The 72,089-nt window shown below is 38.2% G+C and overlaps 1 pseudogene; it reads left to right on the top strand.

The window, feature by feature from the left end:
* Window positions 1–16,582: 16,582 nt before the first annotated feature.
* Window positions 16,583–53,836, top strand: LOC144373421 (VPS10 domain-containing receptor SorCS1-like; annotated as a pseudogene).
* Window positions 53,837–72,089: the final 18,253 nt, after the last annotated feature.

Raw genomic sequence — 72,089 nt, 5'->3', positions numbered from 1 at the left:
TGTAAGAATTACCAGTTCTACCAACTGCACCCACACTAAATTATTTTATAAGGTTAGTTTGACTTAAACCACTAATTTGTGTTTTAGTAACTGAAAAAGAAAAAAAGGGGGGGGCAGTGACTATATAAAATAATCCTTGTGCTTATGTGCTGAGGTATAAGTAAGTTAATTTACTCACAACAAGAACAGTTCTCCAAAAGAAAATGACAAAGGATACAATCCCAAAGAAAACAGTGAAAACTACAGGCTTCCATGGTAGTCCATAAAAATCAGGCCCAGGTTGAGTATCATCAGGCAATGTAGTAAACAGCTGAAACAGACAAATTAGAAGAAATGGGAAACCTTAAATTTATAACAAAACAGTCACAAAGAATCATGGCAATTCTAAACCAACCTCCTCATCAGAAATCCACCTCCTCAATATTTTCCAATAGCTTCTTCAAGAGAGAGGATACTGGCAGTCTCATATTTTTTGTTGGCTTGCAGTGTTTTCAAGTATAATGAATCTAAATACTTTTTTAAAAAATATTTATTTATGTATCTTTAGTTTTAGGGTGGACTGTGGTGAGCCGTTCCTGCGGACTGTGGTCGCCATTACATGATGGCGCTGGCTCCGCTGTGGTCTGTGAAGGACAACTCCATATCAGAGAGAGTTGGCGTATTGTCAACTCCTTATCAGAGAGAGTTGGCGTGTCGTTCTCTAGCACCCTGTGAGAAGGGTCCACGTGGCAGCTTTGCATTGGGGTTCGAGGTGCTTTATTAAGGCTGGGAGGGGCATCCAATTATTATTCCGGGGATTAGAAGAATTATTAGAAGAATGTCAAGGGCCTGAATAAACTGCTGAAAGAAGATTCCTGGGTCGCGTCTTCCTTGCGGGCAAGGGGGTCGTGACAGTAGACACATTGTTTTGTATTTATATGGTGCAGAGGATCCAACCCAGTGCCTCATGTATGCTAGGCAAGCGCTCTACCACTGAACCACAACCCCAGCCCGAATCTAAATACTTTAAATTGAGCATACATTTCCAGTTTGTAACAGGCCCCATATCATCACATTGTCTAACACCTGGCTAGAATCCCTCTGGATCATTCTTTTCTCTTAGATAACCTGGTTTTTATAATTTAAAAAATTCATTTAAGACAAAAACTTAAATATATGAAAGAACTAATTAATTTTATGGCAACAAATAAAAACAATGATGATATAAGATTTTAAATCTTACTTCCATTCCACTCTTATATAAACAGATAAGTGACATGTAATTTCAGACAACTCTTGAAAACTGGCTTAAACTTCTCTGAATTTAACATCCTTCTATAAAATTCAAAGCCTAATTTTAAATGGTTGCTCAAAGGCAGTGCAGTAAACACCTGCCTACTCTTCCCTGTTTTCACTGCCCTCTACACGTAATAGGAGATAACTGTCATTTGGGCCCAATTCCCCAGCAGTCTCCGTAGGGAAAACACCTGTAGTAACCTTAGCTGTTTGGATTGTTGGCTGCATTTCGGAACATACCATGAGGTTGTCACCTCTATTCCGTCAAAAAAAAAAAAAGTGCAAGTGGGGAAAGCTCAAGTACACTCTCACCGGCCTCGCTTAACCATACAGTCACGTCCTGCCTGCCTTGGGCCTGACACACTCCATTTCTCCGTCGCCACGACAGTCAGTGCACCCACTCCGCCAGAACTCAGCCACCCGCCTGCCAGAGCTGGGGTCCCTCCCTGGGAATGGGACCGTCACCTCCAGTAGCTTGGCAATGAGGGCTGCGTAGAGCACCGACAGGGGTCCCAGGAGCTCCGGGTCCCCCGGGAAAGCAGAGACAGAAGGCACAGTGGCAGGTACTGAGTCCATGGTGTAGGGACAGCTGAGCGGAAGCAACGCTTCCATGCAGAACAGCACAGGACCCTCTTTCACCGTTTCCTACTTCGGTAGAACCCAGCGCAGGGGGCGGGTACTGGGAGTGAACTTTGCCTTCCTCCACCACAGGCGCTTTCCGCCCAACGCAAGTAAAACGCATCATCAGAGGAAGCCCCTGGGCCGACAGCAGTGAGAGGACAGAGGATGCAGAGGGGCGGGCAGGGAGCGGAAAGAACCAACTGCGGAGCCCAGCGGGGGACAGCGCGAGGAGAGCCCAGCAGAAGAGTCCAAATGAAAGGACTCCAGAAAGAAAGAGGCTCACCTGTCCCCGGAACTGGGAGAGGACCAGCGATTTAGAAGGCCCTGGAGGAAGCCAGGGAACTAGCAAAAGGGGATTATAGGCAGAGACTAGGAAAAAGGAGAAAGTCAGGCCTCCCAGCTCCCCCCAGAGCAAAACCCTTTTGTCAACGCGTTGAGACACCAGGTACCTGCCCCAAAAGTGCAGACAGAAGAGGAGAAGCTTCTCCTGCTCCCTTCTAAAGGACTACTGCTTGGACTGGGCTTTCCTTCCCTGCTCAATCCAGTCCTGTTACTTTCTCCAATTGTGGATGACACTCTTTTTAAAAAGCCTTACCCTAAGGAATCATGTCATTATCACCCCACTCCGGTGGCTTCATTTCTGGATGCCACATTTTAAGGTTGCATGACTTGTGGAAAAGAACAGAATCATGAATAGCCCCCGAAAAGCACGTGCTAAAAATTGAAGAAACTGGGGACGTTTAACTTGGGGAGGGAATGAACATATGTGGATCTTTAAAAATCTGTCGTCAAGTTGATTATAGTCAATTCAAAAGAACAAGAATAAGCAGGAAAGCACTGAAAAAGAAGAGCAATGAAGGGTACAGGGAGGACTATATAATTAATTCATGTACCCTCGTCCAAGCCCAGGAATACATAGAGATTGTGGGACAGAATAGAGAATCCAGAAACAGAACCAACTGGACACTTGGGGTACAATAAAAGTTAGTTTGGGGAAAATAGACTTTCTAATAAGTAGCGTTACCACATGGAAAATTATAAAATTGGATTTTTCTCTACTTATTCAAAAGATAAATTACAAATGGATAAGAAACATGAATGTAAAAATAGAAAATAAACAAGTACTAGAAAATATTGGGTGAAATTTTCTATGTATTATGAGTGGGCAAAACCTGCCTCATTGAAAAAATCTTTCCTGGCTGTATCTAAACCTGCTACACACACACACACACACACACACACACACACACACACACACACACAGTTTGACAATGACAACCTGAGAAAAAATATTTGCAACCTATTATTGTCCAAAGAATCATGTTCCTGAAATATAAAGAACATTATAAATAAAATGGCCAGCAAACCTATACAAAAATGGGCTGAAGAAATAAACAGATCTCAGGAAAAGAAATGCAAATAGCTATAACATATGGAAACATGCTCTGCTTAGCTCATAATGAACAAAATACAAATTAAACCACACCAAGATACCATTTCTCACTTGCATTGGCAAGATCCAAACGTTTGACAACATACTCAGTAGGTGAGAGAATGTGGGGGAATACAAATTCTCAGATAAGTATACAAAATGATACAACCCTTATGAATGAGATTTGGCAACATCTCCCAAAACTGCTTATATATTTACCTATTAACTCAACAATCGCACTTTTTTTTTTTAACTTTTTCAGTGCTGGGGAAGGGTATCTAGGGCAAGTGCTCTACTGCTGAGCTATAGTCCCCCAGCCCTAACTTCTAAAGATACTGGGAATACAACAACAAATGTTTAAAACTTGTATTTACAAAACTATGTTATTCAAGCATTAATTATAATAATACAAGATGGTCACAAAAGGCTGAAACAACCGTCATCAATGAAAGTTGTTGAATAAACCAAAGAAGAAAGAAAATAATTTTAAATACTGCTAAGAGCTGGTTTCCAGAATATATATTTTTAAAAGGAAGTAGAGAAAAATATTTGTAGAATACTATTTGTTATCTTAGAAAGTGAAAAAAGATGAGTATATTATTTCTTATAGCTTTAAGGTAAAATTGACATGCAATAAATTACATGTATTTAAAGTGTGCAATTTGATAAATTTTAACATGAAATTATGAAATCACCATTATAATCAAGATAATATACACATCCTTTACTTCCAAAAATATTCTCATTCTCTAGGTAATTTTGCCCTTTGTCACCCCTCTTTCTTGCCCCCCACTTTCCCATTCCTCCAGCAAAATGTCTTATCTTAATAGATTGCTTTGTATTCCTCAAGTTTTATGTGTATGGGATAATGTATTTTCTATGGCTTCTCTTATTCAGCATAATTTGAGATTCATCTACATCAGTTTATCTATCATCTATTTTTATTGCTGAGTAGCATTTCATTATATGTACATACCACAATTTGTCTATCATCTATTGATAGACATTTGGATTTTTTTCCAGTTTGGGGCTTTTACAAATATAAAATTCCTCCTATTGCTATATAACTTATCTTTTCTTTGGAAAAGAATGGTTGGATATGACTGTTATATGTTTACCTTTTTAAGAAGGTGATTCTACCACTTTATATCCCCACCAGCTGTGTACCCATCCAGTTCCTCCATCTCCAACCACTCAGCACAATTGTCTTTAATATTAGATATTTAATAAGTGTGTAGTGGTAACTCTTATGCTTCAAAATTGCATTTCCCTGATAATTATGTCAAGCATTTTTAATGTCTTTATTTACTATCTGTTTATCTTCTTTGATGAAGTGTTATTTTACAGGACTATATTTTTTCTAATGAGTTCTAAGAGTTCTTCATATATTCTTGATGCAAGTCTTGATAAATGCTTTACAGTAATTTCCTCCCAGCTTGTGTTTTGTCTATTTCATTCACTTCAAAGTGTATTTTGAATTACAGAGGTTTTAGTTTGATGAATCCCACATTGTCAAATCCTTTTTAATGCTTTTGTTGTCAAATTTAAGAAATCTTTGCCAAACCTAAGTTCAACAAAAATTTTTCTCTTATTTTTTTCCTAGAGGTTTTGTAGTTTTGAGTTTAATATTTAAGTCTGTGAGTTAATTCAGGTGTCTAATGCAAGGCATGGATCAATATTTTGCATATAAATATGCAGTAATTTCAGTACCATTTGCTGAAAAAACTTTCCATTCTCTACTTGTCTTTCCATCTTTGTCAATGACTGTTGCCATATATATTGTGTATCTATCTCTGAATTCTTGGCTCTGTTCCAATGTTTTGTCTGCAATCCTGATTACTGTAGCTTTAGAATATTTTTTTTTCTTTTTTTCCTTTTCGTATGGTACTAGGGATTGAACACAGGACCTTGCATATGCTAGGCAAGTCCTCTACCACTGAGCTACATCCCCAGCCCTAGATTAAGTCTTGAAGCCACGTATTCTAGGTCTGTTGCAATCAGCTTGTCATTTTCTACAAAACTCTGCAGGAATTTTGATTGGAATAATGTTGACTCTGGTGATTAAACTGGGATGAATGGACACCTTAGTCTTCTGACTCATAAATTAGGTATATCTCTCCATTTAGGTTCTCTTTAATTTCTATCAGCAATATTTTATAGTTTTTAATATATACATTTTAGTTTTTGCCACGTTTATGTTTAAATACTTCATATTTCTATTCTATTGTACATGGAAATCTTTAAAATTTCAATTTCTAATTATTCATTGTTAATATATAGAAAATATAATTGCTTTCAGATGTAAATTTTATCTGTCAACCTTACAATAGCTTTTTTCTAGATCATACCAGATTGTATCTATATATATTCATGTTATCTGAAAATAAAGAGAATTTTATTTCTTCCTTTCCAATCTGAGTGCATTTTATTTCTTTTTCTTGCCTTAGTATACTAGCTATTTCCTTACTGCACCCCAGTACAATGCTAAATAGATGTAATGAGAGTGGACATCTCTGTTTGGTTTCTGATCTTGGGGAAAAGTATTCAATTATCAACCATTAAGTATGAGGTTAGCTGCATTTTTTCAGAGGATATTTTAAGCTCCCTTCTATTCCTAGTTTGTTGTTTGTTTTTCTACATCAATAATCAATGCTGAGGGGCTGGGGTTGATACTCAGTGGTAGAGCACTTGCCTAGCATGTGTGAGGCAATGGGTTCGATTCTCAGCACCGCATATAAATAAGTGAATAAAATAAAAGTCAATCAACATCTAAAAAATTTTTTTAAATAATAATCAGGGCTGATTTTTTTTTTACATGTCGATGGGATTTATTGTCACCTACTTGTACATGCACACAAAATAACAATATAATTTGGCCAATATTACTCCCCAACATTTCCCCCCTCTGCTATATTTTTTAAATGCTTGTTTTGTATCTCTTGAGCTAAACACAAAGATTGTGCTTTTAGGTACATCAATGTGGTAAATTTCATTGATTTTCAAATGTTAAATAAATTTTGGATTCTTGACATAAATCCCCATCATCAGTCTAGTTTTTGTCTATGATGTATTTTCCTTCTACATATTGTTGTATTTGACTTAAATTTTTGTTTAGAATTTCTGTACAGATTCATTGGAGATCTCTTGAGAGGTATGTGATTTTCTTGTTATATCTTTGTCTTGGTTTGGTGTAGTGATAACACTGGCTTAATAGGAGAAATATTTCCTTGCTTTAATATTCTACAAGGGTTTAGTATTACTAATACTATTAGGAATTAGTATCATTTCTTCCTTACAGGAATTGGATCACCAATAAGCTATCTGGGTCTTATATTTTTTTCTTTGTAGAAAGGTTTTTACCTATACCTTCAATTTCTTTAATAGTCAACAAGGTTTATGAAGTTGTCTGTTTTTCTTGAGTGAACTTTTGCAATTTGTGGCTTAAATAGAATTTCTTCATTTCATCTAAATTGTCAAGTTAATTAACAAACTGTTCATAATATCCCCATTATCAGTCTAGTATCTGTGAAATCTGTAGTTATATCCCTTCTCTGATTGCGGATATTGGTAATCTGTGTCTCCTCTTTTATTTCCCTCACTAGATGTTGATCAGTTTTATTCATCTTAAAGAACTAGCTTTGGGTTTCATTGATTTTCTCTTATTTTCCTTTTTTAAAATTTTACTGACTTATAGTCTTTATTATATCTTTTTTTTCTTGCTTACTTGGAGATTAACTTATTTTTCCTTTTCTAGTTTCTCATAGTAGGAACTAAAGTCAATGACTGGAGACTTCTTTTTTAATAAAGCTATCTTGGGCCTGGTAGTGCTATAAATTTTCCAATAACGCTTTAGTGACATTGCACAAATGGATATGTTGTTTTCAGTTTTATTGAACTCAAAATATGAATTTCTTCTCTGATTTATTTGACTCAAAAATTATTTAGCAGTGGGGGCTAAGGTTGTAGCTCAGTGGTAAAGTGCTTGCCTCACATGTGTGAGGCACTGGGTTCGATCCCCAGCACCACATAAAAATAAATGTACTGTGTTGTTCATTTATACATATATATATTTAGCAGTCTGGCACTAAAGTTTTCAAATATTTGAGAAATTTCCAGATTTTTCCATTATTGATTTCTCATTTTATTGTGTTCAGAGAACAAGCTTTGCCTGACTTTGAATACTTTTATATTTACTGATAATTTTTTTAAGATCCAGAATACAGTTTATCTTGGTAAATGTTCCATGTGCACTAAGCTCCTTGGGAGTTTTCTATAAACGTCAATTAATTTCAAATGGATGGATTGATTATGTCATTCACACTTTCTACAATCTTACTTTTATTTTTCATTTTCTGCCAATTGCTGAGGAGAGGATATTGAAATCTCTAAATGTAATCTATAGGATTCATCATTTTCCTCATAATTCTATCAATTTTTATACTTCATGTATTTTGAAGGTCTAATATTAAAAGTACAAGCATTTAAGTTTATTATATAATCTTGACTGATTCCTTTATCATTAGGAAATAACTTTCTTGAGTCCCGATGATATATTTTGCCCCACAACCTCTTTTGGTTTAATGTAGCTACTCCAGATTTTCTTTCACTAGTGTTTAACATGAGATACCTTTTTCAATCATTCTAATTTTGACTTCTTTGTGTCTATTTACAGTGTTACTCCCTTAGACATCTATTTGGGTCTTGCTTCTTTAGGCAATATGACAATCTCTGTTTTTAACTGATGTATTTAGATACTTTCCACTTAATAGGATTACTGCTGTGCATAGGTGTAAGCTTAATATAATCTTCTATTTGTTCCTTCTGTTCTTTGTTCTTTTTCTTTTCTTTCTGTCTTCTTTTGCAGAAATACCACTATCGGTATTTTTAGTGATTCCTCTATTGGCTTATTAAGCTATAACTCTGTTTTCTAATCTTAGTGCTTCAGGGTTTAGAATGTACATCTTTAATTTGTCACAATCTACCTTCAGATGATACTGTATTACTTCACATATTCAATAAGAACGTTACAATAATTACTACCCTTCTGAGATTTATACTGTTGTCATGTATTTTACTTTACATGTTTTCTAAATCCCATACTACACTGATATTTGTCTTTAAACAGTCAATGACTTTTTAAAATGTTCAAATAAGAAAAATTATTTTAAATATTTATGCACACAGTCACCATTTTCAGTGTTCTTTACTCCTTTATTCCATTATTTCCATCTGCTGTCTTGGTGCAAGTGTAGGGTGAATTCTTTCAGCTTGTATGTCAGTACAAGTCTTCATTTTAGAAAGATATTTCACTGGGCATGATATTATCGGCCAACATTATTACTCTTCAAATATATTAAAGGTATCACTCCACTATATTCTCTTATGCCTAATTTCTGACAAGAAATCTGATGTCATCCTTAGTTCTTCTCTACATAAATGTTTTCTCTAACTGCTAAGATTGCTCTTTATCACTGGTTTTGAGCAATTTATTTATGATATAATATACCTTGATATAGCTTTATTCATGCTTTTTGTACTCTAGTTCCTTTTAATATCTTGGATCTGCAGATGTACAGTTTTCACAAATTTTTGAAAATTTTTGGCCATCATTTCTTAAAATATTTTTCTGAATACCTCTCAACGCTCAACTTGAAACTGTCCCACAGCTCACTGATGCTCTGGTTCACTTTTCTTTAACAGAAGAAATTTTTCCTGTGTTTCATTTGGGGTACTTCTCCTGTTATGTCCTCAAGTTCACTAACAATTTCATCACAATGCTTATTCTGACATTAATCCCATCCACTGTGTTTGGGGGATTTTTGTTTGTTTCTTTCTTTTTGAATTGAACCTAGGGTCTCATGCATGCTAAAGTGCACCCTTCTTCTAATGAACATTTACTGCCCTATAAGCAGAGTCCTGACCAGGACCTCAACTGGTAGTTTCAGGCAGAATATGATCATATTCATCTTTCATGAGGGTGTCCCATAAATATTCTTACTTTCTTGTAAAAAATCCCATTACAGTTCTAATGAGGAATACATTTAGCTGCAAAACTGATGAATTGAATACAGAATTGTGTGACAGATTCCCGTGGTAAGGTTTGCTTGCATTTTGAGATAAGTTTATGCCTCAAAAAAAGGGTTAAATATTACCAATTTAAACCCATTTATTTTCTTTATATTATGTTCCACTCATTTGTCTTAGTCTATAAAGCTTGGGCTGAGAGAGTCGATGGCCTGTGGAGAAATATGACCCATTGTGTTTTTCTAAACAATATTTCACTGTTGAAAAAACACAATCATGATTTTTCTTGTCTGTGTTGTCTATGGCTGCTTTCACTCTACAAAGGTAGAATCAAGTCGTCCTGACAGAATATGGCCAACAAAGCCTAAGATATTTACTTTATAGCCCACCGAAAAACAATTTCTGACCCCTGCTTGAGCTATGCTTTTCTTTTAATTATCTTACCTTTGGGCACAGTGTAAATTTTTTATATATTTAATGATATTATGGTATCCAAGAGAAGGATCAAAGATGGTTCTTGCCTTCAAGGAGTGTTCAGTCAATATTTCTCTATTTGAGTGAGGTTAAGTTAATAAATGAAAGATCGTAGGGTCACATCTTATCACTCTTAGTAGCTCTGAGGCCTGCTCCATACTTGATGCACCAAGAGATACTCAGTGAATGTAGGAGGAAGAAAGAGATGAATTGCAGATTAAAGTCTCATGAAATTAATATGATTTGTTTCTGTAAAATAGTTCAGAAGTTATGTTTAAGTGAAGGAAAAGGAAAGGCAGTATATAAACCTCTAGGTTTATATAAGAAGACCACTTAGTTTTAGCAGGAAGGGCTTGGTGCATGGTGCGTGTATATTCAGCCTGTCATCTTCCTGCCCGTTTATCCTTGTTCACACTCTGCACAAACCTGACTTTGATGTTATCCTCCCTTGGCTTGCTTCTTCCATCCTACAAAGCCTGGATGGTCACTTAGCAGGTTCATCCTGAACAGCAGTAGGTGGGTCACCCTCCTACTCAAGAAGACGCCAGCAGCTAGAGCTTGACCTTATTAGTTGCAGAGGATATCACAGTTGTCACTGTGCATCAGGGAAGCAGTCTAAAATTCAGCCTCCCATTCAGCTTCCATCCTTATTACTGGCAACTGGGAGAAAAAGAGCCATTTGTTATAGTGAATGCACAAAGCTGTTGACAGACTAAGTAAATATAATAGCAATTTATTGAATGCCTATACTATGCAAGGCACAGTCACGTGGCATGAAAACAAACAAACAAACAACAGCAACAAAACCCCCAAACAAGTCCATCTTCCTAGCTAAGCTATTCTAAGTTGGAATATTGTGATATTTAGTCGAAGATGCATTGAATGTTCCAGTATCTTAATACGGTCTTCCATTCCCACCAGGTACTTTGCAGAGAATGAGATGAGCCTATGAGAGAGAATAAACCATGTGACATGGTTTATAGGCTCTTCAGCCTCATAAATGAGTCATTAAAAATGGCTCTTAGAAGGCTGGGGCTGTAGCTCAGTGGTAAAGTGCTTGCCTAGCATGTGTGAGGTACTGGGTTTGATCCACAGCACTATATAAAATAAATAAAGATACTGTGTGTTCATCTACAACTAAAAACATATTAAAAAATAGAATGTATCTTAGGTTTTTAGCTCAGTGGTAGAACACTTTCCTGGTATGTACAAAGCACCTCTGGGTTTTATTTTCAGCACTAAAAAAAGAAATTAATTAATACTAGTAATAATAAAATAACAAAAGTGATTCAAAACCTAACAGCAAAGTGTTCCCTGCTTCACCCCAACCCAGAATCATGAAGTCATATTGCTGTGCCTCCAAAATAAACTTACACTATTAGTTCCTACCCCTGCTGGGACCATCCTAATCCAAGCCACAAGCATGTGTCACCAGACCCACAGTGACCCACAGTAACTTTCTATCCCCATTTCTATCTGGCAATCCATTCTCCACACAATAGACAAAGCAAACTTTTTGTTTTAAAATCAACTTTATTGAAGTAAAACAGAGAGATAAAAACAACTACTTTAACGGAATACTTTGATGAAGTTTGACAAATGTATATACCTACTATCACAATCAAGGTGGGATATTTCCATCACCCTAAAAATCTATCTGGGCTCTTTTGCAATTAGAATCACACTCCCACCCCTAGAAAACCAACTCTTCTTCCTTATATTAAAATAGATTTACCTTTTCTCAAATTTCATAAAATGTTATCAACTTAAATTTTTGAAAATCCACATCATATCTCTCATTAACTTCAGCATTCAAATGGTTTTCTAGTTCAAATTCCTTATCATGCCTGACAGGTCCCATATGATCTGGCCTCTGTCTATTTCTCCCTGATCTCTAACCTCTAGCTCAACCTTCCTTACACAGAAGCTCTGGTTCAGAGGCGTGAGTTCTTTTCACACCATGAATAAATATAATGTATTCATTTATGTCTTGGGGTATTTGAATTTCTTATTATTTTTTTAAAAATGTCCTTCCATTAATTATGTTTTTTCTTGGCATTCAGGTTCTTACTTCTCAAACAGCTTTCTTGAGAATCCAGTAAAGTTATATTCATCTTAATTCTTTTTTTCCCATGACCTCTACTCTATCTGAAATCAGCACATATATTCATTGACTTTCTCATCCACATCCCCCTGTTAACTGTGAGTTTCATGAATATGGGACTGTGCCTGTCTTTCTGGCCATTAAAAGATCAGCTCCAAGAATCATATCTGCCACAGGGCAGGTGCTCAACATCCATACCGTGTTTGGGAGTTATGCTTGGAGTATACTTGAGAGTGTTGTTTGAGTTTCACATTTGGACTCCAGTGGAAGCCATGTGTTCCCTTGGATGATGACAAAAAAGGATTTGTTGTAACATCCGTCTCCTGAAGCTCTTGGGCTCAAGTTGGCTTCAAAGTCAACAAAATCACAATCTTCATTAAGATTGAGGAGAGATAAATTACTGTGATGGAGATGTGTGGTATGCAGGAGTCCTTTATCCTTCCTCCTTCATTAACCCTGTTGCTTCCTGCATTTTCAACATGGACGCTTAAAAAACAGGTAGCTTGACTGAGGAAGGTAAAATGTCAAAGGGGTGGGAAGGAGAGACCAAAATCATTTTTTAAAAATCTGCCAAAGGCCACAAAATAGGAAGGAAAATCTTTGAGCTACAGGAGACCCAGACTGTTAAAAACCTTCTTTAGGCTCAGGAGCTGGTTGGCAGAGAGGAGTTAAAAAGTGATTTTAGATTGTGAGAACTTGGAAAGTGACAGTGTCACCGAAAGCACAGCCTAGTGATTAGAACGGAGATTTTTTCCAGCAGGGCTGTTACAAATGTGGAACAAGTTCAGAATTACAGCCCCAAATGGAATGTTCCTGGGAAAATGCATTCTATAGAAATAAGACATCCAGGGTAATTTGGGGCTGTATTTTTAGGACTTTCAGATGGGTTGCTTGAAGGACTCAGCTGGGATTTCTTTCCTCTGAAGACTGCATTGTACAATTAGGTAGGGTATTACAGGTCATGGTCCACTGGCCTCGAAGCCCCGGGCTCCCAAGAGGCAAGATGTGAGCTGAACTGAGCCTGTGACAAATCCTTGGTCCCCTGGGGAAGGTGCAGTGTTTCATGCAGAGGGGCCCTGACTTCTTTATGGATTCCTTTGGCAGCATTTTACTGGAACTGAGCAGGCAGTTGCCCCAAGAGATTCATGACTCTGCTTTCCACCTCACTGCGCTGTGTGTGACACCACTTGTGGTGCTGGTTTGGAATAGAACCGAACACCCCACACCCAGCCCATTGTCTGAGGGCCTCCCTCATCTTTGCTATTAAACCTTTACTGAAGAGCTAATGAGTCCTAGCTCCAATTCAGAGTCAGAAACTACACATAAATGGGTGTATTGGGGTGAGGTGGTTATAGGTATTTGGAGATTTGCTTGGTGCCTTGTTATTTATGAAATTCTGATCAATCCTTTCAGTACAATATTCAGATCAGTAGTTTTGGGGAAAAGGCACTGTGAAGATAGTATCTAAAGGCTGTTATAGAGGTTGGAAGGAAAAAGAATTTTAAGCTGGTTGACTCTCAAATACTCTCTAACCATTTGTTAAGTTCGTTTATTTCATAGTGTAGAAATGTCTTCTGTCATTTGGTAATTCCCCATTGGCCATGAGAGTGCCTAAAACAGGGTAGATAATTAATGATTCACCTGGAAAACATTATGCTAAGTGAAATAATCCAGGTACAAAAAGACAATTACCACATGTTCTCATTTATATGTAGAAGCTGAAACACTCAGACTCTGAGGAGCAGAGGACAGATGGTGGATGAATGGGGAGCTGTCCATCAAAGGGCACAATGCTTCCATTAGACAGGAGAAGTAAATGATCAGTATTTGAGGTGAAAAACTAGTTGTGGTTCAATTAAATCTAGCAGACATTTATGGAATACTTGCCATGGCCAAAATATCTCGTCAGTTAAAATAAAACATAAAAGAAGAAAGGTCGTTAGAACCTAGAAGTCCACCAATGAGCTTTCAGGGTTTGTGAGCTCCCTGGAATTGAATGGAAGCTGTGTGCTTGTCCTTGTGCTTTTATGTGATCCTTAATTTGTATTAGATTTTCAAACATTATACCTGACCCTGAAAAGATTAAAGACTAAGGATCCAATTGTTCCTAGAATTGACCAATTGATGATGTGCCATGGCTCATGCATATGTGCAAGTCAGGCTTGTGACTGGTCCCTCCACCCTCTGTAAATCAGCTGCCAGGTCATTGGTGGTTTCAGTATGCATTCCTGTATTTTTTTTCAAAGTTTTTGCATTTTTTCTTTTTTTCACACTTTTTATTGGTGCATTACAGTTGTACATAGTGGTGGGATTTGTTGTTACTCTTTGTACGTGCACAAGATATAACAACATAATTTGGACAATATTATTTCCCACTACTTCTGGAATTTCCTCCTCTATACCCCCTCTCTCATCCCTTTTCTCTGCTCTATTGATTTCTCTTTCATTTTATTTTTTTAAATATGGAAATAGAAGAGATGCAGAGAACTGCTCTTGGAGCAAGCTATGCTTTGACTTTGTTGCATTTGAGACAACCCTGGAAGTATAGCAACATCTGTGACCATTAACATAGGGTAGGTAGGTGTACAGGGCCTGCTTGCTAACTTGATAAAAGAAGGCAGGAAAGAGCAGGACATGGTGGCCTGCACATGTAATCCCATCTACCCTGCAGTCTGTGGCAGGATGATTGCAAGTTCAAGACCATCCTGGGCAATGTAGTGAGACTATTGTCTCAAAATGAAATGTAAAAATATCTGGGGATGTAGCTCAGTGGCAGAGACCTTGTCTATCTTCTGTGAAAGCCTAGGTTTAATCTTTAGGACTGGGGGAGGGGGTGGTGGGTTGCTGTTGGGAAAAGTGTCTCTGAATTGTAAACTGTTCATGCGAATCCCAGAGCCTGGTCTTGTGTCCTGCAGGAACTTGGAGTCACTTGATCGTCATTATAATAAAATCTCTCAATTAGTTTTAACTTTGGTGACTTTTAACTTTTTGACAGATGTCCAAAGCAAGTACAGAAGTTTAAATTAAAAAGTGACAATGAATCACTTAACATTGTTTTTCTTCACATATTTGGGTAGACTATGTAAATGCTTTGAAAAATAATATGAAAGAAAGGGGGGAAAAGAAAACCACAGAATATTCTCCATGTACCAGCTGGGGGCAATCCAGTACTACAAATGTGAGAGTGGAGAAAATATGCACCAAAAAGATCATTTCTAATGTTGCTGCTACTGTGCAAACTGGTGTCTTTTCCTCTCCAATCAATATGTCTTGGTCCGCTGAACACCATAGCAACAGAGCAGCCAATTGAAAACGTCCTGTTTCCCTTGTAATGGCAAGTTTCCCACACCAGATAATCCTTGGCTCAAGTGGCAACTGAGTTTCACAGTCTTCCAGCTGTGGCAGCAGCTGGCTCAAGATTGCAAGCTTGGTATTCCCCAATGCAGGAATTTTCTACACTCTTAGAAAGTGCAGGCGGCTTTGCATTAAGCCTAGATGTCTATTTATGATGCCCAACTCCAGTATGCTTCTTGGGATGCCATGGAAACGGTCACATTACTCAGATTGTATGATTTGTGATCAATTCCATGTACCTCTGGCATTGTTCTGAGTAGAATAGTTAATCAATGTCTTTCATGCCCCAATTTAAAAAAATGCAGTACTTGATATTACATCCTTTTATTGATTCATCTTTTTATTGGATTCTATGCACAATTCCACAGAAGATGCAAAGAAGCAGTTGACGTGCTTTCTTCATTTGTAGAGTGTCTCTTTAGGAGATAAAACTGAACCATACCTGAAATAGGTTACTCAGGATTGTGCATCATAAAATAAATTGTAGTTTATCAGAGAAGGGGAGGCTTTTCTGATAAGCTGCAGTTGTCAGGAAAATGTTCACGGAGAATATGATGAATGCACCCACTCTATTCTGTCTTAATGTTGGCTGAGCATTGGGCAATACTGACCTGGGACATCTACAGCATTTAGCAGTATCTATTCTAGTCTTCCTCTTGGACAAAAGGATGCCAGATACATGACTCTGGTGTTTCTTTTTAGAGGGGCTATCTTTCTTACTTTTACATAGCATTATAAAGTAAAATGTTGTTTGAAAGTTTTACGTGTAATTTTCATACAAAACCAATCGATTGTTTCTTGGGAGCTTTACTTTCTGTGTTGACAGTGAGGAAAACACTCTCATACTATCTGCAGTTTTATTTTGCCAGTATTTTGGTTACTTTTATTCCTGAGTTTCATTTTTAGCTCACCATTTACTCCATCCTATATAAATTTAATCATTGTATCTCTGTAGTTCTCTGAATATCTGTGGCCTGAGACTTACAGAGCAGAATAAAAGTAATAACAGAGATACATTGGTGATTCCAAAGACTCAAGTCGATAAGATTAGAAAGCAATCTTCCTGGGAGATGAAAAAAATATATAGGTTCAAACACAAACTTGTATTTTTTGACAACTCAGTACAAGGATTATTTTAAACAAAATTCGTAGATTTATTATCCTCTTTTTCTTTTTTTTTTTTGGGAAAGCTGTTGATATCTTAATCAGGGAACTTGATCAAGGTTTTCAGACATAGATAAACAAACCCCTCATATTTTCATTTAAATTTTTGTTACTAGTGCATTTTGTCTACAAGTATGACTACTGTATTGAATAAAACGGATTCTAGAAGGTAAGGAGGTGCAGGCCAACTTTGGAATTTTAATAGAGACATTGTGTCTGTTGCTTGGCGAATGTTAGGACATGGGTACATGTCACACAGTCTTTTCCCAACTAAGATTGGGATCTCAACTGAAGAATGACTAAAAGATGCCAGCTGAATTTTTCAAAGTTCTCCTGGCCTGACTCAACCTTTTCTGGCTTCAGATTCCATTTCTCCTCTTAATCGTACCTGGCTATACCCTGCAACTCTTCTGCTTTGTTATTGATGTTCCCCATGTCTGAACATCTTGCCCACAGTTCAAAGCCTACTCATCCACCATTTTCTCCTAGGAACTCCCCCTGCCCAATCCAAAGTTGGACTGTGCCTCCTCACTTTCTAGAATCTCATATAATGTGTTGTCTGTATTTATCTTATGGCTGTTAAAATACTCTCTCTTTATAGTAATAAATAGAAAGATCTCATGTTTTCTACTTGAATTGTAACCTCTCAAATGTCCAAATTTGAGGCTTTGCAACCCTGTAATAAACTTCCTCTAGAGTTTTATGTATATAATACTTAAATACTCATCAAACTACCAAATTGGCACTTATATCAGCAAATTACACCTACAGTGAAGGAGCTTTCTATTCTTGCAAACTTGGCAATTGTCTTACACTTAGAAGACACTAGATATTTGTGGAATGCAAGGTGGTAGTTGGGTGGACGAATGGGTGGTAAGAGGACACAGGGATGGGGAAAGATAGATGGGCTGATGGGATGGACAGATAGATGGATGCATGAATGCTCTGAATTGGGGCTTTAAGTGACCATTAGCTTTTGTGCTGTTATGACTCTCATTTCTTCCCTGTGTAGCCCTATTGCTCACTACACCTTCACCTGAAAGTCTCTGAGAATCCCTACACATCAGGAATCATTGCCAGCAGAGACACAGCTCCAAGCATCATAGTTGCTTCAGGTAAGAAGCTTGTCTCCTTTGCTTGCTGTTGTAGATGGTGCTGATTTTAAGAAGCTAGATATCCGTGGTTGGAATTTAATGAGCAGGCTAGAAATATTTTCAAAGGCACCTAAACCATTAACCCTGAAGCAAGTATGTTGAAAACCCCTGCTTGGACAAAATGCTTGCAGTCAAAATCCTTCTCAGGCCATGCAGACTGCTGATCTAGGCCATTGTTAGTTTTTGTGGAAAGTTCTTTTCACTAATGGTGATGTGCTCTTTCTAGGTAATATAGGTTGAGAACTGTCAGACAGCGACATCAGTATGTTTGTCTCTTCAGATGCAGGCAACACTTGGAGGCAGGTAAGAAAAGGCCCTGGGTTGTATTGCAGAAGTTTAAATAGCATAAAAATTGTTCAATTTGGTTCAAGTCTAGGAACTTATTTAGCAGTGGTACATGCTACACAGGAATCCTAAAACATACTACGTGGTTTTTTTTAAATAAAAGTCTCAGGCTGGGGTTATGGTTCAGCAGTAGAGCGCTCACCTTGCATGTGTGAGACCCTGGGTTTGATCCTCAGTACCACATAAAAATAAATAAGTGAAATAAAGGTGTTTTGTCCAACTACAACTAAAAAATAAATTTTAAAAAAGTCTCAAACAAATCTTTTGAGTTTAGCAAATTCTTGTGCAGTTTTATTTCTTTTGTTATTTAATAAAGATAATTCTTAATTAGGACCTGGAGGTAAAGACATTTATAAGTGAACATTTTTTTCAAATTAGAACTGATGGAATTTTTCCCAAAAAAGGAAAAACAAAATACCTGTGGATTTATCAAATAGGAACTTGGAACTTGAAGGGTTCTCTTGAGATCCTTCACTGTTGTTTTCCTCTATCACTAGGTTGAGTTTTGACAAAGGGAGATCTTGGAGCAAATACAGTTTCACTTCTATTCCACTTTTTGTGGATGGGGTTCTGGGTGAACTGGGAAAAGAAACACTAATCATAATGTAAGTGGAAAGCTATGGTACGGTTCAGCCTTAATACAGGAGAGTAAATCCAGAAAGATGTTTTATATCTGAGTCTGCTTTGATTTGTTGCTGTTAGGTTTGAGGTTGTTATCACAGTCAGTGCCCCCTGCTACAGGAGTCCCTAGCAAAAAGGCGAAAAAAAATGTGGGCAATCATTTTCTTGGCTCTGATAGGTTTGAGGAGACTCAGACTGGGGGTGGTAGCAGAAGAGAAAAGCTCTTTTCTTTCTATATTCAATGAGTTAGGGAAATTAGAAGGAATTATTTCAGGAGCAAATAAAACTATGCATTTAAAATTTTAATATAAGCAGAGTGTATATGCAGAAAGTCTCAGGCATCTAAGTATAATTTCTATTTCAGTCAGAACACAGCATTTGATCAAAACCCCATGAGGGATTTTATTTTCTATGGCTCTTTACCTAACCCAATTGTGAGGTATATTAGGAAAACCATGAGAACAATCTGTTCTTGTGAAATTGCATTTACATTCATTCTTGTCTGAAAAGTGATGATCATTAATTTGTGAAAGACTTGATTAATGACTCGGCTGCCTATGGGTTTAAAAATATGGGCTTTGAACTTGGAATACGAAACTGTGATATTTCCTTCCCCTAGAAAATTGGCCATGGGAAAACAGAAAAGGAAGGTTTCAAAGTAGTTGATCCTATCATCATTGAAAATTTCAAAATCAAAGTAAATAATTGGCTTGTTTTCTAACCCCATACTGCACTTTTTTTCAATGATAGAAAACATCAAGAAAAATTTAATATGCCTAATAGCTATGCTTTTGCTCATGGGAAACATAGCTAGATTAGCAATTTATTCCATAATTTGCTTTTATTCAGTTTTTATATTTGCCACTTTGTGGCTTTTATCTACACATATGATTGTTGATTCAATCACTGCATTAAACACCTGAGTCTCTAAGTAGGGAGAGTAGAATGTTCAATGTAGGAGCACGCCATTACCATTTGGCTGTGGTGTCTACTTCCCTAGGGACTGGTGGAAACACCAAATAGCATGGAAACAAACAAAGAAAACAAACAAACAACAAAAAAAGGGTATATTAGCTCTAAAATTTTCAAATATAATCTTGGATCACCTAGATTGCACTTCTTGTGACTGTTTTCTCTGTCATTTTTGTCAATTATTGTTGTGGTACAACATATACAAGTGGACTCTTAAGTTAAATACACTGAGATCCATCTGTACCCATGATTAGTGGCTTGAATTTGGTTCGGATGAACCTCTTTGAGCCTCAAGTTATCTATCTTCAATGAGGAGCCCATAATGGTATCCTCTTCATAAATGTATTTGGACAATTAAAAGCTTTGACCCATGTAATGTGCCTGGCATGACACATGACACCCCTGTGAACACCAGGTTCAGAGTTAACACAACAAATGCAAGCTCTTGTCAATACTGTTGCCCTTGTGATTATCGTGTTTACTTTTATCATCATGAACCCTGAAGAGTGTTTGGATACTTCAGCCACCGCTCTGAATGGCAGCTGGTTAAAGTGGACTACAAGTCCATTTTCGACAGATGGTGTGCCGAGGAGGACTACAGGCCTTGGCAGCTACACAGCCAGGTAAGGGGAAGACAGCTGAGACTGAGCCCTGGGCAGGGGGCATGAGAGGTGATCAAGGAAAGCCCGTCCTTCAGGCTTAGAAACTGGAGATCTCTAGGCCAAAATGCCCATTTCTTCCTTTCGTTCGTTCTTACATATTTTGCATGACACAGCATTGAACAAACTCAACATTTATATCTTGTTGTGAAGTTATTTCTGTTGTATTATGCTAGAATATAATGAGATAAAATTCAAATGTGCTTGGCTTAGACTTACAACTCAAAATACCAACTCAGCACTGAGATTCAAACATAATTTATCTGAGCATGTCATACAGTGGGGGCAGCGTAAGGAAAAGATCTTCCATTTTATCTACCATTTCAGACAGAGGCAATGCATAAAATAACAAAGTAATGCTCCCTAAGCAATTCCAGAAAAACCCTTCCTGTCCATTTCCTGGGTTCCCTGGGAATACATAGTACTTCTTGCCTCCTTCTAAGGTACTCAAAGTATAAAAATACAGAATTATGAATAGAAAACTTTACTACATCCTGGCCTCTTAGTTATTCAGTTCACATCAAAAGGGTTGGATGAAAATGTCCCTTTAATTTTCTATGGTGGGAGCCATTTCTACAGGCCTCTCTGAGGATCTAGTGGAAGCTCTTATTACAAAGCCATCACTTTGTTCAGGCAGTGAAACATGGTAGGTTCCAAACCTGGACTAAGGATTGCATTTGCATGAAGATGTGTAATGGAGCCTCAGGAAAGACAGCCTAGAACCAATTAAACACAATTCTGCCCTCGTTGTTCAGAAGCACAAAAGAAGCTATGTTTGACAGTGGGCGCTGCATTAGCTAGAAACACCCTCCCTATTCAGAGGCTCAACAATAAAATTATCGCTCACTTACATTGCTGCTATTTTCCCCTTTGGGATGCATAAGCATTGTGATATTCAAAGCTTTTATTTATTTCATGGAAAACACTGAATTTAGTTCTCTTGTTTGTCTAGTAGATGAACATAAAATCAGTGCTATAAAGATGTGTGGGCAGAAGCATAATAAATCGGGACAAAATGGTTCTTTACATTTCTTAGCAACACTCGTATTTCATATGCTCATAAATGACCAACTGTATAAATCTTTTGTTAGAAGAGAATTGAACTTAATTACTACTGGTTTGCCAACTAGTTGTAATCTGTCTTAATTATCTGTGTGTCCTCTGTAGCACTAAGATGTAACCCTCCCCCAGTACCAGTTTGTTAAACACATGAAGAGTTAGGAATTTATTAGACAAATTCCAGTACTTCTTAGGATTATCTTTATAGTCACATATTATGATAGACATCAAAAACAAAATGCTGTTAGCACAAAGTACCACACCAGAATCTGTATTACACTAAGGTTTGTGAATATCTCCCTAACCTTCTCTAAAATGGAACAGGAAACATACAAGCTATGTGCCCAGCTGTGTGTGATGGTTGTCTGCTCACAGGGGGAAGCATGCATCATGGGAGCCAAGAGGATATACAAGAAGCGAAAATCCGAGCGGAACTGTATGCAAGGAAAATATGCAGGAGCTATGGAATCTGAACCCTGTGTTTGCACAGAAGCTGATTTTGACTGGTGAGCTGGCACCATTATTCCATGGAGTCATTCTATATTTCAAATACATATGGCCCTTGAAGAGAGTTTAGATTGGAAATAGTAGTGAGTGACCTATGTAGGGCTCATGGCAAACCTCAGATTCTTATAAGATTATCTCTTGGGGACATCATGGTTACTAGCTATGTGCCTACGTGATGACAAAATCAGGCATTTCTTTAGATTTAAAAAGGATTAAGAAGATAGTTGGTAATTATCTTCATAGAGTTGATGGATACTTTGGTCAAAAAGAGAAGCTAGATCTATCCTATGTTACTTTGGACAGCAAATCTGAAAACAATAATTGGACTTTGCAGGGTAAAAAGATAAAATCTAGATAAATTCTTTCTGGAATCCAGGGTTTTCAGTAGGAAATGATAGTCTTATAAAGCAGTAAATTCTCTATCTCTGAAAATTTTCAATCAGTGGTCAGCTGAATACAGCTAATAGAGATGTGGAAGACATTCGTGAGCTCACTGTCAGGATGGCTTTGATGGCATTATGAATCTTTGAACTGGTAAAGAAGCTAGTTAAAACTGGAGAAGTACTGAGACTTTGAGAGGTTTAAACAAAACTCAGAGTGCTGTAGAATTCTTGCTGGAACATTTGCTAAGCAGAAACTTTGCTTAAGGGACCAAGGATGAGTACCTTCACTTTATTCTTAGTCAGTGTTTAGTGGTCAGGTAAGGTTGACAAATTATTAATGGTAAATAATTATTCCATTTGTAATTATCTCTATCACATTTTATGTTATTTATTTTCCTCTTCTTCTGTATTTCTGTTGTATATAGTTATGCATTTGTGTGTGTGTGTGTATTTTTTACTTTAGAGAAAACAATCACTAAATAGGTATGTAGATGTTGAACAATTGAAATGTGACCTGGATAAGAGCTTTATCCAGGTATTTAACAATTTATTTCTAACTGTGTAACCATCACAGGTCAAATACCTGATCACCAAAATATCAGTGATCAAACTGAGACATTGTGTGTGTGTGTGTGTGTGTGTGTGTATAATCATATTTTAGAAGAATTTTGCCTTCTCTAACAGTAGGAGATGTTCTCTGAATGAGTAGTACTGGGAAGGCCTGGCAAAACTGTGCTCCAGTGGTCTGACAACTACCCATAGCTATCCCCTTTATTGATGGATAAGGCAAGTCATCTGGGCACAGTGGTGCACACCTGTGATCCCAGTGACTCAGGAGGCCGAGGCAAGGGGATTGTGAGTTCAAAGCCAGCCTCAGAAACTTAGTGAAGCCCTAAGTAACTCAGTGAGACCCTGTCTCTAATTTTATATCTATATCTATATCTATCTATCTATCTATCTATCTATCTATCTATCTATCTATATATATATATATATATATATATATATATATATAAAAAGGGGCTGAGGATGTGGCTCAGTGGTTAGGCTTTCTGAGTTCAATCTCTGGAACCAAAAAATAAATAATTAAAAAAGAACCAGTGCCGTATCTCTTTGGGATCAGCCAAGGCAATAGAGCTGCAATGACTTTAGCTCATAAGGACTTCCACAGGAGCCTCCCCAACAGTGACTTCTGTTGTAGTCAGTGTAACATTACACTAATAAAGTGACAAAAATTTTATAATTTTATACCTGTCCTGCACTTTGGCACTGACATCCTGAAATACATTTATAAGAAATCTTACCATGGGTTTTTAAGTCAGTCATCACAACCCTCTTTCCCATCATGCACTTTATTCAAGGAGGATTTGCAGAGGAAGTCAGCATGTTACACTACCAGCTTAGCTTTGGCCTTATGTAACAGTCATTTGTTTTCAGAGAGCAAATTTATTCTCTGGTAGAAAATTTAAGAGGATAAGTAAGAAGAGAGACCCCAATCTCCTAGTTTCTCCTGGAGACACTTCTTAGGTTAATTTTCTGCAAGGTTCCAAAATAAACCAGCATGTTGTTCCTGTTCTTCATGTTCAGTTGAAAGCTACTCCAGAGTGGGGGAAACCCAGGATAAGGAAAGCAACCAGGCTTCTCTCCTTCCCTATCCCTTGGCCCCATCCTTGCATTCATTTGTGAAGGGGATCTGTCATCATCTCACCAGGTGAACTGCATTTAGACAAGAAGAAAATTAATCATGAACAAGGCCATTGTAAGGTTTTTCTGGTCAGATGGGATTTGGGGGAACTGCATGATTTGTGAAAATATTTTGGAAGGCTCACCATGACGTTGTTGGGCTTTTACTGGTGGCTGGGGTTTCAGTGATTCCACCTGACTGCAATGTAATGAAAAGTGTTGTTACTAAATGTTCCCTTTTAGCTTGGTTCCCTGGCCATTGCCCCAGGTGACCTTGCCAGGCATGCTCCAGCATTTTTAATGTAATTCCCTGAAGTGAGCACTGGGTGTCCTGGAGGTAGTGATTCTGAAGTCTTACTATTCATGCTGTGTTGAACCAGCACCAAATCTAGCTGGTATGTGCAGAATTCTAAGTACCAGCTGTCTGGAGACAGGCCCCTGAGCTCAGCCGATGTCTTCCTTCCCACCCCTCATGTGCCAGCATCTCACCTCCATTACACAGATGGGCCAATTCCTACTAATGCTTGCTGATTGCTGCCTGTAATTTGTCTGTGCATGCAGAGGTGCAATTTGTTGTCATCCTCTGTGCCTGGTTTCATCTCCCAGAAGCCAAGAATATCAGGCCACTCAGAGGCCCCTGGAAGCAAAGACAGAGGACTGGGAGAGAAGACAGACAGTTTCCAAACCAGAGAGAAGTTATAGAGCTGTTAGTCCCAACTGACAGCAATTACTACCTGGGACAAAACTTTTCCTAAGGGGATGCTCTAGACACTTCTGAAGGACATTTTTTTGGCCGTGACTTTAAAACATATGGTTTGTGCACAGGGAAACCTGGCTCTGCTCCAGTCGGTAAATCCAGATGTCTTGGAAGAACATCCCAAAGACATCACCTGTAATGAGGCCTGTGCCACATGTGGCTGTATTAAACTCTATGGAGGAGTCATGTCTAGAGCTCCAGCTTCCACCACTGCCTGGTTTCTAATTACATTCAGTGTTTCTTTCTAATGAGAACATAATCCACTATTTTAACTTAAAGGTGCTTAAATGGAATTATCAATTCTGCAGGAGGTTTTCATGGATTGTTGATAGATAGTCTATGAGAGGCAAGTTCCATTTTTAAGTTATTGATTTAGGGAATACATCCTTTTGACTGACTGGGGTAGAAGGTGGCTGTGGACTAACATGAAATTGTTCTGAGTCATTTTCCACCTACTGAAAGGTTTATCTTGGCTCTTTCCCCCACAGTGACTATGGCTATGAGCGACACAGCAATGGGCAGTGCCTGCCAGCATTTTGGTTCAATCCATCCTCTCTCTCAAAGGACTGCAGCATTGGACAGAGCTACCTCAATAGTACTGGGTGAGTTTCGGAGGCAGTGACCTCGAGAGGATCAATCTTTTCGGCTTTTGAGCATGTGTTCAACTGACAGAATTACTTCTGATCCAAGACTATGTAATTCATGTGCTTCATTTTAATAAGACAGCACAGCTTGGCATTGATAGTGCACTTTGTATCTGGGACTAAGACTCTGGTTTCAAATACACAAAGGAGGAAGGTTTCCTTGGAGGAAGAAGATGATGATGCTATTGACATAGACATTTCTTTACTCTTTGATACTTTATCAGTTCTTTACTCATGTGAGGTTACCTCTTACACTCACTCAATCTGCATGAGGAAGGCCAAATAGATGATTTTTTTATGTGCTTTTTGTTTTGTAGATGTGGAAGCCTGAGTCAAAATGGGAGCTCATTAACTTTTCAACTTACAAGTTTTAACAGGAGTGTGCTTCACTTTCTGTCTGTAGTAAGGAATTGCCTCATGTGAATTGGAAACAGGACAGTTTCAGGATCTGCAGGATGAATCATCAATCTGGAGACTCAGAAACGCTGATGGCTTAGTTCCAGTCTGACTCAGAAAGCCAGTGGTAGAGTTCCTGTCCAAAGGCCAAGAAGCTTGAGACCCAGAAAGAAACAACATTTAGGCTGGAATCCATAGACTAGGAAATAAGCCAATGTCCCACATTGTGGGACATCAGTCATAAGAATTCTCTCTTACCTGGGGTGAGCGTGGGGGAGACTATCAAACTGTCAGACTTTCTGTTCTATTCAGACCTTCACATGATTAATTTAGGTCTACTCACATCAGGAGGGCAGTCTGCTTTTCTGCCTATATAAATGTTAATCTCATCTAAAGACATCCTCACGGAAACACCCAAAAAAATGTTGAACTAAATATCTGGGCACCTGTAGCCCAGTCAGATTGATATTGAATTAACTATCACCAGTGATTTAAAGGAGTTCTATATTTAGCTGTGATAAAGGCATTTTGGTTAGGATAAGGAAAATAAGTCTTTTCTTTTAAAGATGTATAATGCCTGTGTTTTGTGCTTGGATAAGAAGTATACTTATTGAAAACTTTTGAAGATGAGTAATGAGTACAGTATTGATCATTGTACTATTTTCTCTCTTTTGTGCCTATTTCCAAATTCTCATATTAAAAGGTTAAAATGATAGGAAGAAAAGGGAAGGGAAGGAGATGGGAGGGAAAGAAAAGAGAAAGAAGGGGAATTAAGATCTTAACAATAATCTAGGTCTGTTTGTCCAAGTTTCTTCTCATTTCTAATGCCAGCTGTAGGATACAGAATCCACTGCAGGAAGTGAAATTTTCATTTATGTACTTCTTTATTAAAATTTTTTAATATTTTAAATATTAAATAATTTTAATAATATAAACCAAATTTTATAAATCATTATTCTAAAGGAGTAAAAAATGCAGAAATGGACTTTGACTATTCCTATGTCTGATGTTAGGGATTCCTTTGGATGAAGGAATACCTTTGGATGAAGGAATAAACTATGATTCATTTAAATAAAAGCACAAAATATGAGGAAAATGTAATAGGTCAGGGAGGTCTATAGCATCTAGTACCTTGGAGAACAAAATAAAAAGGGCTGATTATTTAATTCAACTTAATGGAGAAGGAAGGCAAAGACAAAAATATTTGATTATTTGCATGTACCAGCATATTTGGACATTGTAAAGGGCACTGGGAATCTCTAAAGGTAATTTAAGAATTGTTTATTTCCACCACTAACTCAAATCAATCCAAATAATTGTATTATTCTCTCTTTGGTGTTAATGAGAGGAATCTGAAGCACAATAGGTCACAGTTGTTCCAGATCTGATGCAATCACAGGAATAAGATGGAGTGACCTCTTACTTTTCAGTTTATTGAGATTGTATAAGTCCTGAATATACCGACTTATATAAAATGAAACATCAAATTATTAAGTTACAATTTCCTATTCAGAAGCATTTATTGCCTGTGCCCTTGAAAAATTACAGTTTCAGTTGATTTGGTGATAAGTGTCCGGGTTACATAAATGTGTATCAATGCAATTGTTTATGTTCAATAGTCAAAATCAGAGCACAGTCTCCTACAGTACAACCTGCACCCTCAGGGTGATGTTCAAATCAATGAGCATTAATGATAGCTTCTGACCCCAGGTGATTTTTATTAGGTTGCTATCCACTGAGTTTGTACATTCCATTCAAACATTTTGCACAAAAGCATCAGCATCAGCCTAAGAGCTTATGTTAAAAAGAACATGTGGTAAGTTCTAGGCATCAATAGGTATGACCTGCACTTCTAAGAATGGTGCTCATAGGTGGAAGAGTAACCACTGGATTAGGGTCCTGTAGGGGACAGTCGGAGGGAGAGGTGTCAGTAGTAAACTCACTGATCAGTGTATTGAGTGAGTCACTCATTTTGCATGGGGAACTGGGAGACCTTCAGTTGGTACAAGGGCCTGAGTTATCTTAAAAGACCTCACAACATCAAATTCCCATGTGCAGTGTTTGTAGCCAGCTCTAGAGTTGTGAAGTGGAAAAAGGTAGGTGAAACTAAAAAATAACTCTCTGTCTTTCCTAATGTCAGTGCAGCATATCGACTCAGATGTCCCTTGGCTGTATGTTGATTCAGCAATATTTCATAAGCACAGATTCAGCATATAACTGAGTCACTACAATGCTGCTACCTTTCTATTAAAAACATTTAATTACAAAAGAATTGTATAGATAGATATGTTTTAGGTGTTAAAATCTGCTTGGATCATTACCCAATCCTAGCCCCATTCCCACAACTATTTATTTGGTATTCATGCTTCCAAACACTTTTTTTAGCATTCGCCAGTGAATAACTATGCCAAGAGAAAGTACATAAAATCGATTTGGAGGGCTGTTTTTGTGTGATTTGCTGTTTTTATGTGATAGATATTCTATTTCCCTTCTTAAGTTAAAAACATATTTTAAACATCTTTCCAAGTCAGAATATAGAAGGCTACTTTCCATCTCATTTCTTTTTATTCCATGGTATTAAGTGTTATAGAATTATTTAATTTTTCCCTTCATTGAACATTTGGGTTGGTTGTTTTGGGTTTTTTTGTCACTATAAATAAGGCTACAATTAACATTCCAATACCATATTACTTGTTATTAAAAACAGACAAAGCTAATTAAGTCTCTTGGCAATGGAGGTGTTTCTGCTAGATTATAAAGCAAATTCCACTCAGCCAACTGGACCTGAGTATCAGGCGGTGCCAAATAGTTCCCTCACAGGGTTTTAAACAGGAGCTTCCTGCCCACCTGTTGCCTGTGAGTCCCACAAGGTAGGAATTTGAATTAACTGCCTCCCTCTTTAGAAGGCAAATGCCAGTGGATTCAATAAGGGTAAGATGAGGGGAAGCTCAAGTAAGCTTTTCCTAGATGAATCAGGTAAACAGGGTCATTTCTGGCACAAAGAACAAGACATGACTGGTGACAGGGCCACACTGGTAATCTTCTCAAGGCTCTGACACCAGTGCCTGGAAGCTATAGAAGTAAGGAGCCACTGTGCCCCCTGAGTCTGTCCAATGACTGTTTTAACCTGTCCTTGAGAAGCTTGTACTCAGTCAGTGTAGGATAACCTCAGGACTGGGGTGAAGTGCAGAAGAATCCCAGCTGTGGCTTGGCCTGCAGTTAGTGCCTACCTGCAGGTTACTCCAGGGCTGAACCTCCCAGAATTGCTTCTGGAGCAGAAATGTAGTCAAAACTTGAACTGAGTGGGTCTAAAGGTCACCTTGTCAGTCCAGGGCAGAAAGCAGACCTTCCAGCACCACCATTTTGAAAGCTTAGTTGGAAGCAAGCAGGAAGACCTTCCTACTTTTTATTTAGTTTTGAATGATTCAATGTATAAATGGTTATGGTTGATTTCAGAATCAGCTTACTACTGTGTGTATAGAGCAGTGTTCTCAGGTTTCACCAAGGTGGAAAAATTCCTGCATATGTTATTAATATGCCAACAGAAAGGCTGTTTTTTGTTTGTTTGTTTTTTTGTTTTTGCCAGGGGAAAGGGGTACCAGTGATTGAACGCAGGGGCTCTCAGCCACTGAGCCACATCCCAAATAGCAAAATGTAATAGGTTATTTTGCATTTTAGTTAGAGACAGGGTCTCACTGAATTGCTTAACACCTTGCTTTTGCTGAGACTGGCTTTGAGCACTTGATCCTCCTGCCTCAGCATCCCAGGCTGCTGGGATATCAGGTATGCACCACCACACCTGGCTAGAAAGGCAGTTTTTTAGGAGATGCCAAAAGGTTAATCAGCTTCATTGTATAGAAGTGAACGTTTGGACAATTTCTGTTTCAGTTCTTGTCTAAAACTAGAAAAGATGGTTTAAAAAAGAAGTGAGTAAGCGCAGAATGTGCCTCCAGGGGGCCGCCATCCTGACTCCTGGTGCACAGGTATCAGGGTTTCTAATGTCCACACCTGGAGCAGTGAGTCAGCAAAGCCCTGCTGTCTTCCACTGTCACCGACCTGCCTGGTTCACCTCTGGCCCGTTAAAACATCCACAAACCATTTCACATCCAGATGAAAAGTAAGGGCTTTGCCTGCTTGGATGGAAAGTGAAATATAATTAAGGATATTTCATATGGTGTAAAATAGAAAGATTTTTGAATGAAATGATGGAGGGTTTTCCATCCAAAGCTACCATTGACTGTTATCTTTCCTGAGTGATTTAGTTTCTTTGAGCCTTAGTTTCTTAACCTATTACATTTTGCTATTTGCCTTCAAGTGTGAATAACTGTGATACCATATAGAAAGCATGTAGCATAATGCTGGGTACATGTATTACAAAATACAAATACCATCAATTTCTATCATCTAAGGGTTTCTCTAGAGAAAAAGAGAGAGGTAGGGAACTTTCTTTTATTGTGAATCTGTAGCCCAGACATGTATTTGATGCCTGGTTGTCACTGCAATGCTGATATCTGGGACATTTTTCATCTAAACCTCTGCTGTGCTGTCTATAAAACAAAAAGAAGTACCCACATAAGCGCCTAAAGTCACATAATTAGAAAGTGATAGAACTGTGGTACACCAAAACACATGTCTATCTTTCATGCCATTTTGACCAGAAACTCATTTACCTGACTGCTAAACATGTTTCTTTTGCTCAAACAAAATGACAACCATATTAATTTCATATTCTGTTGCATGTAAATGCTGAAATAACTTGAAATTCATTCCCTTTTTTTCTCCACCAGTATCTATAATTATCTCAGTTTGCACATACACAAGCACAGCCTCACTGAGTTATACCTATATATGGTTAAATTTTGTTTATAGTGTGTTGGAACCAAGGAACACACTGCAAATTTAAGTTGCTAAATTAACTAGGACATTGCTTGTTTCATGCCAGTAGTAAAAAGATTCTGTAAATATCAAATAAAGTGGCACTGGGTTGGTTTGCTCTAAGAAAACAAGATAATCTTCTCAAGGGACAGATTTCTTCTTGCTATTAAGTTGCAGTTATTTCTAGATGTATTTTTTTAAAGTGCATGTAGAAATTTCTGTCTGTGGAATTTCTTTATAGGAGCCATTAATACCTCATGGAAGAATGTTCAAAGACAACTCTTACTATTTCTCAGGGTTAGTTTATCAATATATGATGGGGATATTTACTCATGAAGCACAATTTTAAAATGATAGTTTAATTTCTGTCGCTATATAAAATATTTAGTGAGTCCAAGAAAAAAAAATACAGACTTAAGTTCTATGAAAAATAACAATTTCCATACTATTAACATACATTTTGGATGTTTTAAAATAGGCTTTTATAAACATATTCCTCTCTGCAGCAGCCATAGAAACACTGAACCCCTATCTAACATACCATTCCCTTGAATTTGCTATTTCCAGGGACATCGTGAGCTGTGATCTTTTCCCATGTGACTCTATTCCAGGTGCCCTGTGGGGAATTTGATGTTCTGTCTGATCTCTGTTCAATGAAATTTGTCAGTGTGCATCAAGGAGAATAATTGGCCCTAAAAGTGGTGCATGTGTTTAAAGTCCACAGAAAGGAAATCACTTGCATTATTTACAGACTGATCACTGCAGGGGACTGTGTAGTTGTTTTCTAGCCAAGAACTCTGCAGTCTCAATTTGAACACACAATTATTGCTTGTTGATGTGAAGTTGACTCCTCAGAGTATGCTTCTTAGCTGAGGTTTCCCATCTTTTCATGGAAGTCACAGGGATTGGGAAGATGCGTATTACAGTCATGGACACCCACTTCCTCTTATGGTTGTTCCTACCCGTATCGATAGCATTGGCATTAGTGTTTCTCACCCAGGTGCTCTGGCAAAGCGGCAAAAGAACAGCAAATTAGCCCAGAGTCCCTGGACTCCTAAACATTTTCTGTCTGACCTTGTGCAATTCTCTAAGCTAACTCCTTTTCCTGATGTGCAAAACAAGGGGATTAGATGATCTTTGAGATGCCTTCAAACTCTAAAATTTACTTGATCAACTGAAATGATTCAATGGTAGGATTCTTTGGACTGCAGGTATTCTAAAAAAGGAAACATGTTTCTATAATTCGGTTTGACAATGAATTGACTCAGATTGTGGATCCTATGAGCCAGTTCTCATGATTCTTTATATTAAGCCATTTAGTCAAGTGTGGCCGCATGCCCCATTTTATCATGCTTGTGTTCAAAAGGAAGTCCCATTCCATTTACTATTCAAAATTAAATAACTTGTGCTTCATCTTGCTTAATGCAAGAGCCACTTTATTCCATTCACTTGGTTTTCTGTCTCATTCCAGGCCCTTATCCCTAGGTCTGCCTACTTGGTTTAAGGGAAAAGTTCAGAGAGTGGTTTTGCCTTCAGGTAAAGAATTTGGAAGACCTCCCTAGTCAGCCATGGACATTCTAAATGTTGCTATTAGGGTTGTTGCATAGGATGATTGTTGATTCATGGGCACATTCTTATCAATGAGCATGCTTTATCACCTGGATTCCAATTAAAGCATCTTTGAGCTGCATATACCTACACACAATGGATACATATAGCCAGCCACCAGTAAGGCCTGTCAGCTTGGATGTCTGGCACAGTCACTGAAGATAAGGAGACCTGGACTCCTCCACCACTGCTTTCCTGGGGGCAGTTTCTCTCAGTAAAGTTATGGAAGAACCTATCTCTATTCCTTTGTTAAGCCCTACTACTGCCATCAGAGGTCTGTAGGTATATAGCTCTTTAAATTTATGCACATGAACATACACATGTTGCTGTTTCCTCATTACATGCATTGTTAAGGGTAGTAGGTCTAGGAATATTTTAAGTCTTAGCCACACACTGTACCCAGACCCAACCCCCTTCTGTGTCCCTAATGCTTGCTGTATTTCCTACTTCATTAAGTCCAGTATCATTAGAACAAAGCAGAGTTTTCCCTTGAAACCAAAGCACATAGTCCAATCCAAAAAATGAAACTATTTTATTTTTTTCTCATTGTGAGTGCTAATATGGGAAACCATCACTCAGTGGCAATAATATTCAACTGGGTACAGCAAGAACTAGAGTTCCAGTTTACCTCAGTCATTACATGTTATAATTCCTATGACAAAAAAGGAAGATGCATCTTTACATCAAAGCCTGATTTCTTGGGTTATTTTTTAAAGCATGAGTCAAAGTGTAAGAGGAGGAAAGAGTATCCCACATCGAATGAAAAACAATTGACAATTTGGTTCCACAACACTAGTTTTAACCTCCAGGGTACTGGCATTTAATCCTGGCTGTAAGCTAGAATCAACAGGGGATTTAAAGTGAAAACAAAACAAACTGATATCCAAAGTTCCCAATTAAATTCAAATTCCTAGGGGAAGGTCCTAGGCATCATAAATGTATAAAATGCCCTCAAGTGATTCAAAGGGTCAGATAGAAGTGAGATTTCTGCATCTTATGGAATGTCAAAGAGATAAGTGTACTCTCATATTCATTGCAACGTTACTCCAGTGGGCAAAACATGGAAGCCAAATAGGTGTCCATTAGTAGATGAATGAATAAGGGAAATGTGGTATACACAGTGGACTACTAAGAAGTCTTTAAACAGAATGACCCTCAGTCATTTCCAACAACATGGATGGAACTAGCGGACATGCTGCCAAGTGAAATAATCCAGGCACAGGAAGACAAACACCACAGGATCTCACTTACATGTGGAATATTAAAAATTTGCTGCCATAGAATCAGAAGAGAAAGGTGTTTACCATAGTGGGTAGATGATAGTGAAAAGGGAGATGTCCTTTAAAGCATACAAGTTGTAGTTAGACTGGAGAAATGAGTTTTAGTAATCTGCACGGGACCACAGTTAATAACAACATATTGTTCATTTAAGATTTTCCAAAAAGATAGATTTTTAATGTTTGCACCACAAAAAATAACTTGATGTATATATTTGTTACCTTGATTGAATCTTTCTACAATGTCTATATTGATTACATTGTAGTCCATAAATATGCAGTTATTATTAGATTTGAGATCTGCTGAGCTTACACAATACTCTTACCTTAATAAGTGAATAGTTATAAATACATATAGTCTGACCACACCACCTCAAATTCACAAGAGGGAAAAAAAAGGCTGAATAGAAAAATCTGGAGTATGAAGACTCACAATGCTTCTTTCCAGGTTTAGCCTCACAAAGAAGAAAATATGGCCATCATCTTTTTTTAAAAAAATTGTCCAGGCAGCACAGAAGCAAAATGAAAGAAAGTATGGGTAAAAAGGAAGAGGTGACAGAGTCATATCAAGATAGGAAGGAGGAGAATGGCTGAAACTGGGGGTGTTGGAGTAATAAAGCAGTCTCCACTGATGAGCTGTAGGAAATATCAAAGGCACATTTGCAGAATATTTCCTTTTCAGTAATTGTACAGACTCCCTTGCACTTTTCTACTAAGCACTTTTCTCCTTGGCAGATTGAAGAATGTTTTACCAACTAAATGCATCTCAGTAATATCCAGAGCTCAGGTCCAACATAATCACAAGTTGCCTTGTTATTATGGAGGTAGCAGCCCCATTTAATAACATATTAAATGCATTATTCATTTATGTAACTCAGACCCAGGGACAGCTGCTGGGATGAAAATAGAACCATTCTGTAATGCAAAAAGCAGGTGTGTGCTTACTTGAGTAAATTAACTCTGTATTTCTGCACAATTTTCTTCTAAATTTCAGGGACAGGTCTGGTAGGGCTAATGTGATGCCATTTTCATCCAAGAAATAAAATGGTTTCAGAATGTTTTTTTTTAATGAGCATTCAAAAAAAATCACCAACAGCCTTCTCTGTGGCAGAATCCCAGGAGGATAGATTCATGCTTTGGGTTGAAGCAGAACTCATGTTGCTGCAGGATTTAGAAGAACCTCAGGTCAGAATGGGTGACAAACAAAAGAAATACTCTGCACCTCATGATGCCAACTGCTCGCCAAGATGGAGCCACAGGTGTGTTTGATGCTATGCAATTAAAAAACATAACCTGCCTTTAGTTTGCACACTGCCACCCCTCTGAAACCAGCAGGCAGTTTCTAATGCACAGTTAAACTCCCTGAGATGCCATGATTATTACGGAGGGTTTTGCTGGTCATTTTCTTGCTACTATTGCTGTTACCAAAATGTTTTCATTCTCCAATGTATGCACCATGGGAGTTTTTTTCCCCCTCTTTCCTCTCCCACCTGCCCTATTTTCTCTCTTAATCAGTTTACACTCATAAAATCATAAAAGGGAATTTCTTTTCTAGGCTGATGTTCAAATGGCTCAGGCATGACAGTGACCCAGCAGAATGGGCGGTGATCTAAGTGCTGGAGCTGGAATTTGGAGGCTGCCCATTCAGCTAGGTGTTAACTCCTTAGTTGATGGATTATGAGGAGAAGCAAGGACTCCCAGGCTAGAGATCAGCACGGCTCATTTGGTGGGTGAGGGGTGAGTGTTTGGGGCAGCAGTAATAACTGATGCTATGCTGGTATGTCAACATGTAAACTGATACAGTCATGCCAGTGAGGTAGATTCTGAGCTCTGCTTATTTGAGCGCAAGGAGACCCTCAAGGAGGTTTAAAGTTTATACATTTCTCAGGAATCTTGTGAAATCATGCAATTCAAATAATTTCTATTATATGAATCATGAAGACCTCTTTAGGAGTATAGATGTGGCTCAATCTTACTACTGTAAAGAGGCAGTACAGGGTAATAGTAAAGAAAGGATGTATTATAGGGATAAATAATCCAAATTGGCCATGCAAGAGAACACAGAAGCAGAAGGAGCAGAAGAAAATAAGTGGTTTCAAGAAGATTAGAAAGAGATTTGGATGGAGCAGAGTGAGCTGGCTGGGGAGAAACTTCAGAAAAAGTAGAATAAAATCATCTTGTAGGGGGCTTATGTGAAGAATTAGAGGATTCGCAGTTTATCTGGAGGGCATTTGGAAACCATGAAGCTTGTGAACAGGGAAGAGAAATAACAATAATAACTGAAAATAGTTGAAAACATTTCACAAGTACTTGCTAAGTGATAGGGCAGTTTTCAGCAATCTGGGTACATAAATTCATGGAATTCTTGCACCGACCCCATGACATGAGTTAAGTATTAATGGTTGACCTTGTGCTGATCCATAATGTCCAAAGTGCTTTTTCAAGTTTCTCATTGATTATTTAACCCTGCTTTTAGCTTTTCAATTCTGAGATTCAGGAACAGAGGGAAGGACATTGGCTAGATGTAGATGAATTGGAAAACTGCCTGCAGCTCAGATAGATCCAATCTATTGCCAGTGTTGTCAAGTTTTCCTGGAACCTAGTTTTACCCATTCTTTTATGTACTGTGTGAACTTTTCATGGTATAGTCACCAAGCTGAGTAGTAGTGACAAAGACTATATAGCCTACAAAGCAAAAGGCTTATTAGCTGGCCTCTTAAAAGTTTACCAACCTTGGTCTAGTATATTTTGATTTCTTCCAATTTATGTTCTACTACTAACTCTGGAAAAGTGAATTTGAGAGATCAACTATAACTACAGGGGTTGCCGAGCACCTCAGGGGGGAAAAACGATGAATTGGTAATACTGAACCTCAAAGTTCTTAAAGATTGGTCATCCTGAATATACAGATTCTTATTTACCATGAAGCTGATAAATTTCTAATAAATTGAAAGGGACATATTTGTAAGATAATTCATTTATTCTTTTATTAGAGCTAAAATGAAAATAAGCAAAAGTTTGAAGGATTTACTCAGAATGCAAAAACTGAAGCCTCCTTGGTGTAAGGTTTCAATAGTTCAATTAGTATACCTTCTCAAGAAATGATTAGAAATTACCAAATTTAGCCAGATTTTTCTGTACTATGTCATTATTGTAGCATCCTTTCTCTGAATTGTAAGTTCCCTTGCCATCTATGCAGTAGTCCCCCTTTATCCACAGTTTCAGGTACCCATGGTCAACTGCAGCCAAAAAATATTAAATGGAAAATTCCAGAAATACATGTTTTATTAGTTTTCAACTGTGTCTCATTCTGAGCAGTGAGGTGAATCCATGCCTAACTCTACATCACAATGCCTTTGTCGTTCAGTTAACAGCGTCTCATCATGTAGCCATTGTTCACCTCCCATCATCATAGGAAGATACTGGGAGTTCAGTAAGATATTGGGAGAGAGAGAGGGAGACAGAGAGAGACCACATTCACACCAATGTTATTATAGTCTATTATTGAAATTGTTCTCTTTTATTGTTATTGTTGTTAATCTCTTATTGTATCTAATTTGTAAATCACACTTTCTAATAGACATATGTGTATAGGGAAAAGCTTGTATTTATCAGGTTTGTTACTATTCATAGTTCAGGCATCAAGGGGATCTTAGAACATATGCCCAGGACTGTATTATTCATTCTGGTCCTTAATTATATGTTCTTTAAATGATCTCCTTAATTATCGACTTATGTCTCTTCATCCTGATTTTTGACTTAGTGTAGGGACAATGTCTTCCACTGTGTGCATTTCCTACAGTTCTGAAATGAAGAAGTGATTCATCAGTTAATTCGATGAATCAAAGAAGTCGATTAAGATGCAAATAATAGGTAACAATTTGTTGCTCCAATTATTTCTCTCTATTTATCTCTATTGGAAGCTAGATATGAATCAGCCCTAACGCTCAGAGTAACAAGGAAGGTAGGTGGATGATGTCCCTGATGGTCCTCAGGGCCAAGCAGCTCAGTGTAGTAAATTCGTGGGAGTGATCTTCTTTGTAAAGAGCTAGTTGACAATTTGAGCTTTTCTCCTTTTAGGTATAGAAAGGTGGTTTCCAATAACTGCACTGATGGCGTGCGAGAACAGTACACAGCCAAACCACAGAAGTGTCCGGGGAAGGCCCCTCGTGGCCTCCGGATCGTCACTGCAGATGGAAAGCTGACTGCAGAACAGGGGCACAATGTCACTCTCATGGTGCAGCTGGAAGAGGTAGGCTGATTCCTGTCTCCCTCTCACCTTCTAGAGCTGGTGATTTTGTTCTAACAAAGCATAGTTCTTTTTTAACCTTCTCATTTTTGATGCAGTGGTTTTTTGGTCTTTTAACTTTGCTTTATTGGTACTTTCAGCAAAATATATTCTCAGGATACATTAACAGTATTCCCAGAGTAATTTAACCCACACATATACTCACTGACCTAACAGATGCTAATGCTTTTGCCCTCTCAGCCTCACTTCTTGGCTTTTTAATTTTTTTTTCAAAGGGAACAAGCTGGCCAAACATACATCACGAAGGCCAATCTAAACATCACCAAGTCTAATATCTTTGACAGTTGAGAGCTTGTATTTTGGTAACACCTGAGGGCTATCATTATGAGCATCAGTTATTGTTTGCCAAACTATGGTTGTCTGAAATTTCTGACTACATAGACGGCAGATAAGATGAAGGTTCTCCTATGAGGTTTAGAATGCACACAGGATTTTTGTCATCTTGTAAATGAAGAAGAAGGCCTCCCAGGACAAGTACTTTCATTACATTATTTCAGTTATTACACCAGGCAGTCCTACCTTCAACCATATTTTAGGGGAAGCTGAAATGTGCCAAGCACTGTACTGGGCCAAGCAAATAAAAAGGGATTTTAAAAGTCAATATTAAATATATACCATTGCCTTCCAGTTTCCTCTTCTGACAGCTCTTGGCTTCAGGTCTTTGACATGCATGGACTCCCCTGGAGAGCATGTTCAAATGCTGTGTTTTGGCCACATCCCCAAAGATTTTCATTTGGAGAGTTGATGGAGCCTAAGAATTCCTTTTTGGAGCAAGTTCACAGGTTATACCTTGTGCTTGGAGGAAAACAAACAAAAACAATGTCAATGTTTTTGGGAGAGGACAAATAAGGAGAGAACAAAATCATAGGCTCTGCGGCATGACTTGAAAGAAAAAGGTGAAGTAATTAGGATTGCTTTGTCAGGTTACATCAAAGTTATTTGTATTTTTGTTCCTATCGGATAAATGAATATTGAGTTTGAAACTGTGGCTTAGATAATGCTTTCCTTCTGGTCCAAGGGCTACTTAAAAACCAGTGCTTTAATTTAATACTCTTTTCCTAATACTCCTAAATGAGTGCCTTTCAAGACCAATATTCTAAATACTGAGATTTCCCCCAAATCCTGTAGTTGGAACTAGAATTATACAAGTTAATTTAGGTCAATTGGAATTGCTTGTATTTCACATAAATAAATTCTGTGGGGACTTCTGCCTCAGGCTATGACAGATTAGCTTGCAGCAAACCAAATCAAGAAGACTGAGAAGCTAAGTTCTCTTCTCGAGAGATGAGGGATTCGAAGGGATTAGTACAATATTTTATCTTATATTTCTCTTCAAGAACTTTGTCAATTGATATATTATACTGTATAATAGGCTTGGATTTCAGATTCCTAAATAAGACCATACAGAAAGTGTTGGCTAAAAAGGAATAGTATAATAATAATAATAATAATAATAATAATAATAATAATTAAAAAAAGATAAGAAATAATGGAAATGAGTAGTAGAGCACTTGGTTAGCCTGTGTGAGGCACTGGATTTGATGCTCAGCACCACATAAATAAATAGATAAAATAAAGTACTATGTCCATATACAACTAAAAAAAATGGTAGAAAATGATGAAATGATAGGTAGGTCTAACACAGATGGAATTATAGGCCTAGCAAAGAGGGACATAAGGATCAAGCATCACTTCTGAAGAAACAGTGGCTAAGAATGTTCTTAGAGTCAAGAAATGGAACAGAATCAAGAAACAGAGGTATATAAAAATATATGTTTATGTATAATCTAATGAAATGAATATATATGAGTATTTATACTTACAGAGTATGCATATATATATTTTTTCAGTAACAAATGCATAAATATCAATAAACAAATCATAATCTTTTCAATAATGGTGCTGCAACATTGAATATCTACATGGGATATTGAGGCCATTGACTATGTTTTCCCATAATACGAGAAATAATTCTCACTGGACTGTCAATCTAATTTTGAAAGATAAAACCTAACTTTCTAAAAGGAAACAAGAGTATCTTCATAACCTTGAGTTTGACAAAGATTTTTTTTTTAAAGGAAACAACCCGCTGGGCATAAAGAATCTATGGTTTAGAGCACATTAACAAATACTATATAAAATCAAACAAAATATAGTACTTCGTCTTTAGATCTTTGTGGGGAAAAAAAATCTCTGTTTGATTCTTAGGGAAGAATTCATTTCCTAGACCAACCTTTTACACTGTTTACCTGCATTGTATATTTCCCAGAGACACATAGAACCTGATTATGATTCCCCAAAAGGTATCTCTTTTGAAGTAGTAGATGCTTATTCTGTTGCTCCGTTTCTTAGAACATAGTAGAGCACTCTCTAAAGTAAGTCCTTTTGCTCCTGGTCAGCTCAGACCTTTGCACAAATGAGAACACACTTGAGGGGCATGGCCTTGTCTCAGTTCCATCTGGCTTTCCAAATAACAATGATCATCAGGCATTTCACATTGGGCTGCCTGACATGGGAAAATGGGAACAGACTGGGTGACCTGGTACTAAGATGTGTGAATTCATGCCTTCTGCTCTCAGGAAGGGAAAAAAATATTAAGTCAATTCATTCCACTTGAGTGGGTAAAGCTACATTGGCAGGGATGAAGTCTGCTGCCTTCTGCTGTCAGACATGGCCCCTGGATGCTCTTATCTCCTGTGCAGACATGGAAGCCAAGAAAACTGACTCCCATCAGGAGGCCCTGGAGATCACACATTTGAATATGTGATTCTGTGCTTATTCTTCACAGACTCTTGCAGAAACAACTGACTCAACAGTTTGTTGCTCTCTTGATTATGCACATAGGCATGTGTGATAAAAGTAATGAACAAGGAAGAGTAAAGCTCTCTGTGTATCCAGGGAGCACTGAACTTTGGCACAATTAAATGACAATTTGGATGTACATTTATTGAGCACTATCAGTTCTAGTTTGCAAGTGCATCACTTGGATTATCTAATTTAGATCTCACAATGCTCTATGTTAATAGGTGGTGTCATATTTGCCATTTATAGATGATGTAGCTGAGGCACAAAAAAGCAAAGTAACTTAGCTGAGATCATACACATACTAAGTAGTAGACTCAGGAGTCGAGTTCAAGCTTGTAGCATCTTATCTTTCTATAGCTTCTTTATGATAGAAAGAAACATTTTCTGGGCAAGAACTTCCTATAGTTTCTGTGCCTCCATAGAAACCCTTGGCTGGGGGCAGATAGTAACAAAGATAAAGAAGTAGAAAGGAAAACCAACACCATCTCTGCCCAAGCCAGTTTGGCCTACAGGTGGTCCTGTATTGTCAGACATTAGTTGGCAAATCTAGCAATATATTTCTCCTTTTCTCAGATGATTTATACTTTCAGATCAGTTTATTGAAAAACATTTCAGCAAAGAGAGATACTAAATCCTCTCTTGGGTTTCTCCCTCTTTGCAAAACTATGCCTTTCATGAATGCCTACTTATATCTGACATTGTTGAATTTATTCTAAAGAGTATTGAAAATCATAGGCTATGAATGCAGTACCGAAGGAGTTTAGAATCCATGTATAGTAAATCACATTTCTCCTGTAGCTTAGGTATGAATTAAAATGTAATTATTTAATAAAAATTAAATCCCACTAAAACAATTTTAAAATTCCCCCCATAACTGACAGCACATGTTGTTTCTAAATCCTCCTCAGAAATCTCTTGAGCATTCACTTCTCACTTGAACTTGATGCACCTAATTTACTTCGGAAATAGTGTCTCACTCATGCCCAATATCTAGGGCCAAGTGTTATAACAATAGGAATATTTAATGTCATTCCTCTGATACCTGAAAAATAGCAAGTCTTTCCAGTGCCAAAGAGATCCAGAGGTCCCTGCTACCTTCTGATGTGACATAATGGTTGTGATTAATGCAGAAGTGAATGAAAGACTCCCCTTCCCTAGAGGGATATTTTTTTTTCATTTGTGCACTGAAGCCTGTGTCTCTGTTTCATTGTTCAACTTTCTCCTATAGTCTTGTGGTCCCTCTTGGGCTTGGAGGGTTACGGGCTGATGAAGCCCTCTTTGTTTGTTCTCATTTACTTACATCCAAACCCCTCCACATAGTTTCCATCTCCTCTGCCTATTAACTGAAGCACCATAAGGCTAGGGAAACAATAGTTAGATGTATATCTATTTATTTGTTCTTCAATATATATATTTCTAAGCACCAATTTTATGTCATACTTTTCATTCACAAGTAGACTTACTTTAGATGTAAGTGGGAATAATGTTTTTGAGTTAACGAGGACCTCTGCTGTATTGAACACTATGTAAAAATCCATCCATATGAAGCATAAATGACTAAAAAGTGCAGAACAAAAAAAAACAAATTTATTGCATCACATTATAATAATATTTTTGACATTCTCAAATAAACTATGAATATCATTAAGGTAAGAATCATGTCACTTCTAGTTGCATATTGATAGAGCACATTTATAGAGAAAAAATAACACAATAAATATGTGTGGATTTAAATAAGCTTCTCCAGGAAGAACAGAGATAAAGCCCAAACTTGGAAGGAAAAGACTGTTGAAGTTTGAATACCTTACAAAACAGGTTAAAATCTCCATCTGAAATCTAAGTCTCTTCCTTTATCCTCTAATTGTGCATGTCCTAATTGAAACACAGGAATACATGAAGCCAGGGCCAGTGACCCATGCCTGTAATTCTTGCTTCTCAGGAAGCTAACACAGAAGGACCACAAGTTCAAGAACAGCCTGGGAAATTTATCAAGACTCCATCTCAAAAGTGAAAAGGGCTTTGGATGGCCTTCAGATGTAGAACACTTGCCTAACATGAGTGAGGTCCTGAATTCACTCCCCAGTTCAGAGAGGGAGAGAGAGAGAAAGAGAGAGAGAGAGAGAGAGAGAGAGAGAGAGAGAGAGAGAGAGAGAAGAAGAAGAAGAAGAAGAAGAAGAAGAAGAAGAAGAAGAAGAAGAGGAAGAGGAGGAGGAGGAGGAGGAGGAGGAGGGAGGAGGAGGAGGGGGAGGAGGATGGGGGAGGAGGAGGAATGAGCAATGGTAGAGGAGAGAGAAGGAGGAGGAGGGAGGAGGAGAAAGAAGGAGAAATGGTAGAGAAGATGACCTTGATTAAACTTTATAACATTGCTAAAACCAGAGCAAAGCAGAGAAGTTTCTCTTATTGACAATAGAAACTCGGAGGTAAGGTTACGGAGGCTAGCTTATAATTTCACATATGACAATAAGTACCTAAGCTAGAGTACTGCAGATTTTACCTGTGTAAGAAATTAAATCCCTTCTGCAAATAGCATATGAAGTCACCCTCAAAATTTAGGTGACATAAGTGACTTCCTAACACAGTTTCTCTAACATCCCACAGTCTGCCTTACCTGAAATATTACTCAGAGGTCAACATAACTGTTGAGGTTGATGAAAAATTCCAGTGTCAGCATCCATCCCTTCTGCTTTTAGAGTTCTCTCCATATGTATGCTAAAGGGCGGGAGAGCTTCATTCGGATCAGAAAGGCAAAGGAGTGGTCTTGCTTCTCAAACTCATTGTAGCACAACTGAGGAGAATACTCACATGCACACACACACACACATGTGGACATGTGTGCACACGCATGCACACACACACATTGTATTTGTTCATTGTTGTCTCTGTAAGAACAAAGAACAGTTGATCCAGGAACCAACCAAGAAGGAAGTGGAAGAAATATGAGGTTGTGTCTAAGAAGCCAAACCTTTTCAACTATGCCTGAGTCTTACCAAGTTGATCAAAGATGTTTTTGCACTGATACCTAATCATGCAGTGAGAGGTGGCATCTCAGCATTTGGAGACTGACTCAAGGTGGATGGTCTCTGGAGCACTAACAAGCACCTGATGAGCCTACAGACTTTCAACATGATAACTCAACTGCACAGAGAAATCCAGTGCAAGAACCTGCAGGCACAGGGTGGTTGGTGAAGGACCAAATCCATCTCCAGAACTCAACACAACCAATTTGGGAATAGTGTCTGCATGTTACAGAAAATAAATCACATCTGTTTTATACCACTGTAAGAATAAAGAGATGCCATTTGTGCATACTTTAAGACTTTAAAATTAAATCTGAGGCAAGAGACTAAAATTAAAACTTTGATTGGTGTCTCATTGTTTCAATACTTCCATTTACATACAAACACTGAAACTTAAAAAGGAAAATTCATGGTCACAATTTCAGTGAGATTTAAGTGAAACCTGAGGGCTGTGTCCTCATTAGATGGATTCCTATGAGCCATAATTTCACTTTCACGTACATTGAAAGACTGAGGGGGCATGGACGTGTCCACAGTGTAATAACACTTCATAAATATTGCAGAGTGCTGGCTACCATCAGATGGTAGAGAATATGGCCTTAATAAAATGTGCTGTGAGATGCTCCTTTGTTTGAATTCATGACAGAAATTGACCTACTTTTTCATCTAGAAGAAAGACTATTTGGAGCCTTTAGAAGTAGCACAAAAGGGTTGGCAGACAGTGTTAAGTTGGAGCAGATATCAGGTTCAAGGCCAGCTCAGTTCTGACATACAAGCCTCAGTTGTTTTCTCCTCTACACAAAGAAGCAAAAGGTGATTTCAATAAGCCATGAGATTTGAGACTTTTCTCGTGTCTTATTGCTTACTCCATTCAGCTTTACTCTCTTTGACTCTAATGAGGCAATTGAGCCACTTCATTTCTCTTCCCGTGTTGCCTGAGGTTACAAAGGAAAGAAGGAAATGGGGCCGGAAGTGTGGGTTGTCTTCAGCCAGAGGCCTAGTGTCTAAAGTTCAAGTTGCATTGGTTGGGCTCCCGTTTTCTCTCCTCTCAAAAACAGTACACATAAGTTGGGGTATTACTGTTCCTTGGGGTCTCAGAGGAGAGATGTTTGCTAAGAGTTTTGCTCTGCCTTGACCATCAAAGGGAGATACCTGGCTGATTACTGAGGATTTCAGGTCAATGAACATCCTAGGGCCTCAAGTCCTGAAATAGTCTTCAGTTTGGAATTTTATCCTCCTAGCCTGCTTGATTGAGGCTCTAACATCCCACATCATTCACAGGGTGGCAACCACCCTCCAGTAAGGACTTCACCACACCTGCCAATCCTTGACTGTGGATAACTTCCTCCAGCTCAGGCTTTGCAGTTTTCCATTCATTATTCTATGTCTCAGCCTCAGGAGCTCAGTGTTCAACCTAATCCATAACTGATGTGCAATGGAAAATTTCTACCATGTCACAGGAGCTCTTAGTAAATGCTGCACCTTCACCAGAGCTGAGATGATCCCAGCAGCCCAAAGATGTATTAGGATATGTATGTGTGGGTGTTCAATACCACCAATGACAAGAATAATGGAATTATAAAAGTGACTGCCTATCTGAACTAGAAGTAGCCATGAGGATCCTCGGGTCTGCCCATCTTTAATTTACAGACAAAGAAATTGAGATCCAAATTTTTAAAGTATTTCAAAGGATATGCAACTATCACTTCTAGCTGACCTCTGCAAGGCACCTCTTCCACATGTAGCACCCCGCTAGACCTCTGTAAACTCACTTTGATTCCACAACAGCCTAATAATTTGGAAAGGGGATGAAGCAACTTTAAGGGTAAGAAATAGTGTGTCCATTTCATAGAAGGGGTTGTGTCACTTGGTGAAGTCCACAAAGTGATGACAGGCATAAAAACTGAAAGGTATGTGAAAATGTCTACAGCAAAATCTTCAAATAGTGATTCCACAGCTGTTATGGTAGTCTTGGTTATGTGTATGTGTTCAGGAATTCTCCTTGATTAAGATGATATTCACCAATCTGTTGACAATCTGCTTTCTAGATGGCAAAATTGTGTGCAATTTTAATTTTCTTTTTCATCATTTTTTGACATTTCCCCAATGAATACACCATGACTTCTCTCTCTGTTTCTTTTCATAAAGCTTACATATTTCTATTACATCTTTTACTACTAGGAAAATCTGGTTGCCCTGGTTGATTCCTAAAGGAATCTTCCTACTACTCATTTAAAAATGTAATTCTGTTCTTATTACATAGTTGAATGTTTTACTTTATGAGTGATTTTAAAAGTCATTCAGAAACATTTATAAGATTTATGTCCCTTGGTAACTCCATAGTTTTCCTGACCAAGTCTACTGAGGTAATTCCTTAAGCCACCATGTAGTAGTAATATAGAGAAAATGCTTAATCATTTAAAAATATCTACATGGAGTAGAGAGGCCCCAATTTATAGTCATCTCTCTACTTACACAAGCCAAGTGTGCCTCTTCTATGCACGCTGTTCTACCCTAAGCCAGGCACCAAGTACAGAAGACATAAAAACAAAATTTGAAAGTCTGTAGTTCCTTCAAATATATGGTGTTATATCCATTTGGAAGTGAAGGAGTAAATCATTTTGTGAGGTTCCTATTGAAAGTTCTTGATCTGAATGTTACATCTAGAAGTACTTGGAAGTTTAGTTAGGCAAATCCCAAGGATCAGAGTCCTCAGAGAAAGGCTTAAAAATCGAGCTAGTTGTTATCTGATTAATAAAAGGTGAAATTGTCATAAGTCAAGTCCAATGATGTGTTGGTCAATACTGTAGTCTCTCTGGTATCCCTGGCCTTGATAGGAGTGACTTATGCCTTGAAACATTATGTATCATACTCTTCAGTGCGGTGGCGATTCCTCCTCCAGGTCAGACCATACAAGTTCATGTTACCATTCCTTGCAAAGAGGCCCAGGAGACCTGTGTACCTGGGGAGACACCTGTGCTTTAGAAAACCATCTCTGGACAGGCAAGGGGAGGAGGCTGCCTCTGTTCTGCACCTCTTCATGTGGTTCAGAGCTCAGGTCTGAAACTGAAGAAAAGCCCATAGGGCATGATTCAAGCCAGAGGTGCTGGAGAGACCCTCTTCCAGCTGTTCTGGTGTGGCAGCCTCAGCTTTCAGCATTGGTAGCACCTCTTAAAAGGAATACAAGAGGCCCAGGAACTTGCTTGGAGACAAAAGATAGGACAGGTGTAACTGCCTTTTGTCATAGAGTGGTTTGTTCTGCATAGGAAGTTCCCAGATCACCATTATAAAACATCCCCTGGGAAGGCCCAAATGGCAGTTATTTTACTTCCCGATTATAGTTTCTCATTCATTGTCAAACACTCACATCACCAGGGGTCCTCACAATCAGAATTTTGTAGCTTCCATGGTATTTTTTAGAGCCTGGCATATTTCACTGGGAACCTCTTACATCAGTATTTTCAGAAGATTTTTTTACATATTTGCATGCCCCTAAAGGGATTTAATTAGTGTCTTACTGTTTTGTACTGGTCTAATAGACTGAGATGAGTAATTTATAAAGAACAGAGATTTACTTGTTACAGGACTGGAAGCTGGCAAGTTCATAGTCGAGGTACTGACATCTGGCAAGGGTCATCTCATGCATCATCCCATGGTGGTAGGTAGGTTGGCAAGAGAACATGTGTACTGATGAGAGAGAGGGGCCCACATTCATATTTTATCAAGAAGGCCCCACCTCTCAGCACTCTTACACTGGGGATGAATTTCCAGCTCTTGACCTTTGGAGGACGCCTTCAGCAGTCAGCCCTCTGATTTCATGTATGAATGAATACCCACTCTAGCATCCAACTAGACATGAGCACAGCAGAGCAGGATGAGTGTCCTGTGAATGAGTAGGAGTGTGAGACTTGGAGTTAAAAAGGACCAGTCTAATGATTCTAAGAAAATTTAAACAGGCCTGAGTCTTTCAAGTTTGAAGATTAAATAAGATAATACACAGAGTTTCTATTATTTCTTATACAATAAACTTTCAAGAAACCTTTCTCTGCTTCCTAGTGACCACCAAGGTATGTTCTAGAGTAATCTAATTTGCACCCCCACTTTGTGTGTGAGTCACATGAGTTCAATCGTACTGAATAAGTGGAATGTAGATAAAACTTCTATCCAGTGCTCCTTCAACTGGCTGATGAAACATTTTATTTGAAGTCCAAGGTAAAAGGAAAGCAAGGAATGGGGAGACAGGTAAATGAGAAATGAAAGATGGAGACCAGGCAGAGATAACATGAGATTTTATTTGTCAGAGCCAACAAATAAAGGCACATCTCTCCATAGATAGAGAGAGGCAAAACAGGCTTGGGGATCTGAACATTTATGGGGCGGTCTCAGGGATTAGAGAGCCAGGTGGATCCTGATGGTGTGTGTGTGTGTGTGTGTGTGTGTGTGTGTGTGTGTGTGTGTGTGTGTGTGTGTGTGAAGTTTTGGGATTGTTGTGAGGGAGTGGTGAGCCTTTCTCAGAAATGCCCTTGGCTGGGAAAGTGAATTTTTTCTTAAAACAGCAGCTGTCACTTAAGATGGCCATCCAGATGCTAAGCAAGGACCTTTTACACAGGGCATGTTGCTCCACAGTTTTCTCCTTTCCCACTTGTCAAGATCTTGCTAACCTGGGTCTGCCTACCTGGAGTAGTAGGCTAGGTAATGCTGAGTGACTTGCCCCCTGCCTAAAGACTGCCGTAGGCTAAAGGGCTGAGGTCTATGATTTCTCTTTAGGATGCTCAATGCTGCATAAGGATTTTTATTTTGGTCTTTTTTTCCCCTTTTTTAAATTTTTTATTTGTTCTAATCAGTTATCCATGACAGCAGAATGCTCTTCAATTCATCGTACACAATGGAGCCCAATTGTTCACTTGTCTGGCGGTACACTAAGTAGAGTCACATCATTCATGCAATCATACACATATACCTCGGGTAATGATGTCTGTCTCATTTGACCATCTTATTTTGGCCCAATTTGTGGTCACAAGAGTACTTAAATAACAACAGACACCCAAACTAATGTTGACTATATTTAATCTTCATATATAATATCGGTGTCACATTCTGCTTAGGTCCCATATATTTAATCAATATTTCAATACTTACAGTAATAGTGGAGATAAAATATTGTGATTTGCAATGCTTCTATCCCCCTTTTAAATCTAATGGGATCACCATTTCCCCACATTTCTCCCCTGTCTTTCAGAGCTCCTGTTGTCTTCCAGCCCCTCACTTTATGCCACCCAAGCCAGAGTAATCAGCATGGTTACATTTGTTAACACCCTGCTCTGTTCTTATACCCACCCACTTAGACTTATGGTATATACACTGTGACATTTTTTGTTTATTTTTAATGAAATGGGATGTACTAACTCGGTCTCTACAATGCAGTTTTTGTTGAATGATCTTTAAGCTCCTTCAGAGACAAAATGTTACCGAAGCCTGAGTTAGGCCCACTGTCATGCTCTGACAATGAGCTTGGTTTCATGCAGCGAGTCTCTGACACTTCCTTGTGACTCTGAGTCTTGCTTCTGGACTGAGGCCTCCGTGTGGAGTTACTGTGGCATTTATTTTCCCGTTCTTCTCTGAGTCTATGTCACAGAATCTGATAGGTTCACACACCTTTCACTGCTTCTGTTAATCTGGGCTTTATTGTAGCTGATTGAGACATTTGTTTTTCTATTACAGAAGTCAGTGATGCCCTTGGAGAATCCCCATCTGGATTTCTTGTGGCTTTTCTGCTTTTGCCTGGCACTTATTTGAGCCAGTCTTCTCAGTTCTGCATCTATTTTACGGCAGGTGACTAAAGGGCTGTGGATGTAAAGAACTTTCTGTGATAGTCCAGGGGTTTGCTGGCCTGGGTTCAGGTGCAGAAAAAATGGCTTTCATTCATTAAATTCAAGTAACTCTCAATTATACATAAAGCTTCCCCAACCATGGATTATAGAAACTGAGTCTTATATTCCCTATCTTCTCTATGGATTGAGCATGATACTGCTTCACTGGGGCCAGAGAGAAGGGAAGAGTATGGAATTCATGCCAACCCTTCTTTAGTTAGAAGTGTCTAAGTCAAAATGTTGACCGAGGGGAAAACAGTCAAAGCAGTAAACAGAGTCAAACAAGAGAAGAAAAGTGAAGCCTCATCTTTGTTATCACCTTGCTCTCACCCTGAAAGGTATTATTAGGAACTCTCACCTGAAGAAACTCAGTGAGAACTGTGCTAAATGGAAAGTCTAAAACCCCTCCAGAATGCTCTTAATAGCTGTGTGACTCTAGGAATCTTATTTAACATGTCTCCATCCCAGTTTCCTACTGTATCAAAGAGAAATTCCATCTGTCCTTTCAATCTCCTGGGTATCTTAACAGCTAAATGAGATAATATATTAAAAAATGCCATTTTGATAAACAAACACATTATAAAGGCACAATAATCAAACTGCATTAAAAAATGATTATCAGAATCCAGACACTAGCAGAATACATTCCAGCCCTTAGGATTTTTGCAAATGAGTGTGGTATCAGCCAGCGACTCATTTTCCTAGAGAAGGCAGCTGATCTTGACTGCACATATCCCGGAACTTCTGTGAGTGATTGTGCTGTATTCCACCAACAGGGAGTTTAGCCCTTCCATTCCTGGCTTTATTAATGCACCTTTAGCACTTCAAATCCTAGAGCATCCTGAAGAAACTTTATCATCACGTTAAAATCTAATAAGAATAGCATCATTTTGTGCTATACCATATTCATCTTTGGATGAATCCAATCACAAGAAGGCCTGCCATTCAACAGTCTGAACCAGAGGGCCTCAACCCTGAGTACAGCCCCATGCCAATGGGGGACCTTCTAGATCTGCAACTAGACTGAGCATCCTCCCCAGAAACCATGAAACATGGTTCTTGGGAGTAGTTGGGCATCAGCATTCAAAAAAAAATCTGTAAGAGATGCTGCTGTTAAATGCTCGGAATAACTGATTACGACACCAATAAACTATTTGAGTTAGTTTTCAGAGATGCATGTAACTTCATGAGACAGCTTTTCTTTTCAGTCTGCCATCATCTACCCCAAATTACCTGCTTATTAGCTTCCCAGCATACATGGACCCGTTTCGTTCCATCCTCCACATGGTAGCTGGCAAGATCATATATCACCATGCATCTTACCCCAAACTCCTGCTTGGCACACTTTCATGGCTGTCCATTGCTCTTAGAAGAAAGGTCAAATTCAGAAACTGGACCCTCAAATCCCAAAGGCCTCTGTCTCCTCTCCAGCCTCATTTTACAAGACATTCTTGTCATCTCTTTCTTTAGTCTCCTTCACCTGTTTCCACTGTACCATCGCCCCTTGCCACAGAGCCTTCCACATCGGTTTCTCTCTTTCTCACCACCTCCCTCACCTCCCACTCTCTCACTCAGTTTTTCATTTGGTTAATTTATTTTCTTCCTTCAGGTTTTCTCAGCTCAGTTATCATTTTCTCTGGGAAGACTTCCTTGAGGTTCCCGGTCCATGAGCCTCCCAGCTCTCCTTACTGTATGAGCTCACCATGCCCCGGGACACTCCTCCATGCCTTTTTGTTACTAGTGTGATTATTTAAAATGCATTTATCTCACTAATGATGTGTGGAAGCTCGTGAAATCCCAGGCCATGTTTGTATTGTGAATTTGGTTAATATTTACCTCCTTGCAAAATGTATGTGTGTTTAGGTGATATATATGTATATTAAGGTTAGATATATGTCTATCTAGATATATGTACATACATCTAGATAGGTAAATGGATCTTCTAAAAACCTGATTCTGCTGTGGTCTTGGATGGCATATTTAAAACATTTTCCATTAGAGATGCTTATTGCTGCATTCATGTAAACATTGAGTAACTCCCTTCTTTCACCAACTGTATGTACAGAGAACTTTATCATAAATCGAGATGTCAGAATGTTATCAAGCCAAAGGACCACATGAAATCCAGACAGATAGAACGTGGAGGGGTTTTATGTAACTAACAAGATGTCTAAGTCAAGGCCAGCTAAAGGAAAACAATGAATACCAAACAGGAAATTCATAGCAATGTAGACTGAAATGATGTTGGCTGACATTTTACTCTTACCGGTTCTGTGGGTGGCTTCTCTCTCCTTCACTATCCCTTTGTCTCTCTCTCAGGGGAGAATGAAGCAGAGTTGGCTATGGGTGGGAATCTCCCCTCCGTCCTCTTGTAAGCGATGGCCTCTCTCTGATGCCTTCTTTGTCCCCACAAAGCTTATCTCTCTCCCTCTCCCACTCCACTGCTTGTCACATGCCCTGGAGAACCCCGTCTACTCTGATATTTACCCCAGAACCTGGTTTCAAAAAAGTGGTCCTTCCCCCCCCACCCCCGGCACACACGTAGGGTTGGCTTCCCAATCACTCTGTCAAAAACCCAGAAGACCTGGAAATGGAAACTCACCAGAAACAGAAAGATGGATTCATCAGTCCACTCTGGTTGCCCAAGTGAAGGACAAGTTAGCAAGAAGAGTTGACATTTATATTTATTAATGAAGGGAATTCAAGTAATTCCACAATGCCTGAGCTTGTGGATGTTTGCTTTATAGTTTTGAGTCGGGTTTCTTTTTCCACCCCAGGGGAGGACTTTGGCCTGTGTGTTTCCTGAGAGTTGTACTAGGTTCTCAATGAGCGTTAGCTGCTGTGTGCCTCTTGACAGTGCTCAACTAGGCATAGATCAGAGGAGTAGGTCACACAGATTCATAGGATTTAAACTGCTTTTCCTTTGGCTGTGAAATAATCCTTTAACCATCAGCTTTTAAATTTGGCCTTTTCAAAAAATATGATACCATATAAACCTTACTTAATCAAAAAGACATTTCTAATTTAAAGGTATTTTTTTCTTTTTCTTTTTATCTGAAAATGGGAAAGACTATCAAAAAGAATGAAACATAGTTTGATAAAGATGGACTGTGTGAAAGAAGATTTTAGTTTTTGTTGTTTTGCCAATTTGGTCTAAGTAATTTTGCTTCTTGAGAAACTAAAGAGGTCTGAGGTTTTGGAATAGAGACTTTATCTTCTGTCTGCTCATGGGAAATTTAGATTCATATAATCCCACTCCAGCTTTACAGAAGTATTATAGGTCTTTTACAGCTGTGTTGTTTTTATAGTCATTTATTTTTGTGTAACATTTTATGGATTACTAAATATCTACATATTTTTAAGAATCTTTTGAGTTAAGATGGTATGGTAGTATTGTGTCCATTTCATAAGATTTGGTAACTGAGACCAAAGCAGGCTGAATGATAGACCCCATGTATGAAGTCATCTAGCTTGTTAATAACACAGTGGAATTCAAGCCTCAGGGGCTTCAATGCTTTACTCACAGTGGTATGTTGAAATGGATGAACCAAAATCCAGAGGACCAGGTCATAATCCTGGTCCACCAGTTACTAGCTGTGTTAACCTGAGTGAATGATGAAACCTTTGTAGACTTCAGAATCTTCATCTGTCAAGGCATTTGAACTGTCCCTGTTCTTTTATTCAGACTCAGATTCTGTGAAGACTAAAATGAGACCATTTTCTAATACAAAATACTGAATTTTAAGAGAATGCAGTGTCCTATCTGATGTCAGGCTAGGTGTCCTCTACCCTTCCTCCAACATGGTTACGGAACCAGAAACAAAGTGGATGACTCAGGAGACACAGAAGGTACCTGGTAACCACAACAGGTAGGCTGAATTTTTGAAGCTACCTGGGTGCAATTTTATTGATGTGGATTATAAGACTGTTAACAAAGCCTTCTTGAGTAATTGAATATCAAATTGAACCTGATAATTAAACACTGTTAATGTCCAAAGCCTTGAAATTTCTGGTAGTTGGTGCCCTTCACATTTGGAGAGTATCCATCTTAGCAAATTCCTGTCTGCCAGGGAGTGTCAGAGGGATTCTATCAAAACAGACAGATGTTCCCAGCTGTTGGAGGAGTCAAGACCAAAACAAGCCCCAGGCCCCTAGAAAGTGCAGCCAAGCTCTGGCTCCCTTCCTGCTGACTGACTCTGGGCTCTTTTGCAGGGTGATGTCCAGCGGAAGTCAAGTGGACTTTGGTGATGGCATTGCAGTGTCTTACGTCAATCTCAGCTCCATGGAAGATGGGATCAAACACGTCTATCAGAACGTGGGCATTTTCTGAGTGACCGTGCAGATGGACAACAGTCTGGGGTCTGACAGCGCCGTCCTCTACTTACATGTAACTTGTATGTTATTACTGTTGTTGGCTTATGACATAGCTTAAATTCGTGTCCTTTTAAAATGTGATCCCACATTTCTTATCCAGAAGAAACACAGGAGTTACATTTTAGCAGAGGGGGGAAAGAAAATGAGTCAGAGGGCAAAGTAGAGATAAAGTAAGAAGAAAATCCACGAGGGGAATCTGAGCCATCTTGGAATCTGAATTGCTTGAAATTGTAACTGCAGTGAGATTATTTCTTCCAGGTACCCCAGAGATATAGCACTTGCATGTGAGCCTGAACCTGGGCAATTTTCAGAACATCTCAGTTGAAACATGACATGAGTGGCCCCCCACCCAATACCCAGGGCCAACACTCCGCCCCTCCAACCCTCATTGCCATGTCATCGGCTCACCTTTCCCAGAATCCCGCTGTGCTGCCTGAAGACAAGGCCATGGACACTACCGCCCCTTCCATTGTGGTCATTTTCAAATCTTTTGTGTCCAGTGACAGCTCTGGCCCACAATGCAGTGTCCATGGCCGTAGGCAGCATAGGCAGCCAGCAAAGGGACCAGTCCTCCCCGGCCCCCCAACCCTTCAGTTCTCCCAACCCAACCCCAATATGTCCCATTCTATTGTCCCACCATCCACCCCTCAACCTGCATCTGGGAACCCTCCTGGACAGCAAAGAGCCTCTCTTCCCAATGCCCCCATGGTTATGACAGTTGTGTGGTTGGGTGAAACACATTAGGGGTAACTCCAACTTGGGGACTGGGGCTGAAGGGAGAAGGAGGTTTAGTGGGAAGAGGCAGAGGAATGGAAGTTGGGATTTTTCCCTCATCTTTATTACATGAGGGGGAAGGTGGAGGAATGGGTAGGTTCAGGGGCCCAGCAGGCTGGAATTCCAACTGCCTGCTAGCAAGGATGGTTGCTATGGGAAAGGGGTCAGTGGGTGGGGGGAGGGGGCCTTCATTCCAGGAAGGGCCTGCAGGTGGGGAGGATGAATGGACAGTGGTGGTGCAGTACTCCAGATCCTCTCTTCTGCCCTGTAAGACTTCTGCCTCAGGCTCCACTTTGTTACTTTTGGCACTCTGAATCCTCCTCAGGGTGCCTTTTGTACATAAAAGTGGCCACTTTGCAGGTGGGGGCAGCCCATCCTGATGCCAGGCAATCAGTGATGGCAGGGCCACTGGCATAAGCTGTTTTCTTTTATTTGGCCTCCTGGAAGCAGCAGTTAGTGAGGGCCAACTCTGGGATAGAACACAGGTTGGCTTTAGGCCCTGCTCTCCCTGGATGGATGCTTGGGAGGCTGGAGAGGTGGGCGGATCCAGTTCACCTACAAGCTCCTGGGCCCACTTGTCCAGTGTTAAGCAGCCCTCAGCTTTAAGCAGGACAAGCACTCCTTGAGCAGGGCAGTGGGAGCTGCAGGTGACAGGGCTCCCATATGTCAAGTTCTTGGGAGACACCTGGGCCCTCTCTGGAATACTGTTTCTCTCTGTGGGCCAAGAACTGGGCTCTAGGGCACTGAGGTCTCCCTGAGTGTCGTACTCCTCCTCCTCCTCCTCCTCCTCCAGCTTCTCCTCCTCCCCCTCCAGCTTCTCCTCCTCCCCCTCCTCCTCCTCCTGGTGGATCTTGCCTTCTTCGAGCTGTTCCTGAGCCCTGAGCTCCAGTGTGAAGAGACCCCCACCCCCAATTGGTCTGAGCTCAGGCTTCTCCCGACTCTGTGCTGCTTCTTCTCCCACACCCAGCATACAGTTATCCTCACTCTCCAGAGGGTCATTCTGAGGCTGCTTTCCTTTGGGTTACTTAGGAAGTCCTTCTACTTGGCTCCAAAAATATCTCCACAGTTCTACTGGACATGACTGTAGCCATCCAGAGTCAAACCACCATCAGTTGCCCCCAAATAGCTCTAGTCAATTTTTCCTCTATACTTTCCACCATACTATCAATTTAGAGAACCATTACAGTGGTCCCTGGAACTGTCCCACAGGATCCTTGAGCCAGTAATGGTGCCTGACTCTGGTATTATTTCAGGTAAAATATGTATATTTTGTTTGGGAGGAGTTCCCTCTCATCCTGACCAAAGCACATACACATCCTTCTCTCTATACCACATTGAAGGTGTGCAGTGTTCTTCCTGTTGCCTAGCGTTGCATTTTCCAGAGATCTCAGTCCATGTTTGGCTGACTGCATTGCTCTGGGGCTAAGGTGATGCAGAACATTTCATGTCTCAGAGGTGTCAGTTCATAGGCAGCCAGCTCCATGGCCCTGGGCCAGAGGTGAAGCAGAACAGTAGGATACAAGGACAGTTTGAAAGGCAGCTGCTCACCTCATGGCAGCCACAAAGCAGAGAGTTAAGAAGGAACACCTGGGTTTTAGTCTTGATTTGGTCCCATCTCTTCTTTCTATGTACCAATTTCTCCCTTTTGGAATGGGAGAGGCACCACTTCCAAACTCATTCTATTAGACCAATATTACCCTGTTTCCAAAACCAGGCAAAGACACAACAAAGAAAGAAAATTTTAGATCAATATCTCTAATGAATACAGATGCAAAATTCTCTATAAAATTCTGGCAAATCAAATACAAAAACATCAAAAAGATCCTGTACCATGATCAAGTGGGATTAGTCCCAGGTATGCAAGGTTGGTTCAACATATGGAAATCAATAAATGTAATTCATCACATCAACAGACTCAAAGATATGAATCTTATGAAAAAGAATTTGTCAAAATATAGCACTCCTTGATGTTCAAAACACTAGATAAACTAGGGATAAGAGGAACATATGTCAAAGACTATCTATATTAAGCCTGAAACCAACACCATTCTAAATGGAGAAAAATTGAAGGCATTCCCTTTTGAAACTGAAACAAGTTGGGAATGCCCTCTTTTACCATTTCTATTCAATGTAGTCCTTGAAATACTCGCCAGAGCAATTAGACAAAATAAATTAAAGAGATACATGTAGGAAAAGACGAACTTAAATTAGCACTATTTGCTGACAGTATAATTCTATACCTAGAAGACCCAAAACGCTCCACCAGAGTACTTCTAGAACTAATAAACAAATTCAAAAAAGAGGCAGGTTATAAAATCAACACCCAGAAATCAAAGGCATTTCTGTGTATCAGTGATGAATCCTCTGAGAAGGAAATGAGGAAAACTACCCCATTTACAGTAACCTCAAAAAAAAAAAGATACTTGGTAATCAACTTAATGAAAGAGGTGAAACATCTGTAAAATGAAAACTACAGAACCCTAAACAAAGAAATCAAAGAATACCTTAGAAGATGGAAAGATCTACCTTGCTCTTGGATAGGCAGAATTAATATTATCAAAATGAGCATACTTCCAAATGCACTATACAGATTTAATGCAATTCTGATCAAAATCCCAATGGCATTTCTCATAGAAATAGTAAAAGTAATCATGAAATTGATCTGGAAAAATAAGAGACTCAGAATAGATAAAGGAATTCTTAGCAGGAAGAGTGAAGCAGGTGGCATCACTATACCAGACCTTGAACTATTCTACAGAGCAATAGTAACAAAAACAGCATGGTACTGGCACCAAAACAGACTGGTAGACCAATGGTACAGAATATAGGACACAGAGACCAATGCACAAATTATAATTATATTAGACAAAGGCACCAACAATATGCATTGGAGAAAAGATAGCCTCTTCAACCAATGGTGTTGGAAAAACTGGAAATCCATAGGCAACAAAACAAAATTAAACCCCTGTCTCTCACCATGCACAAAACTCAACTCAAAATGGATCAAGGATTAGGAATACAACCAGAGACCCTGCATCTAATAGAAGAAAATTAGGCTCTCGTCTCCATCATGTGGGATTACTCCCCAACTTCCTTAATAAGAGCCCTATAGCGCAACAATTAAAATCAAGACTCAATAAATGGAATAGACTCAAACTAAAAAGTTTCTTCTCAGCAAAAGAGACAATCTGTGAGGTGAATTGAGAGCCTACATCCTGGGAGCAAATTTTTACCCCTCACACATAGAGATAGATAGAGCATCTCTGGGGTATATAAAGAACTCAAAAAACTAAGCACCAAAAAAACCCTACAAATATTCCAATCAGCAAATAGGCCAAGGACATAAACAGACACTTCTCAGAAGAGGATAATCCATCAGTCACCAAATATATGAAATAATTTTCACCATCTCTAGCAAATCAAAACTACTCTGAGATACCATCTCAGTTCAGTCACAATGGCAGCTATTATGAAGACAAACAACAATAAGTTTTGTGAGGATGTGGGGGAAAAGGCACACTCATACACTGCTTGTGGGACTTCAAATTGGTGCATCCAATATGGAAAGCAGTATGGAGATTCCTAGGAAATCGGGAAATGGAACCACCATTTGACCCAGCTATCCCTCTCAGTCTATACCCAAAGACTTAAAAACAGGATACTCCAGAGACACAGCCACATCAATGTTTATAGCAGCACAATTCACAATAGCTAAACTGTGGAGCCAACCTAGATGCCCTTCAGTGGATAATGGATGAAAAACAAATGTGGCAAACATACACAATGGAGTTTTACTCAGCAAGAAAGGAGAATAAATTCATGGTATTTGCAGTTCAATGGATAGCATTGGAGAAGACAATGCTAAGTGAAGTTAGCCAATCCCCCAAAACCAAATGCCAAATGTTTTCTCTGATATAAGGAGGCTGACATGTAGTGTGGTAGGGTGGGGGAACTTGGGAAGATTAGATGAATTCTAGTTTGGCCAGAGGGGTAGGAGGGAAAGGGAGGGGACAGGGGATTAGCAAGGATGGTGGAATGTGATAGGCCTCATTATCCAAAGTACATGTATGAAAAAATAAAAAAAAAAAAAATCACACTGGGAATTAGATTTGATGGCATCAAATAAAGCAGTAAACAAAAGATGGACTATTGAAACATGATTATTGTATTAGAAAATCTGAAATGAAAGATCACCCTTCCTAGATCCCCAGAAATCCCAAGAACACTCCATAACTTCTATCCAAATTTGCTTCCCTAGAGAGAAAATGTACATTCTCCATAAGAAGATACTCCACTCTTAATACTGTCAGGACAATACATTATTGGCCAGCCTCCAAGCATGCTTCGGAAATTTTGAGGGTTTATATACATTGGTTTGAAAAATACTTCAAAATCCTTTCATATAAGAGGTAGTCAATAAACCATGTTAAACGAACATGTCACTGAATCTGGGGATGGAAAAGAGGCTTCATTCCATGTCTAAACCCTGAAAGTTGCTATGGAAGCTTCTGGAAAGACCCTGTTAGAGGCCAAATTGCATATAAGTGAAAATGTCTTTGAGAGGAAAGGTTTTATTTTCAAACTCTAGAATTCATGATAGAGATCTAAGAATCAAGCCTCTGCTACCTAAATTGTCACAGAGAATTAGTGACAGCCTAAATCCTTGTGATTGTTTCATTTCAACTCTTCAGTTAAAATCCCAGATTATATTGGGATGGCATATTGAGTCCCACAGCTTTATTTCTCACCACTTTTCGATATGAATGAAGAATTTTAAACATTTCAAACTTCTTGCACAGGAAAATAGTGTTTTTCAGGAATTTTTAAAAGAAATTAAATATTCTGTGCTTAGGAAACATCACTCTTCCCTCATGGTGAGTATCCTAGGGAAAGCCTCCAGCACATCTTTCCCCACTGGGCTACCTGCTTCCAGGCAACATCCCCATTGTATTAGGAATGATCCCCTTTGAATAAGACTCTCCTACTGACCACCTCCCAATAGCTTAGTGCACTCTTGTAACGAAGGGTGATAACCTATCATGGTCTTCTCATGATACTTTATGAGCTGTCCTGGAACTATTAGCACCCCATGTTTCTTAATCTTGACCATTCATGTGGCTCCAGCCAAACTTTGTCCTGCTGTTTCCTCAACTGCAAATAAGTCAAGTTACTTCTGTCCTCAGAGAATTAACATTTTCTATGGCTTCCATTCAGACTGCTCTTACTTCAGAAATGGACTTTTCCCTCAATCTTTTTAGGTCTTGTGTCAAATGTCCACCTGAGTTCTCAGCAATGTCACTGACCAACTTATCAAATGCCCTGTCTCTCCCTTTGTCCATACCTTGCTTAACTATTTTTATAGGACTTTTTAGTATCTAACATTATATTATATCTTTGTTCAGCACAAGCAGCTGATTCATAAGAGGAAAGACAGTTTCTCTGCCCCCAAATGAAGTATTTACTCCTGGAGGAAGAATTCAGCCTCTGTGCAAAGACAGTCAAGCAAAGGAGTCTTGCCAACAGTGCAAGGTGTTTCTGGGAAACTGAGACAGCACATAGCTCTAGCCCCTAGGTCCAGGTTTTATAGAATCCTCTTTGAGGAAACAAGTGAATATAGGTTGTTACACATTGCCTAATGTGAGAAATACACAAATGGGGGAAAGCCAGTTCCTGAAGCAGACCCTTGTTCTTTCACAATAAAAAAATCAAGGGGTTTCACCACGAACTTCAAAGTGCTTTGATTGACTCATGAATAATACTTTCAATTTGACATTACTTATTTCTATGCTTTTTACAATCATAAAATGCTTTTAAATAGAAAATGAATTTGTGAGTATGTGAAAGTTATTGATTATCTCTTGAATAGAAGTGGACTTAATGCACTTAAATCCCTTAAAAATTTTGAAGCATCCTACTATGTTTCCTAAGTGGACGGGGTTGGATAACTGAAAATAGGACAACCCAGGGTTTATGTAATGATCTAAAGGAAACCCTAAGGTCTGTGCTTCTCCTAGCCCATCATTCTAACATATTATTTCTCAAAAGGGTGACCTATGACCACTGAGCATCCTGAAACTTTTCAGGGAGTCCATAAGATTGCCATGGTAATTTCATGATATCACCAATGTCTTGTTTACTTCTTTCATTGTTTTTGACATAAGCTTACACTGGCATTCACCAGAGGCTACTTGGTTTGTGAAATGTAGAAGCAGATATGAAAATGTAGGTATCTTCTATTCAGCCAAACATTAGAGATATCTGCAAATATGAAAAACAATATCACTCTTCTCACTGAATAGTTTTGTCTTAGAAATGCAATTTTGGGGGAGTTTGTGTGGCTTGCACTCTAGTAATTGAACCCAGAACCTCACCCATGCGCAGTATGTGCTCCAAAACTGGGTTTTACCTTTAGCCCCAGAAAATGTACTTGTATTTAAAAAAAAACATTAGTTGATAGACATATAATGAATATGTCATTGTCATTTTAAATGAACTAATAATTAACAAATTACTGTCATATTTAACAACTTCTGAATTTTAATTTCTAATAAAATAAATATCTATAGATAATCTTCATGTAAGCAAAGATTTGAGTGCTGAATAACTTTTAAAAGCAGAAGGAAGGTCACAAATTTTAAGAACTACTGTTCTAAGACATTAAGCTGTCAACAGATACACTCTTAGTGAATATTTTATAAATTAAACTTTAAAACAATGAAGACGTAGTGATACTTTGATAATTTTCATTAGCTGATTAATTTTAATTAGCTATATTTCTCTGGACTCCAAGATAATTGTGATTCATTTTTGTATTCATTATGTCTTCCTCTTTCAACAAAGGTTTTTACTATTTGACATTTGTTTCAGCTTGTCTGTACATACAGTTAAATAAAGTCTTGCAGATATGAAACCATGGAAATCAGTGGAAATTTTTCTGTCCTAGAATTGTGGCAATGAGCACAGGGTCCTGAACTGAACTGCCTAGATTTATTCAACCCTTGGGTTTCCTTAAATTATTGGTTATATTACTAGTTCAATCAAAATTCCAGTAATATGATTACATAACTTCATACTTACAAAGAATCCAGATTAGCACTAGATACAATTAACAAATGTTAGTTACCCTTATAGCTAACTTCGTAACATTAGCTATCATTATATTCGATACTGAGAATAGCATCAAAATAAGACTGGGAATTCTGGAGGGAAAGGGCTATTAAAAACTTAGGAAGTATTGATGAATCAAAGGAATTAGGAATTGGATAGTAAATTAAATCTTCAAATGAGTCAGTTTTCTTTTCTGAGAAATCCTTTATGTTTTCATCCAAGAGTGAAGTTCCCCTTCTGGTACATGAACTAATAAGAATATAATAAGGCTTCATTATGCAGTTTAAATATATGCCTCAACAAAGAGAACAAAGACTGCATGTTATGAAGACTAGTAATTATAGAAAAGGCAATCTGTTAGCTCCCAAGTATATCATCTCCTAATGACATCGTTTTCCAAGCCGGGACACCATATTTAAAATGATATTGCTAAAGGATAAAAGTCCTGATATAGCATCCTGAGAATCAATGAAAACCAGCCTTATAAAAGACAGTCTGTTGAGACATGTTCTCATTGTTTGCACTAGGACAACAGTAGGAATCATTTTAAATAAAATATCCTAGATCTTACAAAATATTCTTATATCTGCATTGTGACTATGATGACCTGTGAAATGATAGCTTTTGCAATTTCTTTTTTTCATCATGGAAAACTGAACCCAGCGCCTCATGCATGTTAGGTCAGCAATCTACCAATGAGCTATATCCCCAGCACAGGTGATTTTTAATCCTAATCAGTATATGCAGATGTTTATATTGAATCTCTTCATATTAAAATTAGAGTCACTAAATATATTTTTTTGAGTATCGGAATTAGGTCCAATGTAAGAATACACTTTCAAATATCTGGTTTGGCCAATCATGTTTGAGGTGGTGAGTGCCCCACCATTGGCTGCATAAAACAAAAGTCTACATATCTTCATTAGAAAGAAATTTAAAAGCTCACAGATTCATTTAATTCTGCTCTTTACTCTTTCCATTAATGTTCACAAACAAATCCACTGCCGTTCTTTTGCCCATGTCAGAAATAAACATTTCATATGCTGAACAACTCTCATTCAATTATTCAACAAGTTGGCTCTCTGAAATTACTCTCCCTAGATACCATTTTCATTCTATGATATTATTCTACTCAAAAAAAGAAAAGAAAAGAAAAGGTCACTGAACCATTAAGTTATTATTTTTGACAAGGGTCTACCCTGTTTGGTCAGGCCACTATGGTCCTACAAATGTCCAAGGTTGAAATTGAAATATCTTGGTTATTTTGTATCATGAGTTCACCCTCTTTGAAAACTGAAACCACAGATTGTGCCTCTCTCTTCTTTTCTCCTCTTATGCCTCTTTTCTGCACCATGTATTGTTTTTCCTTGTAAGAACATGCTTAAAGCATCACAGTGAACTGTAATTTGTTGATTATTTCCTTATTTGAGTTATCTAATAAAACCTCCTATTCTGCTCGCTAGATATGACCTCTTGCATTTAAAACTCTCTCAACCTAACTAGATTGATCCTAAGTAGCTGGGTTTGCCTTGATATAGTCATTGTACAACAATGTATCTGTCACTATGTTAGCACATTAAGAATGGAGGATGGATGAAGAGACAGAGAACAAGGGAACAATGACCAAAAAAGTGACTCATCCTATGTTAAAACACAGCAAATTACAAGTGCGTATTATTTAAATGAACCTTTGACTCCAAAATATGATATAACCATTAAATTTTCAATTATATCTATGGTCTAATAGACATACTGTTATATAAACTATGATATGTCTAGCACTATCCCCTACAAAACATTTGTATAATAACCACAAATTCCATTTTTAAAATTCAATATTTTAAGTAATGATTTATTTTTTGTCATTTCTACAAATGTTACTTCAGGGGGAAATGAGACCCAAAAAGATAAATTGTACAAATTAAACTAGAATCATCTCTCCTATGCTAGACGATGCATTTATAAAGCCACATAAAAATATGAATCATCTTTATCGCAATCATTACAAGAATTACTACTAGTAGTCTTGCTTTAAGTAAGAAAATAAATTGCTTTGCCCAAAATTTAATCCAACTATTTCTTTACATAATAACTAAAGTGAGCAGCATTTTAAATGCTAGAGGGCAGCCGAGGACCCTAAACTCTTTGCAGGGAACAATTGACATGTTTATCATTACAAAATTTCTAAATTTTGAGAGTATAATTAGACTAAGTTGCTTTAGAGGCTTGTTTTGATTTACCTGACCTATCAAATTAAGTCAAAAATCAAATAATTTTTGGCAGGGACAAATAATCCCATGCCTAAGAATACCCTGTTTCATAACTCATTAGAGGAGACATTTTTAGGTAGCAGTAAATAACAGAGACACTGTATATATCAGTAATAATACTCATCATAACAAGAGTTTCTATTTTCCAAGGCTCATGACATTTTATCTCTTGGTTTTCAATTTCATAAGAATTAAATTATCTTCTGTTGTTTTCTTGTTTACGTATCTTCTTTTTCTTCATCCAGAGAACTGCCTTTTGGATATTATTCTAGTAATTTACACTTTGTGTGCTTTTGAGGAAGATTCAGGAAAAGGAAACAAAACACACACAAAATTCCTTTCCTTTTTTGATATCTGTAAAATGTTGTTAGAGGAGACATATTTATTTTTAAAATTAAATCTTGGGATTATAGGAGTTCATTCACCAATGTTGCGGATTTATCTCAGTAACATATAATAGTAACTTGGACTCAAAAAACCACAAGGCTTGAAAAAGTATGAAGATGCACGAGGTTGATAATTTTTTAACTGTTAAATTTTAAAAATTTAGATATATGCAGCATTTTTAAGTCTATCATCTAAAAGTAAATCTAATGCTAGTAAGTGACATATGTAAGAGAGGTCTTCCAAGTCTTTCAAGAAAAACCTATGGTTTCATTTTCTACTGGAAAAGAAAATCTTAGACTATGCCATTTGTGCATAATTGGCTCTGCTATCAGTCTTTTCCTATTTGACACAAATTCCATAGTATCACTTTATAACCTATTATTAAAACCCATCAATTTGTGTCAATCCTTTGCTTTAAAATAAGCCAGCTCATTAAGTACAGAATACATTTTTATAATAGCAATAATACCCTTCTTATCCTGACCTTAACTAGCTTTAAGTGCCTTGTTTACTTTCCCAATCCTATGGAGTTCAACTTCTAGGCCTTTTCTTAATTGACAATACTCTTCAATACTATTCTTTCTGTTGGAATGCTCTTAATTTCTAATATGTGTGATATATTCGTAAGCATTTGAGAAAACATTTGACCTGGAATTGACCTTGAATATAGCAATTTTCTGAGACCCCATGATTCCATAAGAATAAAAAATAACTTTGGTAAAAGTCTTTTCCTTATTATTGTAACTCTTACCTGGAATGAATAAGTGACCAGTTAACACTCTATGTCTTGTGTTTTCTTGACACCCAAGGCATATTATAGCAAGGGAGTTGCTGTAACCTCATTTGTTTTTGTTTTGTTAGCTATAAAGCTTCAGACCACTCAGATATCATTTCAGAAGCACAAATTCTAGGATGATTAGATGGTTGTCTCCCTGGATGATCATCCTTAGGTTGGCCTGAATAAACTCTTTATTCTCATACTCAGCATGCCTCACCTTGCCTTTCAGTTTGACACATCCATCAAAGCCTGGATGATAGTTAATCTTGGATGTCAACTTGACTCAATTGAGAGATGCCTAAAAATTGGTAAAGCACCGTTTTGGGTGCTTATCTGAGGTGTATCCAGAGAAGATTGTCATGGGGAGCAGCGAACTCTGTGCAAAGCCCCCCCCCCACAGTGTATGGCACTATTCAGTGGGCTGGGAGCCTGGATGGAACAAAAAGCAGAAGAGGAGGAAACAGACTAGGGAGGATTTGTTGTGTGTTGCTGCTGCTGTGGTCCATGGATGGACGTCAGATTCCAGATTCTTCAGCCTTTGAATGCAGACTTGCCCTAGTGTCTTTCCAAGGAGGTTCCAAGTCTTCAGTCTCAAACTGAGGCTGCATCACTCATTCCTCTTGTTTTGAGACTCCATCTTCTTGGCCTGGAAGCTACTGGGTCCTCTGGCTTTGCAGTCCACAGATGGCCACTGGGGACTATCCACAATCATATGAGGCATCTAATAAATCCCATTTTCTAATACTACAGCTCAATATAAATACAACTTCCTCTGTGAAATCATTACCTACTTCAAGGAGGAGTAGATTATTTCCTCCCTATTTTCTAAACAGAGATTTATTCATAAATATTATATCAGGCATCAAATTAGTTTACAAAAATTACACAAAAAATAATGTGGTATATTGATGATAAATTACCATCTAGATTTGGACCCTGTGACCTCACAGGTTTTTACATCAGATGATGGATATGTAAGTCCCCAGCCCATTATATGTGTATATGAATGTGTTATAAGCCTTCTATGTCTCAATATGAAATGATAACCTAAAGATACACTTAAAATATAAAAAGCATATTAATTATAAATGAAATAAAGAATGCACAAGATGGGTTATACCTATGACTTGATATTATATGCTTAAAGTCAATCTCTATAAACATTCCATATTCCATGGGCTGGGGTTGTAGCTAAGTGGTAGAGTGCTTGCCTAGCACATGTGCAACACTGGGTTTGATCCTCAGGATCACATAAAAATAAATAAATGGAATAAAGGAGTTATGTCAATGTTCATTTTTAGAAATATATATTTTAAAAGACTCCATATATTTTCAATATTGCTGCAGAAATTAAAAATGTATCATTCTTAATGACTTTTAAATGGCTTCTTTTATAATTGGTAAGAATGAGCCTTTGTTGACAATTCTAAATCTTTGTTAAAAATATTTCTGTTCATTTTTACATTTTACCGTTTTTATTTTGTACCCAGTCTTTTTCAAAACCTATGATTTTGAATAACAGGAAGGGATAAGCTATAAATCTAATAAAAACATTTTTATTACCAGAAGTCCTCCAGCTAACATATTTAGCTGGAGGAGTTCTGGTAATTTCCAAGATTACACCTCCACAGGTGACATGTTAAAATGAACCATAAAAGAAGTGCAAAAATAGGAATAAAACAGAGAAGATAAAACCCAACCCCTACATTCCCTACCACTAGTAATGAATAAGTCAACAAATTCAAAGTAATCAAGGGAAAAGAAAAATTAAAATAAGCCCTGTCCTCAAACTAAGCAGATTGAAGGGTTACATGCAGAAATTACTGCTAATTTATATATTCAAGATGATTTCTTTCACAGATCCAGATTGTTGTATACTCTTTGTGCAAATTATTTGAATGTGTCTTTCCTAAACAGTTTAGGAAATTGCTACTCTGATGGGGATTGCTAACTCGCATGGGCAGCATAAATATATTTTCTGCACAAATTATCTATGTATTAGAGTCACATTATATAAGCCAATTTTACTCAAAATAAATATCAGAAATCAGATTTTGATTTCTGCAATAATTTTATTCTAACTGAAAAGCTACAAAGTTTGGTTCATAATCACTGAGTAGTCCTGGTTAGAGCAGCTGTACTCATTATCTAAACACACAGGTCTAGACCAGCGAATCTCAAGTATATTTCTGGCTTAGGTGATTTAGAGGCTGTGTTAAGTAGGCAAATTTTCTGAATCATTTATGATAAAATGTCCTTACAAACAGTATTGCAAACAGGGCCAAAATGAATGTGCACTCACATGTGTGTCCTCTACAGCATTTCAAATTGATGGCTTGTAAACCATTTAGAGAACCATCCAATCCCAGATGGCTCCTTAATTTTCTCAAGAAATTACTTTAAATCCTCAAACATTAACCAATGATAAGCTATATTGGCAAAGATATATGTGATGGATTAAAATTGATGTTTATAGCAGGTGGCCAAATTACATAAACCTGCTCTGCTATGAAAAAACACCAATCATAAACATAACCTGCCATTTTAAGGAAATAGTTGGATCCAAACTACTAGCTGTTGCTTTTTAAAATTTTTTTAACATTTATCTGACTATGCCCTACCAATATGCTAATATCCATCTGGGACATAATCCATAAAAACAATCCAAAGCTGCCCAATGGAATGATTATCCAACTCTCACTCCCCCAAAATAGTAGGTGAAAACACTCATAAAGTCATATTTTTCTCCTTTTTGTGTGTTTAATTTTACACTATTTAAGGAACTTTGAGGAAAATGTCACTATGGCCACAAGAAACATCCAAGCTGTCTTTATACTCTACTTGGATCTATTAAGCACTTGGTAAGATGGTGAATAAATAGTTTAAAGGGGAGAAAGCTCATATAGGTCTGGTAACAGGTCCCTATCTTATCAGAAAGGTAGAATATGGGACTTCAGGGAGAATTTGAACTGACTCCAAAATTCAAAGGTTTTATAAGCAACATAGATAGTTGAGCTGACTTTGGACCTCAGGAGATGTCCACGATTAAGTGATGGAGGTTAAAGAAGTCAATGCTGGTTTACAAATACGTCCACCAATAAACTTGTACTACCTTCTGACATTTCAGTTCCACAATGTAATGGCCCTTACAAAGGGCGAGAAAGGAAATCTTCCTAATAGTCAGAACCACATTCATTTTCTTTTCTTTTCCTTAAAAGACCTACAAAATGGACAGTGGATAATGATTTTCCCATTTCTCAGAATTTTGAAAGTAACAAAAACTGAGGCATTGATAACAAGTTCTGAATAAGAAGCAACAAACTTCTGGAAATGGCAAAAGTCTGAAAGTATTTGTGTTCTAAGTTAGTGCCCAACTGCAAAGCCTTTTCTCAGTAGCAAAGTAAAGCTGACAACCTTTTCTGTGAACATCAGTCAACCTTTTTCCAGTCACTTCAGTTTGAACAATGGGTTCATACACAAGACAGTCAAGGCATCAGATAAAGAAGCTAGACCTGTGGGCATAAAGGATAGTTTTCATTTCAACAAGACTATTCCAGCTTCCACTGTTGTTAAACACATCACATGCCATCAGTGGTGATTGATACTGGCTTCTTGTGGCTCCATTCCCACTGGGATCTGCTCCCATGTTGCCTATTTCCATGATGGAAGAAGGAACATCCTTCACCAGAACAAACACAGTAGATATAAATTGCCTTCCTTGAGTGCTCTGCTTTTTCAATAACTACTAACCATAGGCTAATAGTTATCATGGTTCTCTATAATGATACCTACTCAACCTAGCTTCTGGCCAAAGAACACATTACCAGCAAGGAATGAGGGAGAGGTTCACACATCTTATCCCATACCACATCGCCTCAGGTTGGCTTGCTTGAGATAGCAGTGAAATATCCTATTAAAGAGTTATAGTGCTGGCTAAGTATTAATAATACCTCATTAGGGATGTACTGTCCTACAAGATTTGATGTATTTTCTGAACCAGCAACAAATATGATACTACCTTTTCCCATAGCCAGAATACATGCATCAGGGAACCAAGAGGTGGGGATGGACATGGTTCTTCTCTCCTGCAATCCTTAAGAGCCAGTCACAAAGCTTTGCATCCTGTTTTCCCCTTTTGGCTCTGTAGGTTTAGAGGACTGAATTTCTAAAAACTAACAATGAGTCCATTGAACTTGCCTAGTCACTTTGAATTCTTTATACCTTCAAGGAAATAGACAAAGGATTTGCATACTAACTGGAGAGAATTATACTGATTATCAAAGAGAAAAAAGAGTTGTGGCCACTTGATAAAGGCACGAAGGATTCAAGGAATTCACTGAGTTGCTTCCTTGTACTCATATAGCTAATGAAAATGTTAACAAAGGAGAAAGAAAGCAGTCCAATGAAGGTAAAGCTCTAATAACTCCAGCCCTTAAAAAAAAGATTTGCATTACATCTTTAGATAAAAAAATGATGAGGAGACAAGGTATTTACTTAAGACAAAAGGAATGCATAGTGAGAAAGTGAATTCAAAATACTAATTGTGGGGCTGGCGTTGTGGCTCAGCAGTAGAGTGCTTGCCTAGCATGTGCAAGGCCCTGGGTTTGATCCTCAGTCCCATGTAAAAATAAATAAAAAAAAATAAAGAAATTGTGTACAGCTACAACTAAAAAAACAAATATTTTAAAAATTACTAATATGGCTCTTTATTTATTTGTATGAATAAGGCATGTAGTAGTTAGGCGTATTTCTTTCTTTACTTTATATATCAACCCATCAATCCATTTTTTGCAAACCATTCTCTTCTAATGATGCATAATAGTAAAATTGGCCTTATAATTCAGCCTAAAAGTTATACAATATTAATGGAGAATTGGAACCAAGTCCAGAAAAAGAATAAATATCGCTCAGAGATAGATCAGTGGCTCACAGAACTTTGTATCCACCCCTCTGTGGAGAGGGTAAACTGGATGGCTATATAATGCAGAGTTATAATATCCTGTGGAAGATAAATTTGGGTGGTTGTTTTTGAAGCTCAAATATGCACAGAAGAGAGTCTATGGATTCTGAGTTGACAAAATTTGGACCAGTTCAGATTTAAGCTCAAGCTGACATCATTACTTTCCCTCTCACATATTTTTGTGTGCTTCAAAGGAGAGAAACTTGAAAATCCATTTCCCAGAGCTCTTTTAACTGGATGGTTACAGAATTAGTCTGCAAATGACCAACAGGCATTATGATGCAGAAGGAAGCAAAAAAAAAATTGCTTTGTGGCAAAATTTTTAAAAATGCAAAGGAAGACAGGAGCTTCAATGTGAGAGGGCTTCCAAATCATTCACTTCAGGAGCTTCAGGCAACATGAACATTAGAGATTTCTGAGATTCAAAGTAGCATCCTGGTGAACATGAGGATCCTCTTTGGGACACTGGCCTCTGATACCAGCAGATAGGTTTCCCTGGCCTTTATCCCCACCCTTACTATGGCTACACCTGTAATTTCTTGATCCTAACCCCTTCTATTTGAATATTCAGAGTGGCTTCTGGCATCTGGACTGAAATCTACTCTTTTTTGTTGTTGTGGCCAAAAGATCTGACAAGAACAATTAGAAAAGGAAAAGTTTAATTTGTGCTCAAGGTTTCAGAACTCTCAGTGCATAGATGGTTGGCTTCATTCCTCAGGGCCTTAGATGAGGCAGAACAACATGGCAGAAGTAGATGAAAGTTTCCACTGCATTGCACCAGGAATTAGAGAGTGAGTGAGTGAGGGAGGGAGGGAGGGAGAGAGCTCCATTCTTCAGATACAAAACATATACCCCCAAAATATATCCCCAATGACCCTTCCTCTCCCAACACACCCTACCTGACTACTGCCACTACTCAGTTAATTCTGTATCAGATTAATTTAGTGATTGGTTAAGGCTTTCATAACCCAATCATTTCACCTCTAAACCCTGCACTGTCCCACACATGAACTTTTGGTGGACACCTCATATTTAAACCATACATCTACCAATGGGAAAAAAAAATGCTATAAATTTAAAATGGCCCAAGTCTTCTTTTAGATAATTTTAAATGGAAAACAAACAACATCAAAAACTACATCAATGTTGGTCCTGGTGAAGTCCTAGATCAGGACTTCACGCTATGCAAATTGTCTTCCTCAAGCCTGTGCATATGGTGTAGAAAGGGTGTTGAATTTATTCAAAATAACTACTTTTCTCTTGTTACACTTTTTAATAGAAAATGAAGGGAAAACAGTTCACACAAGCATGAACTCAAAATCTTTAATCCAATGTCTGAACCCCTTCACAGTTCCTATTCACAAGGCAAGATAATCTTCTACAGATATCTCCACAGACTCCAGTGTTAATCTCAGAAAATTCATTATTAGTTAGATGGTATTACATTTAGTCTAACAACATATTTACTCTAACAACTGAAATATTTTATGAATTACCCATCATCTGAATTTATTTAAAATATGGCATTTAGTATGAGGTGATATTAAATAATGACTGAGACTGTGGGAAAGGAGAAAAAAATTCCAGTCTCCTGGGCCCCAAAACATTTCATGCCAGTGACCCTAATTAAGGTTTTTATTTTAAAATTAGTCCTAAAATTAATGCTGATTTAGAACAGATTCTTATGCCTCCATGATTAAGGATAATACCTCCATGGGCAATCTGAACACGGGCTGATATCTAAGTATTAAAAATTCAATACAAAAGTCCTTTATGTTTGTGATTTTACATTTAGTTTTAAAGAGATTATCCCTGCTTACAAGAAAATACTTGTGAGTGCCAAAAAGAAATGTTATGTGGTTAAATGCTCCTAGTTAAAGCATTTAGATATTTAATTGTTACAGAGAACCCATCATTCAAATCACTGAGTATTTATTCCCATTATATGTCTTAAAAACAAGACTAAGTTAAAGAAGTTATTCATTAAAGATCTATTTAGTCTATAAGCAGTAAATGAAGGGCTGGGGTTATGGCTCAGCAGTAGATTGCT

Source organism: Ictidomys tridecemlineatus, unplaced genomic scaffold (genome assembly GCF_052094955.1).
Source record: "Ictidomys tridecemlineatus isolate mIctTri1 unplaced genomic scaffold, mIctTri1.hap1 Scaffold_39, whole genome shotgun sequence".
Taxonomy (NCBI): Eukaryota; Metazoa; Chordata; class Mammalia; order Rodentia; family Sciuridae; genus Ictidomys; species Ictidomys tridecemlineatus.
The sequence above is the reverse complement of the archived record's forward strand: the minus strand, read 5'-3'. Positions and strand labels throughout refer to the sequence as shown.